The sequence below is a fragment of the Artemia franciscana genome, chromosome 13, assembly GCF_032884065.1.
Source record: "Artemia franciscana chromosome 13, ASM3288406v1, whole genome shotgun sequence".
In the NCBI taxonomy this organism is placed as follows: Eukaryota; Metazoa; Arthropoda; class Branchiopoda; order Anostraca; family Artemiidae; genus Artemia; species Artemia franciscana.
In genome coordinates, this window is record NC_088875.1 from 2,097,461 (window position 1) to 2,169,549 (window position 72,089).

The 72,089-nt window shown below is 34.9% G+C and overlaps 1 long non-coding RNA gene across 1 annotated transcript; it reads right to left on the bottom strand.

Moving 5' to 3' along the window:
- Window positions 1–6,064: 6,064 nt before the first annotated feature.
- Window positions 6,065–52,411, bottom strand: LOC136035074 (uncharacterized). Its single transcript, XR_010619318.1, has 4 exons — window positions 52,298–52,411; window positions 35,570–35,652; window positions 7,822–8,036; window positions 6,065–6,147 (listed from the first exon to the last, which is right to left on the bottom strand). It is a non-coding gene; the product is annotated as an uncharacterized LOC136035074 (long non-coding RNA).
- Between the last annotated feature and the right edge of the window lie 19,678 nt (window positions 52,412–72,089).

A 72,089-nucleotide genomic window follows, 5' to 3' on the forward strand; every position in this document is an offset into this window, starting at 1 on the left:
AAACTTGTTTTTTTAATATTTAATTTCTGAACGTTTTTCAATTAATGCATGTTTTGATTTTGGCTCACCGCACATGAATACTTAAATGGAAATTTGCATATTATTTTTTTTTGCCAAGTGGCTAGAGCTTGAAATTTCTATTGCAGGGTTTCTCTAATACGCTGAATCTAATGGTGGGAGATTGAGTTTTTGTTAGAAAATGAAAGGAAAATGTGTTTTTGGAAATTTAGCGGGGGGGGGGGGGTAAATTTATTTTTTAAAATAATTTTCATTGGAAATACACAAAAAAGGCATTTATCAATGCAAAAAACCCACAAAAAGTTTATTTTTAAATCGTAGAGCAATTTTGCTCTTTTTCTTAACTTTCTCAGTGAAAAAAAAATGTATTCATCAAAATCTAGAGGAGCCCCTTGCGTCCCTTCTAAGATCCCTTCTATTTCCGATATCAATGCTCCCAATGGAAGTCCAAGGTTTGCAAACAGCATGGTCGTGATTAGGTATTTTCTTTCGCTACCATTCTTATACGCCGTCACTGAACATTTTCTTATTGTCCTAAAAAACATCAAAACCGATTCTTTGAATCGTCTCTCATCCATCTCGCTAAGGACTGCGTTGCAAACAAAGGCAGGGATGAGAAGGATAAACGTTCACTCCGAATCGATCATCTTGAACCAAAAGCTGACCAAAAGAATCATGTCAGTCAAGGCAAACATGACGGTTGAAGAGTGTCAAACACTAGCTAGTATAAAACGCTAGTATGAGCCCTATTGATAAATCAATTATATCGGCTATAAAAAAAATCGTGAGAAAATACATCAAAAAGCTGCAACTGCTTTCATTCAGCAATAACGCTAACCGAGGATAAAAAAACAAAAATTTTAAATTCCTAAACTCCTGTATATTATTTTTTGATAAAAGTAAATAAGAGCTATGAGCTCATATGGCACTTGTGACGAAGCTGGAAGATCCAAGAGCCAAGAGCTCATACTGTATGAGCTCTAGCAAAATTCTAAGAATCAATAGATTGATTTAAAAGGAAAATCAGAGGCTTAATGCCGGTTGGGATTTAAAATAAGAGCTCTGAGACACGATATCCTTCTAAATATCAAATTTCATTAAGATCCGATCACCCGTTCGTAAGTTAAAAATATCTATTTTTTTCTAAATGTTTTGAGGAAAATATAATTTCTAATTTAATCTGGTCTGGTTTCTGATACGCCTGCCAAATTTCATCGTCCTAGCTTACCTGAAAGTGCCTAAACTAGCCAAACCGGGACAGAGAGACAGATCGACAGAAATTGCGATCGCTATATGTCACTTGGTATATACCAAGTGCCATAAAAACAAAGATAAAGAAGCATGCTTGGAAAAATTTCCGAGCTCATCAGTAAAAATTGTTATATATTTTTAATAAAACACTGAAAAATTACTAAGAAACTGAAAGCTTATTCAGAATTTTTTTTTTATTTGTTCAAAGATATCCATCTAAGAAGAAAATACTTCCAATCCTCGGAAAAACATATATATACATTATATGGCCGTTTATAAAACTATACAGCTTTAATAATTTAACTGGAGTCATTTTCTGGTAAAAAAAAATTAGTAAGCAGACAAAAGATCAAAACAAAAGATTCACATTTTACGGCCAATATTTTTCAACTTCTCAAGAGCTATGCTCTTATGACCAATCTAAGGAAAGGGGAAGTCTCCAATATTCTCTCTTGTTTACAGATGAGCTGCAACATATAACATATACCAATAATAAAAAGAATGATTATACTTATTTTTGACGTTTAATCATTGTCAGCAGAGATAACATTGAAAACCTATCAATCACTTGGTTCATAACATCACATTTCAACAACAAACAATCATCACGTACAACCTACTTAACTCTGAATCACATCTAATTGACGATAAAAATGCATCCCCATTCTAATGATCTGTTCAATAGAGCATTGGTAGCTGATAGATTGACAACTGATAAGGCCATTCGATCCCTTAAAAATCCTTTTGCGAGCCTCAGGTTCCAATGACTGTCTTAAAGACAAGGGGCACATAAGTGAATTTTCCCAGCCTCCCAGAGAACTACAAAAGCTGGCCTCAACTCTAATCTTATCCATTAATTCCGCAAACATTTGAATATCATGGATACAGCGATGGCGGCGACCTGGTAAAGAGGGAACCCAGGCCCAAAGTAACCAACAGTTCAAAAATACGTCTTTAAAAGAACTGACAAGCGAGAAAGTTTTCAGAATTTTATAAATTTAGAGAAATATCACGAATCAGTTAATTAGAAACATTTTCTCAAAAATTATTATAAAAACCGCGCTCTTTATTTTCATCAAAAACTGTTTTTTTTCCTAAATTAATCAAGTAAAAGCCAGCTTAGTATTCAGCTGATTAATTAGAAAATATTAATAGAGTTACGCATATTCAGGTACGGGCATATTTGTCTACGGCCAGGGTAATCGTCAACTACTTAGGATGAATATATATTTAGAACAAATACATAAACAAATCATCATATCATGCATTTGCACCAAGTTTAGTCAACAATTTGGCTGATTGCACTTGTTGTAGATGTAAGCAACAATTATAAAAAAATTACACTTGATGAAAAACGATTCAAACATGAAAAAAATTAAGAAAGTAAAAAAAAACAGGGTAATTTTTCTGCCAGTTGAAAAAACTAAGCGAAAAGACAAAAACAGAGATATTTTGTTAAATTTCACTTGAAAAAGCTAGATTTTTTTTGGATTTGAGCATTGACGAGGGCTTGAAGGAGATCTTTTCAAAATATTCGTTTCTGTCTTTTCAACATTTGAAATCGTTCTGGTTATCTTAGACAAAACATAAAAATTGAAACATATAGGCTTTGTTAGGGTTCATTTCAATAGGCTAGTTTATTTTTCTGTGTTTGAGCAATGAGGACGGCTTAGCAGTGGTCCTTGCCGAAAATTTTCTTTTCTAAAACTGGATCCTGGAGCGAGAATATGGAAATGGAACGGTGAAACTGGAATCTGGAACTGATGTTGGAACTGGAACTGACGTTGGGACTGGAACTTACAATATTCCGTTTGCTGTAGCTGGAGTTATACCATTACTTAATAGCAGTTTTTCAAAAATTTTGTTACAGTGATGATACTCAGTCAAAAAATCCCTTGAAACCGGAAACTTCTTAGAAAAAAATATATATAATTTGTCAATGTTTAGATTATATTATTTATCAGTATTAATTACTTTTGTATTCCTGTGTTATTTCCAAAGTTTATTTTTTTTATTGTCGTCGGGGACTGCTCGAGTCTGAGAATAATCATACCTTTTTTTTCAAATTTTAAAACATTTTCGAAAAACTTCTATGAAGCAATGACATATCACAGACAAAACTAAAAACGCTCCTGCTACATAAAACGGAGTATCGCATGAAAACGTTGTGTCGAATAGAAAACGAGCTATAGGTGGTAGACTTAATAGACTTAATTATAATAATAGACTTAATTATAATTGGTAATTAAGACACATTCAAATAAGCAGGTACTAAGGGATTTTTTGCGAGGGGGTTCAATATTAAACTACAAGTTTTATTTTATAATTTGAATAAGAATAACCAATAAATTTAGGTGGTTTTACGCTTTCGGATTATCTTGGCATCCAGCCCCCTCCCCCTACTTGCAATTACACACTTAGTATATTTGTCGTACATAAAAACGTCTTCAGTAGAGTATTATAGCGTAAAAAGTGGGGAGATATCTCTTAAAATATATTATATTTTTTTCAGGTATGGCTATACTTTTTATGTTTATTTTGAAATAATTAGTGTTTTCATATTGATTCAAATATCAAACGGGTAATTATTCGTCAAAAAGACCATAGTTTCATATCTTCTATCGTAGTTTAACCCATTATTTTGTTAGTAAAAACACTCGAAATCGCCAAACTGCTAACTTAACTTCCATAATTCCGTAGGTTCAAAAGAGTATTCTTTAATATGTTATTGTCACCTTTTAAAATTTAATAACGTTTCATCTTTCTTATATATGATAGGTTTGCTTTTAGATTAAACTCAAATCTCGTCAAACATGCTAGAAATTACCAAACTGCTTACTCACCTCCCATAATACCATAGGTAAAGTTTTTTATAGGTGAAGCTTTTAGTTTTTCGTGGTCAAGGCCCTACAAGTTGTGGCATACCAACCAATCAATTCTAATTAGTTTGGCAACACCGACCCAACAAAAAATGTGATGGACGAGATAGGGTGATTCTTTAAGATACCGCATCGTCTTAGCCTCCTTTTGTATATTTTATATTTTGCTATTTTTTTTTTATTCTCTATTTTTCTTTTTTTTTAATTCTCAGAGTTTTACCATTCTGTTTGTAAATCTTTGCATTCAGAAGAACAATTGGTGCAATCAAACTGTAAAATTTTCTAACGGCTATCCAGATTTTATTCTTAATTTTGATGGGTAAAACTTAACACTTTCATTATCAACTTTGTGGTGTTTTATTTTTATGGCACTTGGTATCTACCAAGTGACAAATAGTGATCCATCTTCTCGTTACCCAGCACAACCTCTTCAACTTTACTTATTCCCATTCACCACCTTCACAAAAAGAGCTCTAAGGTTCAGCCCTAATCCTAGCAGTTTTTCTAACTTCAGAAAATTCCCTATTCATTGCTTTCAATTCCTTTTATTCATCTCCGTCTGCACAATTCAAGGGTTGTACTGCAGCTAGTTTTACATGTTTATCAGCCATTCCGTTGCCTTGTATATCTACATGTCCTAGTGTCCATACTATCTGAATTTCAAATCCGTTTTGAAGCCATTGAAGAAGTGTGTTGTGACAACTGCTGCCTTCTTGGTTTTGTTTTTAAATAAAACTTTGGTAAGCTCAGTATAGCTGCCTTTGAGACACTGCATATAGCAAATACGCTTTGAATCAGATAAAAAATTAAATATTTTACAGATAGCTATGGTATTGTAATTAGTGAATAATGGTAACAGGAAAATGCTGCAAAATTTTTCGTTATTAAATTTTAATTGTAATTTTACTAATTGAGTCATGCGGAGAAATACCAAACAACAGGTCCCCTATATTTTCATCTCAATATGCTAAAAATTTGTCATTGCGCACACGCGAAAACGGAGTTACAAAGAAATGGGTGCAACTGATCTGTCTCAAAAATCTTTAATGGAGAATACACAAATTTTCTATACTGTATAATATTTATGCTATGGGCAGCTCTGAAACTTTAATATAGAAATAAAAACTACCAAAAATATCAATTCTCCTCTGGCCTTGCGGATCTCCCCCTCCCATGCAGTTCATTCTGAGCGGGATAGGTTCTACTCCTATTTCTAACGACATAAAAATTCTTTTTTTCAGATTTTGCAACAACAAAGAGATAAAGGAATCTTTATGTTGATTGAATTTACGAAAATATTTTCTAATCTGAGCCTATATAAAATATATGAGCATATATGTAATTAACTATATAAGCCACATAACATATATCAATAATAAATAGAATATGCATACTTATTTTTAATGTTTAACCATTGTCAGCAGATATCACTTGAAAACCTATCAATCAATTGGTGTATAAAATCACATTTCAACAACAACAAAAATAATAAGCAGACAAAAGATCAAAACAAAATATTCACATTTTAAGGTCAATTTATTTCAACTTTTCAAGAGCTAGGCTCTTATGACCAATCTAAGGAAAGGGGAAGTCTCCAATATTCTCTCTTGTTTACAGATGAGCTGCAACATATAACATATACCAATAATAAATAGATGATGCATAGTTGTTTGTTGACATTTAACCATTGTCAGCAGAGATCACTTGAAAACCTATCAATCACTTGGTTCATAAAATCACATTTCACATTTCATAAAATTCACATTTTACCGAAAAACTTCCATGAAGCAATGATATATTACAGACAAAACTAAAAACGCTCGTGCTACAATAAACGGAGTATCACATGAAAACGTTGTGTCGAATAGAAAGCGAGCTATAGGAGGTCCAACTATGATAGCGAAACCACGTGAAAGGCTATTTATTCCCAGGCATCTTATTAATTTGTCGGGATCAAAAACGTCGGAAATGGCAACCCATGTCAGTGTGTTAAAAGCGCCTGAAAAAAAATCATATACAAAAAGAACAAGAGCTAAAAGCTCATATGCCTCTTGTGACGAGGCAAGAAGTGCTAAAAGCCAAGAGCCATGAACTCTAACAAAATTCTTAGAATCAATAGATTGATTTAAAGGATAATCAGAGGCTAAATTCAGTGAGATCAAATCACCCGCTCTTAAGTTATAAATACCTAATTTTTTCTAATTTGTCCTCTCCCTTTAGCCCCCCAGATGGTCGAATCGGGGAAAACGACTTTATCAAGTCAATTTGTGACGCTCCCTGACACGCCAACCGATTTTCTTCGTCCTAGCACGTCCAGAAGCACCAAACTCACCAAATCATTGAACCCCTCCCCCCAAATCCCCCAAAGAGAGCGAAGCCAGTACGGTTACGTCAATCACGTATCAAGGACATTTGCTTATTCTATCCACCAAGCTTCATCCCGATTCCTCCACTCCAAGTGTTTTCCGAGATTTCCTCCTCCAACTCCCCCCAATGTCAAAAGATCTGGTTGGGATTTGAAATAAGAGCTCTGAGACATGAATTCCTTCTAAATACCAAATTTCATTAAGATCCGATCACCTATTCGTAAGATAAAAATACCCCGATTTTCACGTTTTCCAAGAATTCCGGTTTCCCCCTCCAACTCCCCCCCCCCCAATGTCATAGGATCTGGTCAGAATTTAAAATTAGAGCTTTAAAGCACAAGATCCTTCTAAATATCAAATTTCATTAAGATCTGGTCACCATTTAGTAAGTTATAAATATCTCAATTTTCAAAATCCCCCCCTCCAACTCCACCAAAGAGAGCAGATCCGGTACGGTTATGTCAGTCACGTATCTTAGACAGGTTTTTATTCTTCCCATCCAGTTTCATCATGATCTCTCCGCTATAAGTATTTTCTAAGATTTTCGGTCCCCCCCCTCCAATGAAGCTGGATCCGGTTGAGATTTAAAATAAGAGATCTGAGTTACGAGGTCCTTCTAAATATGAAGTTTCATGAAGATCACTCCTTCGTAAGTTAAAAATACGTCATTTTTTCTAATTTTCATAATTATCCCCCCCCCCATAGAGCGGATCCGTTCCAATTATGTAAATCACGTATCTAAGACTTCTGTTTATTTTTCCCACCAAGTTTCATCCCGATCCCTCAAATCAAAACGTTTTTCATGATTTTTGGTTCCCCCACCCCAAACGCCACCCAATGTCACTAGATCCGGTCGGGATTTAAAATAAGAGCTTTGAGACACGATATCCTTCTAAAAATCAAATTTCAATGAGATGCGATCACCCATTCGTAAGTTAGAAATACCTCATTTTTTTCTAATTTTTCAAAATTAACCCCCTTCCCGAACTATCCCAAAGAGAGCAGATCCATTCCGGCTACATCAATCATGTATCTAGGACTAGTGCTTATATTTCCCACCAAGTTTCATCCAGATCCCCCCACTCTAAGTGTTTTCCAATATTTTAGGTTTCCCCCTCCCAGCAAAACCGGGACCGACAGACAGACAGACTGACAGAATTTGCGATTGCTATATGTCACTTGGTTAATACCAAGTGCCATAAAAAATGGCAGCTTGCCCTGGTATCATCGTGGCACCTGACCACCACCATCACCCCTGGCATCCTGCCAACTCTAATTGAGGAAGAAACTTGAAAAAGCAAGTTTACCTGAAAAAATGCCAAAAACGACAGCAGGTGTAAACAATCCGGAATAGATAGACAAGCCAGAAAATGAATATGGCACTCAAGGCCCTACAAATAGCTGTCAACAGGATGATATTCACAGAGGCTGATTCTTTCAAATGGCCAATCATATAACTTCCAATAATATTTGATAAGGTAATGATGGCTGAGAAGCCACTAGCCGCTGTAGAGTCAATACCCTGAAAGTTGATTAGTAAAATTAAATGATTCTTCCTGCTTCACATATTTCATCTGAGTTCATTTTCTAAGCATGGAATCAGAGCTTAAAAACCACTTACACACTAATAAAATTGATAGTTTTGAGTAAATTCCTGTGTACATTATTCCAACTAAGCCATCTATTGATTTCTCCAAATGAAAGGAATGAAAACCCAGAAAACTAATTGGGGCTGGAAGAAACTCCGGCTAAATGTAGTGAAAAATAGCTAAATCTACGGAAGGTCCGGCATGAGCAATGGCGGAGGAAAGAGCGGGGTACACTGTTCATCCAGTCCCTACACCTCTTTCGCTATAAGCAATCACCTGCGTAAATGAAAGAAAATATTGCTTTGGTATTTTCATTAAAATATAACCAAAATTACCCTCCTTAGATTTTGACAAATCTATTTTTGAAAAAAAAAAACATGGGTAAGCTCCTATGGTGAGCTCATAGTACCTGACATATTTCATATGAGTTTATTTTCTAAATGTACAATCAGAACTAAACTATATCTAACTTAGTGCCGCTCTTTACGCTAAAGTTTGACTCTTTGTAACAAATTACTTTGTAAAACAATAAAAAAAACTTGGCTCAAAGAGCGAGGCGTTACGGATAAGACAACCCCTTTCATATACGGAATAATTTCTGTTCGTTTTGAGTTTTAATGTCACTCCGAGCTTGTATTTTTATTACGTATATGAGGGGGTTTGCACCCTCATGAATACCTCACTATTTACAATAAAGCTTGAATTTTGTCCCAAATCACAAAGGCCGTAGAATAAATAGCTAAAATTACTAAAATTACTCTAGCGTAAAGAGCAAGGTATTATGGAGGATACAAAGCCCTTTATATGTAATATTTTATGTTCACTTTAAGTTTTAATACTGTTCATTACTTCCAGTCAACATTTTTTTTAAATAATGGTAGAAAATCCTGCACCCCTTCATGGAAATTATCTTCCCTCATGATGAATTCCTCCATGGAATTATCCTCCCACGTAACCCCTTCCCTGATCCACCCCCACCCAACACGAAAAATAGCCCTGAAACGTCTGTACACTTCATAATAACCATTACTGTATGTAAACAATGGTCAAAGTTTGTACCTGGCAGCCCCTCCCCCGGGCACTGTGGGGGAAGAAGTCGTCCCCAAAGACATAGTTGTTAGGTTTTCGTCTAAGTTGAACATAATATCTATCTCAAAATTTTCATCCGATGACTTTGGGGAAAAAATGAGAGTGGGAGGGGGCCTAGGTACCCTCCAATTTTTTGGTCACTTAAAAAAGGAACTAGAACTTTTAATTGACGTTAGAATGAGCCCTCTCGCGAAATTCTAGGACCACTGGGTTGATAAGATCAACACTGAAAAAATTAAAAAATAAATAAACACGCATTCGGGATCTGCCTTCTTGCAAAAAAATACAAAATTCCTCATTTTTGTAGATAAGAGCTTGAAATTTCTTTTGTAGGGTTTCTCTAATACGCTGAATCTAATGGTGGGAGATTGTGTTTTTGTGAGAAATTAAAGGAAAATGTGTTTTTGGAAATTTAGCGGGGGGGGGGGGGGGGGTAAATTTATCTTTTAAAATAATTTTCATTGGAAATACACAAAAAAGGCATTTATCAATGCAAAAACCCCACAAAAAGTTTATTTTTAAATTGTAGAGCAATTTTGCTCTTTTTCTTAACTTTCTCAGTGAAAAAAAAAAAATGTATTTATCAAAATCTAGAGGAGCCCCTTGCGTCCCTTCTAAGATCCCTTCTATTTCCGATATCAATACTCCCAATAAAAGTCCAAGGTTTGCAAACGGCATGGTCGTGATTAGGTATTTTCTTTCGCTACCATTCTTATACGCCGTCGTTGAAAAATTTTTTATTGTCCTAAAAAACATCAAAACTGATTCTTGGAATCGTCTCTCATTCATCTCGCTAAGGACTGCTATGCAAACGAAGGCAGGGATGAGAAGAATAAACGTTCACTCCGAATCGATCATCTTTAACTAAAAGCTGACCAAAAGAATCATGTCGGTCAAGGCAAACATGACGGTTGAAGAGTGTCAAACACTAGCTAGTATACAACGCTAGTATGAGCCCTATTGATAAACCAATTATATCGGCTATAAAAAAAAAATCGTGAGAAAATACATCAAAAAGCTGCAACTGCTTTCATTCAGCAATAACGCTAACCTAGGATAAAAAAACAAAAATTTTAAATTCCTAAACTCCTCTATATTATTTTTTGATAAAAGTAAACAAGAGCTATGAGTTCATATGGCACTTGTGACGAAGCTGGAAGATCCAAGAGCCAAGAGCTCATACTGTATGAGCTCTAGCGAAATTCTAAGAATCAATAGATTGATTTAAAAGGAAAATCGGAGGCTTAATGCCGTTTGGGATTTAGAATAAGAGCTCTGAGACACGATATCCTTCTAAATATCAAATTTCATTAAGATCCGATCACCCGTTCGTAAGTTAAAAATACATATTTTTTTCTAAATGTTTTGAGGAAATATAATTTCTAATTTAATCTGGTCTGGTTTCTGATACGCCTGCCAAATTTCATCGTCCTAGCTTACCTGAAAGTGCCTAAACTAGCAAAACCGGGACAGAGAGACAGACCGACAGAAATTACGATCGCTATATGTCACTTGGTATATACCAAGTGCCATAAAAACAAAGATAAAGAAGCATGCTTGGAAAAATTTCCGAGCTCATCAGTAAAAATTGTTATATATTTTGAATAAAACACTGAAAAATTTCTAAGAAACTGAAAGCTTATTCAGAATTTTTTTTTATTTGTTCAAAGATATCCATCTAAGAAGAAAATACTTCCAATTCTCGGAAAAACATATATATACATTATATGACCGTTTATAAAACTATACAGCTTTAATAATTTAACTGGAGTCATTTTCTGGTAATAAAAATTAGTAAGCAGACAAAAGATCAAAACAAAAGATTCACATTTTAAGGCCAATATTTTTCAACTTTTCAAGAGCTAGGCTCTTATGACCAATCTAAGGAAAAGGGAAGTCTCCAATATTCTCTCTTGTTTACAGATGAGCTGCAACATATAACATATACCAATAATAAAAAGAATGATTATAATTATTTTTGACGTTTAATCATTGTCAGCAGAGATAACATTGAAAACCTATCAATCACTTGGTTCATAACATCACATTTCAACAACAAACAATCTTCACGTACAACCTACTTAACTCTGAATCACATCTAATTGACGATAAAAATGCATCCCCATTCTAATGATCTGTTCAATAGGACATTTGTAGCTGACAGACTGACAACTGATAAGGCCATTCGATCCCTTAAAAATCCTTTTGCGAGCCTCAGGTTCCAATGACTGTCTTAAAGACAAGGGGCACATAAGTGAATTTTTCCAGCCTCCCAGAGAACTACAAAAGCTGGCCTCAACTTTAATCTTATCCATTAATTCCGCAAACATTTGAATATCATGGATACACCGATGGCGAAGACCTGGTAAAGAGCGAACCAGGGCCCAAAGTAACCAATAGTTTAAAAATACGTCTTTAAAAGAACTGAAAAGCGAGAAAGCTTTCAGAATTTTATAAATTTAGAGAAATATCACGAATCAGTTAATTAGAAACAGTTTCTCAAAAATTATTATAAAAACCGCGCTCTTTATTTTCATCAAAAACTGTTGTTTTTTTTCCTAAATTAATCAAGTAAAAGCCAGCTTAGTATTCAGCTGATTAATTAGAAAATATTAATAGAGTTACGCATATTCAGCTACGGGCATATTTGTCTACGGCCAGGGTAATCGTCAACTACTTAGGATGAATATATATTTAGAACAAATACATAAACAAATCATCATATCATGCATTTGCACCAAGTTTAGTCAACAATTTGGCTGATTGCACTTGTTGTAGATGTAAGCAACAATTATAAAAAAATTACACTTGATGAAAAACGATTCAAACATGAAAAAAATTAAGAAAGTAAAAAAAAAAACAGGGTAATTTTCCTGCCAGTTGAAAAAACGAAGCGAAAAGACAAAAACAGAGAGATTTTGTTAAATTTCACTTGAAAAAGCTAGATTTTTTTGGATTTGAGCACTGACGAGGGATTGAAGGAGATCTTTTCAAAATATTCGTTTCTGTCTTTTCAACTAGCTGAAATCGTCCTGGTTATCTTAGACAAAACATAAAAATTGAAACATATAGGCTTTGTTAGGGTTCATTTCAATAGGCTAGTTTATTTTTCTGTGTTTGAGCAATGAGGACGGCTTAGCAGTGGTCCTTGCCGAAAATTTTCTTTTCTAAAACTGGATCCTGGAGCGAGAATATGGAAATGGAACGGTGAAACTGGAACCTGGAACTGATGTTGGAACTGGAACTGACGTTGGGACTGGAACTTACAATATTCCGTTTGCTGTAACTGGAGTTGTACCATTACTTAATAGCAGTTTTTCAAAAATTTTTTTACAGTGATGATACTCAGTCAAAAAATCCCTTGAAACCGGAAACTTCTTAGAAAAAAATATATATAATTTGTCAATGTTTAGATTATATTATTTATCAGTATTAATTACTTCCGTATTCCTGTGTTATTTCCAAAGTTTAGCTTTTTTTTATTGTCATCGGGGACTGCTCGAGTCTGAGAATAATCATACCTTTTTCCCAAATTCTAAAACATTATCGAAAAACTTCTATGAAGCAATGACATATCACAGACAAAACTAAAACCGCTCCTGCTACATAAAACGGAGTATCGCATGAAAACGTTGTGTCGAATAGAAAACGAGCTATAGGTGGTAGACTTTATAGACTTAATTATAATAATAGACTTAATTATAATTGGTAATTAAGACACATGCAAATAAGCAGGTACTAAGGGATTTTTGCGAGGGGGATCAATATTAAACTACAAGTTTTATTTTATAATTTGAATAAGAAGAACCAACAAATTTAGGTAGTTTTACGCTTTCGGATTATCTTGGCATCCAGCCCCCTCCCCCTACTTGCAAATACACACTTAGTATATTTGTCGTACTTAAAAACGTCTTCAGTAGAGTATTATAGCGTAAAAAGTGGGGAGATATCTCTTAAAATATATTATATTTTTTTCAGTTATGGCTATACATTTTATGTTTATTTTGAAATAATTAGTGTTTTCATATTGATTCAAATATCAAAACGGGTAATTATTCGTCAAAAAGACCATAGTTTCATATCTTCTATCGTAGTTTAACCCATTATTTTGTTAGTAAAAATACTCGAAATTGCCAAACTGCTAACTTAACTTCCATAATACCGTAGGTTCACAAGAGTATTCTTTAATTAGTTATTGTCACCTTTTAAAATTTAATAACGTTTCATCTTTCTTATATATGAAAGAATTACTTTGAGATTAAACTCAAATCTCGTCAAACATGCTAGAAATTACCAAACTGCTTACTCACCTCCCATAATACCATAGGTAAAGTTTTTTATAGGTAAAGCTTTTAGTTTTCCGTGATCAAAGCTCTACAAGCTATGGGCTACCACCCAATCAATTCTAATTAGTTTGGCAACACCGACCCAACAAAAATTATGATGGACGAGATAGGGTGATTCTTTAACATACCGCATCGTCTTAGCCTCCTTTTGTATATTTTATATTTTGCTATTTCTTTTTTTATTCTCTATTTTTCTTTTTTTTTATTCTCAGAGTTTTACCATTCTGTTTGTAAATCTTTGCATTTAGAAGAACAATTGGTGCAATCAAACTGCAAAATTTTCTAACGGGTATCCAGATTTTATTCTTAATTTTGATGGGTAAGACTTTACACTTTCATTATCAACTGTGTGATGTTTTATTTTTATGGCACTTGGTATCTACCAAGTGACAAATAGTGATCCGTCTTCTCGTTATCCAGCACAACCTCTTCAACTTTACTTATTCCCATTCTCCACCTTCACAAAAAGAGCTCTAAGGTTCAGCCCTAATCCTAGCAGTTTTTCTAACTTCAGAAAATTCCCTAAAATACTTCTTTCACTTTATTTTTATCTTTATAACTTTTCCCCAATCATCATCCCTTAAACTTGCAAATTATTTTCATTTCTCTATTAACTACAAAAAGGTTTCCCCAAATATAAAGAAAGTATAAAAACACGAAGTTTGAAATTCATTAAGAATATAAGGGTAGACTCAAGAGATAAAATTTATTTTTCCGATTATACTTAGCTCATTGGATCTTCAACCTTTCAACATTATTGTATAACTTCTCTAATAGTAAAGTGGAAGCTAACAATCCTTGTTGTGCAATTCCCATTGTTGTCTCAATACTATCTTAATAACCTAGTCTACTATTAGAAATAAGGAAAACCCACTCTTACTGTAAAAATGGTTTTAGATGTTAAAAATATTTTTAGACAGTGGAGAGTCAAAATTTTTGGCGTCTCCACGCCATAAATTCTACATAAATTTTCACAGTATAGAAAAGTTGGTTCAGAAATGATGCACATCACAGCACGTGGAAAAGAAATTTTCCATTTGTGTCACAGCAATATCTTCCGTTGCTACTTGGCATTCAATACATATATATGACATTCAACTTGAATATATATTCAATAGAATTTGAATTCAAACAGAATATATATGACATTTACGCTTGGAATTGTTGTTGCTGTTGATTATTAACGTCCCCTCTAGATCCGGCTTCTGTTTTTGGATGGGGTAATCTGAAACAAACATCTTAATCTCTTTTTTTTCTTTTTTCTTTTTAAAACTAATGTAATATCCTAACGAAATCATCCAGTCTATAATAGAATTCTTGAATAGAATTCAAGAACAGCATGGGATCGTGAAAAAAGTTACAGCACAATTGATCTATTGTCTTATGTTACAGACCTGGACACCGGGACACAAGGAATATAAACGACGACCAGTTTACTCAAAGAGAAATTACAGACTGGGACACCGGGGCAGAAATGACGACCAGGACACAGGGAATATAAATGACGGCCGAGACACAGGGACACAACTACAACGGGGACGCCAGTTGGGGGGGGGGCAAAGGTGGGATATATAAATGACGACCGGGACACAGGGAATGTTCAAGGGCAATCATTAGAATAATGGGGTATAGATCTGAATACGGATTTTTTTTCCATGGACAATTATATGTTTTATGTTCAATGGTCGGTAAACCTGACAATCTATTTATATGCAGAGACAATGGGACAGGGAAGAATGTTGTATATTCGCAAGATATAAGTATATAAGGCTTTGTATATGACGTCATTATAAGATGACACTAGAGACCGGGACAGTCAAAGAGAAATTACAGACCGGGACACCGGGACACAAATGACGACCGGGACACCGGAACACAAGGAATATAAATGGACACAGGGAATATAAATGACGAACGGGACTCTCAAAGAGAAATTAAAGACCGGGACACCGGGACACAAATAACGAGCGGGATACCTGGACACAGGGAATATAAATGACGACCGGGACACTTAAAGAGAAATTACAGACCGGGACATCGGGACACAAATGACGACTGGGACACAGGAAATATAAATGACGACCGGGACAATGGGACACAACTACAACGGGGACGGCCGGGGGCTCAGGGGGGATATATAAATGACGACGGGGATACAGGGAATATTCGATTAGCAATCACCATGAACAAAGCTCAAGGGCAATCATTAGAATAATGAGGTATAGATATGAATATGGATTTTTTTCCCATGGACAATTATATGTTGCATGTTCAAGAGTCGGTAAACCTGACAATCTATTTATATGCACAGACAATGGGACAGCGAAGAATGTTGTATATTCGCAAGTTTTATGTAATTAAAAACCTATAAATATCTATCTATATTCACAGGTGGGACACAGGGACACAACTAGAATGGCGTGTAACTAATATGGCACGTAACGACTTACGCATGCGGGGGGGGGGGGGCTTGGGGGCCGCGAAGCGCCACACCAACAGCTAGTACTTATATATCTATCTATATTCACAGGTGGGACACAGGGAGACAACTACAATTGCGCGTAACTAATATGGCGCGTAACAACTTACGCGCGCGGGGGGCTTAGGAGGGGGGCGCGAAGCGCCACCCCAACAGCTAGTATATACATAAAAATGTAGTGTCTGTCCGTTATACTATCTTTACCGTTACACGTTATTACCGTTACACGAGCCCGAAAAATTGAGACTTTTTAAATTTTATTAAATTGCTTTAAGTGTTAAAAAACTGGTGATTGCACAAAAATTTCATTATATTTTGACAATGGATTGACGCAATTCGAAAACTATAAAACAGAAAACCAAAAGTTTGAAGTTTAATAGAAATTGTTGAAGTTTAGAATGCTTGCTGCTCAAAAAAAAATTTGTCAAAATGTCAAATAATGTAAAAAAGAAATTATTATTAAATTGCTTAAAATGTAAGAAACTGGTGATTGCACAAATATTTCTATATATTTTGACAATGGATTAAAGCAATTCGAAAACCTTAAAACAGAAAACTAAACCCTTTTACGTCGTCAATTTGATCCAAAAATGGCCTAACGATGCCGGGACCCAGATCAAAAGGGACAATTATAACCCATATATAAAAGCCTACCGCGTGCCATGCTGGGTCCCGCGCGGACCGGTGGCAAAGCCGCCGGGACCCGGCACTGTCTGTGGTTAGAACACAAGGGATAATGAGAATCCATATATAGAAGCCTGTCGCGTGCCATGATGGGGCCCGGCGGTGAAGCCGCCGGGACCCAGCACTGTCTGTGGCTAGAACACAAGGCACAATTAGAATCCATATATATAAGCCTGCCGCATGCCATAATGCGGACCGGGCGGTGAAGCCACCGGGACCCAGCATTATCTACGGTTAGAACACAAGGGACAAAGAGAATACATATATAGAAGTGTGCCACGTGCCTTGCTTGGGCCCGGCACCATGCTGGGGCCCACGGGGACCTGTGGCGAAGCAGCCGGGACCCAAGACTGTCTGTGGCTAGAACACAAGGGACAATGAGAATCCATATATAGAAGCCTGCCACGTGCCATGCTTGGGCCTGGCGGCGAAACCACCTGGACCCAGCTAGTAGAAAATAAAAAAAGCAGCAGGATATCAATTTAAAAAGCATTATATTTTTTATAATGGTAATAATTGTTTAAGCCTTGTGCTGTAAATATTTTTTTTAATGTCCAGTAACATGGACAAAAGAACTAGAAAACTAATGGCTAAAAAAATCTCATTTTATATTTAAGTACATAATTTCGCCTTGAATCTCTTTTAATATACAAACTCGTTATTTGGAAATTCGTGCAGATGATGGTAACTCCCAAAGAACCCTAATATTTTCTTTTCAATTGCGAGGTTGGCTTAAAATCAGTAAATATCAAATATTTCCTAAAAAGAAAATACTTGTGAATCGAACAAAGCAATCGGAAAAGACCATGCATGTGCACCACCAGGGAGCAAGAACTTGATTTCCCCCCCCCCCCAAGGACTAGGAAAATATTAACAATTATGTAGAAATTAAGGAAAATTAGAAGTACTCTCATTTTTATCCCGATGAAACAAATTTCCTGATAATAAATGGCCCCCCCTGGAATTCTTTCATGATTCTCATTAGCATGAGGGAAAACTTGGGCACCAGCTGAATATATTAAGATCTTTTTCTTCGGAGACGAACCTCTTATTGAACCTCGATGTTTAAAATAGTTATATTTTTTCTCAAATATCATGATTTTTTCGATTGGGAGGCTTTTTATTTAACCAGTGTCCGAGTAAGGGCAGAACGTTTTTTACCATGATTATGAACATCGCATTCCATTCATCATTTGCGAAGCCAACATCACCTAAATAATAATAATAATAATAATAGAAAGCCAAAAAGGTTAGATTTGATAATAGTGCATCAATTAGCCTAATTAAGAGCAGCTGTATAATCTTAATTTCTTAGTCATTTGTAAGTTTTGATGTTATGAAAACTCGATTTATTTTTGGGACACAGTGCACGGTAGCGATCTTAGCGGCTAAAGACAGGAAAGTGACAGCACAGCTTAGATACCAATATTGGTATCTAAGCTGTGTATGCAACAAAACAAAATTGCGTTCCCGCCTATGGTGTTGTAGTAAGATCTACGCGTCGGAGCATGGGCTTGGAGGAGTTGACAAGTTCAAAGCTCTGTGCCATAAGCTCTCATGGGCAAGATAGCACTTTTCATAACTGTATTGGTATCTAAACTTTGTTGGAAAGGCTAAAACACAACTGAGCTGTATCAAGCAGGCTTCAAAGTGAACAACAAAAATAATTTTGTCGACCCAGAAACCGGTGCCTACATAAAAAGTAGAGAATTAGACTTGACTTTATTAAACAAGAAACAATATACATAAATCTTATACCAAGGAGACAGGGACGCAACTGGTTTTATCTCCTTTAACAATAGAGAGAGAAAAAAAAGAAGGAATTACACCTCAATAACTCACATGGAGTACATAGAGAAAGAGAGAGAGAAAGAGAAGAAGCGGAAAAAATCGACTCATGGAAAAACGGATGGAACTTATAAACTAATCTATAAATAAATCACTTTACATTCAATACCCACTACTATAGGCAGAAAGAACTATCTCTTTCAATTTCCTTATATATGTATAGAGTGATGGTGACTCACTTATTAAAGCAAATAGTTTATATTTATTGGCAATATCGGGAAGTTGATATCTTAAACTTAGTCTTGATCTCTCATAAGAAAAAGAAAAAGAAACTTTTTCCTTGCTCTTGATAAATGGCTATGTTTATTTTCAACCAAGAGTATCATGTTATTGAAAAAACTATCCCTACGTTGGATTTCTACAAAACATATACCCATATTGAGGCGAAAAATTTGTTGTAAATGAAGAATATCAAGAAATAAAAAATATGTTTTAGTTTCAGATAATTCTTTTGTCTTCCTAGGGTGTGTTAGAAAAAAGTCCAGGATTCTTATTTCCTTTTTTTGGACAATTTGGGGTCTTCGTAAATGCGAATGGAATGTCAACTTCCAAACCGTCGGGCAATATTGAAAATAGCATTCCACAAATGAAAAACATAGTTTTCTCATTATTTGGTAAGGAAACAGAAACTTTACTCTATGCAAACAACCAAGATTCCTTGACACTATTGCCCCGAGTTTATTAATATGCGCCCTAAAAGACAGAGTTGAGTCAATGTAGATACCTAAATATATAAATACATCCACTCTTTTTATGAAGGAAGTTCCAATACTAATAGTTTTAAATGACACACGCTTCACTGCTCTCAAACTTCTTCCAAAAACCACAAATTTCCACTTCTCTAAGTTAGGTATTAGTCGATTAGCATGAAACCTAGAATTTACATTAAAAGCAACAGTTTAAAGGCCAGTCGTTGCCAGCCTTCTGGCCGAGGAGGACCAGAAGGTCCTCCTCGATGCCAGCCTTCAAACTAATTGCTGCGTCATCTGCAAGCAATATTGGTTATTCTTCGTCCGAAGGTATGCATTTGGGAAGGTCAGTTATATATATATATATATATATATATATATATATATATATATATATATATATATATATATAATATATATATATATATATATATATATATATATATATAGTAACAGCGTCGATACAGAACCTTGTGTAACCCCTATCTTTTCTAAAGGAAATATATGAGATGACTCCTCACCAACTTGGATTGTAAAACTTCTATCTAATCAATAAGATCTCACAAACTCAAGATCTATTCCACAAATTCCTATATTTTCCAACTTATCAAAAAAAATTGAAGGTTCTATTGTATCAAAAGCTTTTTTAATGTAAAAAAATATAGTTGCCGCCAAATAACTACCATCCATAGCATTTGATAAGAAATTATGTAAAGCAGCTACATAAAAGGTTTTGCGACTAACACAAAAAAATTTATAATTTTCATATTATTGAAATGTATTATTTTCATCAAGGAATGTTTCACAAATTCTGTTGAAGACATATGTTGAAGATTGAAAAAAAAAATCATGCAAAAATTTAGGCTGCTATTTAGTCCTCTACATTTTCCAAATGACATTCGTTTTATATGATTTTTTAAAGGTGGAAGATCATGAATACATAGATATTTATTTTTAGGTGCAATATAAGAAACTGATAAATCTTGATCGTGTGACGAAAATTTATGAAAATATTTATTTATATCAAAAGGATATTTTTCCTGTTCCTCCAATCTGCCAAGAGGGACTTGAAAAATATTCAAATCATCCATAATCCAAATTCAATAATAACTCCGTATCCCATGTCAGTGAGCCAATGTAAATACAAAAAGAGGAAAGAAAAGTAAAGAAGAAGTGAAAAAAGACGAATATTTCGAAAATAAGAACAATGAAAAATAAAATAGAAATAAGAATAACAACAGCAACAAAAAAGAAAAGGAAAAAAAGAAGATATTCTCCTTTTGCCTTCCTATTTGTTTCATCCATTATCCGTATTATCAAATGAAGGCGAGCACAATTTAACATGGATACATGAGCTAGATCATAAGCCAACTAGTCATAAATCCAATCAATAAATCACAAATACTCATCATAAACTATAAATCCACTAAGAAAAAATACTAAGCGACTATTTCTATCTAATCTATCTCTATATTTATTTCTCACACTTGTATCTCATTTATAGCACTTTATACCACTTAAGCTTTACTTTTTCTTCATTATCAATTAAGCATAATACGGGTGGGACCACTGGGGGGGATCCAAGCACTAATTCCCTTTGCTCTAAATTCTTTTTGTTTAAATCTAAGGGAATTACGAATGTCACGAACTCCTTTTTGTCACATAATCTGTCACATAGATATAAGGCGATTCACGTCCGGCTCCTCTTCCGAACGGATGCTCACGTAATTTCTTGTTTCTCTTAAGCATACAGAATTTGTCCTTATGATCCTGAAGCTAGATTAGCTCAAATCGGATATTATATCCAAGGTGGGAAAGTAAGGTTTCAACATGGTCTTTAGCCCTTGATTCAGATTCACTTTTAATGTTCCACATCGAGAGATATATAATGAGAGAATATGGGGTTCCTTAATGTGGCGTAATAAACGACACCGAGGTACATCCCGCCATCATTGTAAAATGACGTCAATGTAAAAAAATCTCAATATAAAGTAAATGTAATCTTTTGTCTTTTCCGAGGTCCGAGGGAGGGGGGGGGTCAGTAATGTGCCTCTAAAAGCCCAGCCACAAGTGTATAGGGTAAAAGCTAAATATATATTTCTGTACAGACCACTTTAGTAGTGAAGTCATTGTGAAATCCCAAATATACCATACACAAAATACATTATCTTACCTTTGAGTTTGTTTTAGTTTAGGTATGCTATATTAGCTTGAATAGGCCTATTTCAACTTGGCTATGTACAAAACTGACAAATTTGAGGTAAAATTCTAGTTTAGCTACTTTTTACTATCTTGGAAAGAGGATAGATTAGGAAAATGAATTTTTCAGCAATGAATCTAGGGCCAAATACATACTTTGGGAAGGCTTTGCCAAGCTTCCATGTTTTCCTTCTTCTGATTTTAAGTCTTATAAATTTTCAATTACCACTTGTTTTTTGTTTCTCTCTGGTTTTAGTTATGAAAATGCAATTCCTGTTATTTGAGTAGAATCTCCTTACAGGGACTATGGGAGAAGAATCCCCCCACCCTTCATGTCAAAAACCTCTTGATACCTGAAAACAAGCAAAATTAATGTTTTTGCCCATGTTGAAATTTTTTTTGAGGTGTCCTAAGCGCTTGAGCCTCATCGCTACAATGGGAGCCTAGGAGTTGATCCTATTTAGTATAAAAAAAAACATCAACCCATTGCAGGTTTTGATGTTGTTATTTAGCCTATAATGAGAAAAGTTTCTGTTCTTATATAATTCATTCAAAAGATGTTGAAATCAAGTATGGAATACAGGAAGATAACATTGCACCTTCTTTTGGCTAGAATTGTTGATTTGCACCATGGAATGACTGAAAAAGCCACTTTGCTGTGGAACAGTCTTTCCAGCTAAAATAAATGTCAATTCTAACTGTTATTTTGTTGGATAACCGGCACCCTTAGAAACAAATGCGCCACCATACGCCATAACTGCCTCTGAAACAGGAGGCTCGATATGCGTATACTTTTCGATAATTCTAATAAAAATAAACTATTCCATTATTTACACACAATAGTTTTTTGGCCATCCTTTGGCTAGAATTGTTGTTTTGCACGAAATGACAGAAATCACTGCTTTGCCGTGGGACTTCCTTCTGGCTAAAATAAATGTGTATGATAGCCGCAACTTTATATTACCTGCAAATTTAGAAACAAATGCTGAACCACATTACTGCCTCAGAAACTGGGTTCAATATGAGCATAATTTTTCAAAAATTATAAATCAATTTTCCATCTCGGATTTTACACAAAATAGCCTTTTAGCATTAGTTTGGCTAGAATCGTTGATTGGTACCATAATATACTCAAAAACACAGCTTTGTTGTGAGACAATCCTTCTGGCTAAAATAAATGTCTAAGTGAACTGTTTATTTTGTAGGACTACCTGCGCCTTTAGAAATTTTTAGGTCATCCATTCTTATAAATAATTTCTTAGACCCCACTGTTTTTCTATTTACGAAAAAATCATTGAAGAGAAACGGGTTTAATTTTTATAAGGCAGTGAACAGAGTACGTGTATAAAGTAACTTACTTTTTATAAAGTAAGTGTAAATATATACAATTACTTTAGTTTTTCTAAAGTTACAGTCAGTGCGGGAGTGTTTGTTTTATAATATTCCCATTTATACACCGATTGTGGCAGAGGAAAGTGTCAATATATACAATTACTTTAGTTTTTCTAAAGTTACAGTCAGTGCGGGAGTGTTTGTTTTATAATGTGAGTTTTGTTTCTTATCTATTTTATTGTTTATATTTTTTTTGTGGTATTTTAGTTGTCGTGGCATTTTTATTATGTCTTAAAAAAGTCTTAAATTGTTGCTGTGTAACTTTCTCCTTTTTTTCGCTGAGAAAGGCTCCCGGACGTGGGGCCGAAATAATCGGAGAATTTTTATTTTTGTTAGCTAAAGTGTAGTTTATATTTTATTTTGTTCACTGCTTTATAAAATAAACCCGTTTTTCTTCAATTATTTTTTCATCCATTCTCATGCTATTTTTATAGATCTATTTTTTTATGCAGCTGCCTTCATGGTGAATCTATGGCTAGTCATTGATAATGCCTAGTTTATCATACATTTTAGATGAGTGTCATTTTACATTGGAAGGATAAACAGTCACATAGAACTTCTTGCATAATGATTTTTCTCTTCGTAAAACTTGTACATGATTTTTCTCATCGTTAAAATCAATTTGTTCATGGAACTTATTACGCGCTGATTTTTGTTCTTGAAACCTGTTGCATGCTAATTTTCTTTTTCGTGAATTTGTATATTGATATTTCTCCTCATGTTACTGAATTTGTTCGTAGAACTTGTTTTGTGCTGATTTTGTTGATGAAACTTGATGCAGCTGCCTCCATGGTAATCTATTTTTGGTCATTGAAAATAGCTAGTTTACTATACGTTTTTGATCAGTATTATTTTACATTGGAATGATAAACACTCTCATCGAACTTCTTGTCTGCTGATTTTTTTTCTTCGTGATACTTGCATATTGATGTTTCTCATCTTGAAACTGATCTTGTTCATAGAACTTTTTGTGTGCTGATTTTTATTTGTAAATCATGTTGCATGCTGATTTTTGGCTTGTTCAAACAGGACAATGATGTTTCGTATCGAGAAACTGGTTTTGTTAATGGAACTTGTTGCATGCTGATTTTGGCTCGTTAAACATGTTGCATGCTGCTTTTTCTCTTAGTGAAACTTGTACATTGATTTTTCTCCTCGTGAAACTGATTTTGCTCATGGAACTTGTTGTTCGCTGATTTTTGTTCGTAAAATTGTTGCATGCTGATTTTTCTCTTCGTGAAACTCCTAAATTGATTTTTCTATTCGTGAAACTGATTTTTTTCATGGAACGTGTTGCATGTAGATTTCTTTTTGTTGAAGAAACTTTTTGCGTGCTGATTTTTGTTCATAAGACTTCCTGGATATCGATTTTTCTCATTATAAGAACTGTACATTGGTTTTTCTCCTCCTGAAACTAATTTTGTTCATAGAACTTGGTGGGTGCTAATTTTTGTTTGTGAAACTTGTTGTGCATTGATTTTTGTTCGTGATACTTAATGCATAAGGATTTTTTCCATTGTGAAGCTTGTACATTAATTTTTCTCTTCGTGAAACTGATTTTGCTCATGTAACTTGTTCACAAGCTCAGTGTGATTTTTGTTCACCGAATTTGTGGCATGTTGATTTTGTTGTTGATACTTGCTACATGTTGATTTTCCCTTTGGAAAACAGATTTTGTTCATGGAACCTGTTCCATGCTGATTTTCTTCGTGAAACCTGTAGCATGCTGATTTTTCTCTTCATGAAACTTGAACATTGATTTTTCTCATTGTAAAACTAGTTTTCTTCATAAAACTTATTGCGTGCTGATTGTTGCTCGTAGAACTTGTTGCTTGCTGATTTTTTTACGTGAAACTTATTGCTTATTGATTTTTCTCTTCATGAAACTCGTATATTGATTTTTTTCCTCGTGAAACTAATTTTTTCTTTCTGGTACTTGTTGCGTGCTGATTTGTTGCTCTAGGACTTGCTGCATGCTGATTTTTTGTTCGTGAAACTTATTAAATGTTGATTTTTCTTTTAATGAAAGTTGTCAGGTTAGTTTAGCATAAGTTACGCTAGATGACGTGTCATCTAGGCTAACCTAACCTACCATAGGTAGTTTAATTGTCGGTTTTGACACGGTTGGTTTAGTTCCCCTCGAATCAGTTACACGAAGAAAAAATGGAATGTGCAAGTTTGACGAAGAGAAAATCAATATTTAACAAGTTTAACGAACAAAAATAAGGACGCAATAAGTTCCACGACCACCAATTAGCATGCAACACGGTCCATGAACAAAGAGTCAGATTATAGAGGAGTAAAATTAATGTGCAAGTTTTACAAAGAGAAAAATCAGCCTGCAAAAAGTTTCAGGAGCAAAAAACTGCACGCAACAAGTTTTACGAACAAAAATTCCAGACGCAACACGTTTCATGAACAAAATCTGATTCACGAGGAGAAAAATCGATGTAAAACTTTCACGAAGAGAAAAATCAACATACAAAATGTTTTACGAAGAAAAATTCAACATGCAGCAAATTCCACGAGCAGAACGTATCAAGTTCCAGGAACGAAATCAGTTTCATGGGGAGAAAAATTAATTTGAAAGTTTCAAGAAGAGAAAAATCAATATGCTAGAAGTTTAACGAGCAAAAATCAGCATGCAATAAATTCCATGAACAAAATCAGTTTCACAAGGAGAAAAATCAACGTGCAAGTTTCATGAAAAAAAAATAGCATTTAACAGGTGTCATGACTGATACCATTTTTACAAAGATATTAATCAATGAACAAGTTTCCAAAAGAGAAAAACAGTTATACAAAGAGTTCCATGTGAGTGTTTATTCTTCCAATATAAAATTCGATCGAAATTTTATAATGAACTAGCTATCATTAATGACCAGCCATAGATTAAAACGAGGGGAGCTACACAAGAAATAGAAATATAAAAAGAGTATAAAAATAGATGATCAGCCATAAATTGCCGGACAGTTTTGGTTTTGTGTCTAAGGGTGCAAGCAGTCCTTCAAAATAAACGGTGCACAAAGACATTTACTTTAGTCAGAAGGACTGTCCCACAGCAATTAAGTTTTTTCAAGCATTTTGTGGTGCAAAACAACGATTCTAGCCAAATGAATTCTAAAGAGCTATCATGTGAAAATTCTGAAACAATCAATTGATTTAGAATTATCGGAAAATTACGCTAATCTTGAACCCCAATTTCAGAAGCAGTAATGAGGTTTGGTAGCGCATTCGTTTCTAAAGTTGCGGGTAGTCCTACAAAATAACGGTGAACATAAACATTTTCAGTCCTTTCGTGGTCCAAAACAACAATTCTAGCCAAAACAAGGTCAAAAAGCTATTTTGTGAAAATTTTAAGATATTCAACTGATTTAGGATATTCAAAAAAAACTGTATGGATGTTGAACCTCCTCTTTCAGAGGCAGTAATGCCGTACTTCTGTACTTTGGTTTCCAGAGGTACAGGTAGTCCTACAAAATAACGTTTAACATAGACATCTACTTTTTCCTGAAAGACTGTCCAACAGCAAAGCGGCATTTTCAATCATTTCGTGATGCAAAACAATTATTCTAGCCAAAGGAAGGTAAAGCGGCTATTTTGTGAAAATTCCGAGATGAACAGTAGATTTAGAAGCATCGAAAAATTGTGCTCATATTGAACCCAGTCTGAGAGGCTGTAATTCCTTACGGCATCACATTCGTTTCTAAAGGTGTGGATAGGCCTACAAAAGGAACAGAAATAAAGACATTTTTCTAATGCTTCATATGAGAATATGATTCGGTTGAAGCTTATCCAAGCTTCATCAGATTCACGACGAGAAAAATTAATGCACAAATGTTACGAAGAGAATAATCAACATGCAACAATTTCACGAACAAAAGACCAGCATACAGGTAATTCCACGAACAAATACTTAGAACGAAATAAGCTCCAGGAACAAAATCAGTTTCACGAGGAAAAAATCAAAGTAAAATTTTCGCGAAGAGAAAAATCAATAAGGTAGAAATTGCATCAGCATGTAATAACTTCCATGAACAAAATCAGTCTCATGAGGAGAAAAATTAATTTGTAAGTTTCATATAGAAAAAAAATCGAAATGCAAGAAGTTTAACGAACAAAAAGTTGCACGCAACATGCTCCAAAAGAAAATAAACACGCGACAAGTTCCAGGAACCGAATCAGGCTCATGAAGAGAACACATTGTACAAGTTGCACATAATAAAAAAAAATATATATAACAAGTTTCACGAACAAAAATGAGAAGGCAATAGGCTCCATGAAAAAAAATGAGTAAATATAGAGTTCCATAAACAAAATCAGTTTCACGAGCAGAAAAAATCAGTTTACAAGTTTCACTAAGAGAAAAATCAACAAACAACAAGTTTCACGTACATAAATCAGGATGCAACAAGCTCCGAAAGAAAATCAGCACGCAAGGGTCTCCAGGAACCAAATCAGGTTCACGAGGAGAAAAAAATGTGCAAGTTTCACGTAAAGGAAAATCCATATTTAATAAGTTTCACGAAAAAAATCAGTATTTAACAGTGTTCATGAAAAAAATGAGTAAATATACAGTTCCATGAACAAATTTAGTTTTACAAGGAAAAAAAGGAGTGTATAGTTTGCACGAAGAGAAAAATCAACAAGCAACTAGTTTCAAGTACAAAAATCAGCAGGCAACAAGTTCCAGGTACAAAAATCAGCATACAACCAATTCCATAAACAAAATCAAACTCACGAAGAGAAAAATAAATGTACAAGTTTTGCAAAGAAACACAATCAACATAATAGAAGTTAAAAAAAAAAAAATCAGCACGTAACAGGTTCCATGAACGACAATATACAAGCGACAAGTTTCATGAACAAAATCAGTTTTTCGAGGAGAGAAAACTAATGTACAAGTTTCAAGAAGAGAAAAATCAGCGTACAACCTGTTTCATGAACAAAAATCAGCACGCTGTAAAAGTCAGGGTCATTGCAAAATATGTCTTATGAATCTGCCCTCAAGTCGCTAAACATACTGTCCCTCTGTGAGCCAAGATGTGAACTTATCTTCAATTTTTGAAACTCACTTTTTCTGAGTCTGAAGCATTATTCATTGCTGCCATCTACTTGTACTAAGGATGTGTCTACCAAAAGCAGGAATCTAATCAAGCCATTGTTCTTTTTGTTTCTTTTTTGTCAGTGAATTTAATCGCTCACCTTGTAGTTTATTAATGCTTCAGAAAAAATTCATAAATTAGTTGCGGCTTGAGCCAAAAATGTGATATGTGTTTTTATTAAATGGACCTTAAATCTTCTAAAGAGCCATTTATAAAGTAAATGAAAAATCTAAGCCTCAACACCCCTCCTATTCCCCAGGGACTCCCTGCAAAAAAAGAGCCTTAGAGAGATGTTTGTTTTCAGCCTATACCAGCAACACTTCATGCTTCTTGTCTAAATGGTAAAAATGTATAACATGTAAGTCTTTTAAAATAGAGATCAAATAAAAAAACGATTTTTCTCAACTGAAAGTAAGGAGCAACATTAAAACTTAAAACGATAAAAATTATTACGTATTTGAGGGGATTCGTCCCCTCGTTAATGGCTCACTCTTAATGCTAAAAATCGAATTTCGTTCCAGTTCTTTAGAATTACTCCCTTAATCATAAAGCCCATTTATTTAGAATAAATAGCTCTTTTGAAAGCACTAAAAAAAAACACTAGTGTATAGACAGACGTATTGACGAGGTGGCAAACTCCTTTATATACGAAATATTTTATGTTTCGTTTTAAGTTTTATTGTTGCTCCCTAGTTTTGGTTGAAACAATTTGTTTTTTATTAAATTTCTGATCGTTTTTCAAATAATGCTGGGAAATTTGGCACCCCCTTCATGGATGATTCCCTTCTTCATGATAAATTCTTGCCTGGGAAGATTTTCCTATGTAACCCCATCCCAACTCACACAAGAAAATCCCCCGTGAAGGTTCTGTATACTTCCCAATAGCCAATACCATATGTAAGCAATGGGCGCAGCTTATAATTTGAATCTCTTTCCCTGGGGACTGTGGGGGATTAAATCATCTTCAAAGACATATTCATTATGTTTTTAGACTATGCTGAACAAAATGGCTATCTCAAACTTCTGATCGGGTGACTTTTTGACAAAAAAGACCTTGGGAGGGGCCTAGTTGCCCACTAATTTTATGGTCACTTCCAGAAGGCACTAGAACTTTTAATTTTCGTTCAAATGAGCCTTCTCAAAATTTTCTATGCCCACTGGGTCGATACGATCAGCTCTGGAAAAAAAAACAAGTATCCGTTATCTTTCTTCTACCAAAAAATACAAAATTGTAAAATTTTGCAGATGGGAGCTTGAAACATCTACAGTAGTGTTGTCTGATACGCTGAATCTCATGGTATGATTTTCATTAAGATTCCATGTCAAGTGGGGTTTTTTCCTCTTTTTTAAAAATAAGGAACATTTTCTCGGGCTCATAACTTTTGATGGGTAAGACCAAACTTGATGAAACTTACATATTTGAAATCAGCATAAAAATCCCATTCTATTCAAATCAAACCTCGTTGTCTCCAATATACAAACAGCAGCCCAAACTATAAATTCTTAAACAAACAAACCGAGAAGATTTAAACTATTATTTTCTTGTTCCCTGAAAAAGATTATGACAAGACAAATGAACAAAAATTAATTAAAACATTTTTTTCCACAAAATAAGTTTTTCAAAGAAAAGTAAAAAAACTCCATTAAACCAAAATTGATCAAAAATAGAATCAAATAATTTATCCAAGCGTTAAACTATCACAAATCAGCATCAATAAATAAATCAAACCCGAAACGAACATAAATTAATATAAATAACTGTATCAAATAATTCTAAAAATATATATAACCTATTAGTTATACTGCTATTACTACAACTATTACTACTACACGATCTAAGGATATTAAGTTGAAACTCTCAATGATTGTTTAGGTGGATATTAAACTAAATCATGACGAACAATAATCATGTAGATTATAAAAAGGGTGAAAAAGCAATATGAAAAATAACGGCTTACATTATTAAGTTAGACCATTTAGGGTAAGTTATGGGGATTTTGAACTAGCTAGAAAATACTATGTATATACTTTTTAACACTACTTCTACGGTTACTGTAAATAATGAAACTGAGGGCATTAGGATGAAACTTTTAGGAAACATTTAGGAGGAGTTTCAATTAAACAAAAACAACTATATGCATGCAGGTATTAAAAGACATTAACTCAATATCATAGGCAGTGTTGCTCTATCAGAGCTGGTCAAAATATCATTGATATTTTAAAGTAGCTAACTTGATTGAAAATTAAAAATTCTAGTGCCCTTTTTAGGATTTAAAAGTTGTTGGAGGGCACTGGGACCTCATCTTTAGCTCATAATTTCCAAAAACTTCCAATAAAAACATAAGGACCACCTTTTTATTCAGCATAGCTGAATAGCAATTATATCTCAATGGTTATTAGGTAGGTCACCCTCCCACAGTTATACAATTTGCTCATTATGATTAACAATTATATTTTGCTTTAAAATTAAATGAAAACGCACTGTGTGCATGCTAGATGCTAATAAGACAACTCTGCAATATCGCAAGAACAATTGAGGGTATTAAGTTAAAGGGTTTTATTCAATCTTTTATGCTTTTATTACCACTTCTGCTCTTAAAATTCAATTAAATCAAAATAGTGGAAATGTATCCAAGCTGCAAAAAAGCATATATAGAATAGTTTCCGAATTATATTAAGTCTTATTTCTTAGGTCAACTAGAGGAGGTATAAACAGGATTAAACGCAACTATTTGTGTCAAGATTTTCAAAAGGGTACATGTTGTCAAAAATTGGCGAAATAGTTTCTTCAGCATACAAATAGCAGCCCAGACTATAAATTCTTGAAGAAAAACTGACAAGATTTAAACCATTATTTTCTTGTTCCTTGAAGAAGACTGTGACAATACAGAATGAATAGAAATTAATTAAAAAACTTTTCCAAAAAAATAAGTTTTCAAAGAAAAGTAAAGAGCTACATTAAACCAAAATTGAGGAAATCTAGAATCAAATAATTTATCCAAGCGTTAAACTATCACAAATCAGCATCAATAAATAAATCAAACCCAAAACGAACATAAATTACTATATTACTCCCCCCCCCCACAATGACGCAACTGATAACCGACACTAAACAAAAAGGTTTTGATATCACTAGAATTGGTTTTATACGCTGATTTAAAATATGTAAGTTTCATCAAGTTTAGTCTTACCCATCAAAAGTTACGAGCCTGAGAAAATTTGCCTCATTTTCAAAAAGGTGGAAACAGCCCATAAGAGTGATAGAATCTTAATGAAAATCACACCATCAGATCCAGTGTATCAGACAATCCTACAGTAAGTGTTTTAAGCTCCAATCTACAAAAATGTAGAATTTTGTATTTTTTAGCAAAAGATAGATAACGGATGCGTGTATGTTTGTTTTTTTCATAGGGCTGATCGTATCGACCCAGTGATCTAGAATATCTTGAGAGGGCTTATTTGAACGATAACTGAAAGCTCTAGTGCTCTTTTTAAGATGCCAAAAATTGGAGGACAATTAGGATCCCTCCCACGGTCATTTTTTTCCAAAGTCATCCGAGCATGAAAGTCCCACTGTCTTTGAGTATGATTTAATCCCCCAGAGCTCCCAGGGGAAAGACTGCAAGTTATATGCCTTGTTCATTGCTGACATATAGTATTAGTTATTCGGGAAGGATAAGAGTTTTCAGGGGGATTTTCCTGGTGTGGGGGAGGAGGGGGTTATAAGGTAGGATCTTTCCATGGAGGAATTTCTCAGGGGGGTAAGGGAATCGTCCATTAAGGGGGAGCTAGATTTCCCCGCATTATTTCAAAAACGATCAGAAATTAAATAAATAATTAAAATTTTGACTAAAGTGAAGACCAATATTAGAATTTAAAACCAACAAAAATTGTATCATATATGAGAGGGTTTGTCCCCTCGTCAATACCTCGCTCTTTACCCTAAAGATTTTTTTGTACTTTCAAAAGAGCTATTTTTCCTAGTTAAACCGCCTTTTTGATTCAGGGGGTCATTCTTAAAGAATTAGAACAAAATTCAATACATTTTACTAGCTAGACAAAAAGCATGAACTGTTGCTGGTATAGCCCTAAAACAAATATTTCTCTATGGCTCTTGTTTTTCCAGGGAGCCCCTGGGGAATAGGAGGGGCATTAATGCTTAGGTCTTTCATTTACTTTATACGTTACACTTCACAAATTCAAAGTTCATTTAATAGAAACATATATTTGGCCCAGGCCTCAACTAATTTATACATTTTTTCTGCAACATTAATAAATTACAAGGTGAACGAACTGTCAACGATTAAATGTACTGACAAAAAAAAGAAACAAATGGAACAACGACTCGATTTTACTTCTGCAAGTAGTGAGTGTCAAAAATTGAAGACAAGTTCACATCTCGGCTCACAGAGAGAAGGGAGAGCATTTTTAGTGACTTGAGGACAGATTCATAAGACACGTAATTTGCAAAGACCATGACTTTTGCAGTATGTTTCTACACAGTTGTAATGTCACAACTGAGATATCAAGGATTTTGTAATCAAGAACCTCAAACAAGACTTGCGTATTCAAAAAAAGACAAGACATGCGTACCACACCTAACACAGATATACCAGCTTTAGTTACATTTTAGAAAGACTCAGAAGCCCGAAAGTAAATATAGGGATAAGTACCTTATTGGTGACTTTAGTTTATAGTGGATATTTGAATGTAAAGTAGTTTCTTAAGTTCTGGCCATATGAACTTTATTTTATATACTTCAACGAGTGCTTAAACTATCTGACTAACCCAAACGAAAGAAAATCAAGAATTAAAAACGCGTTTTGAAAATTGTTACTTTTTAGTTAGAAATTTAGATAGAAAACACTGATAATTTTTTTCAGTTAGGATAGGCTGAAAATTAGACGATTATACTGGTGCTGAATAATCAATAGAGTAGGCAGGAATTGCTAATCTGATACAAAAGTGTAGAAAAACTATATTTTTTGTGTTTCAGGCACAATACCTCCTGATATGGTGGCATTAAGGTTTTACATGAGAGCCAGAGAAGGCTCGCACCTAAAAAAGCTTGTGTGAATTTGTTTTGTTCTCGTGTTTTCGAGTTCTACCTAGGATGCTTTGGTTCTCACCACCAGTGAGCACCATAGCACCATAGGCTGAAAATTAGACGATTATACTGGTGCTGAATAATCAATAGAGTAAGCATTATTGCTTACTTTATTGATTATTCAATATATTAATTATGTTCAAGATGGGGTTTAAGGGCATGTCAACGTATTTTTCCAAAAGGATTGGCCAAATTGGACCACTTTCATCATTCTACCTTCCAAAATTCTAATCTTGGTTTGAAGAATTATCTTCCTATTCTTCCAAACTTTTTTTTAACTGTGAAAAAAAATCCTGGGCCTTGGCAGTTCTACTTTTAACATGTTAACTGATCCCACCGTCTTTACTAATAATACTACCAAGGTAAGTGAAGCTCCCCAACTTATCAATATTTTCGCTAAACAACGTCACCTTCTCATCTTCACTTATTCCTAACCATAGTCTTTTAAAAATAAATTCAAACCTATTCTAGCACCCTGAAATCGCAAAACCTAAAAAAAATCATTCATTTTGTTCAAACTTTAATCTAGAATGCTTAAATCATCAGCATAATATAAGTTCAGGAGAGTTCTTCTTCTCGATTTGATTCCGTAGTCTCTCATTGCTTTTTCTTTGCTCCTTAAGACAAGGTTCATTAAAATGGTCCATATAAAGGGTGATAGAAAACAACCCTTCGGAACTCCTGATTTAACATAAAGCCAGCTGCTAACTTCATCTCCTACCTTGACAATAGAATCGATCGTTTGCTTATAATCTATAAAACTGAGGACCAAAGGTGTGTGACAACTAAGGCATTTCTCAATTATTAACTTAAGAGTGAAAATTTGGTCGACACATCCTTTACCTTTTATTAAACCGCTCCTTTTTTTTCTTAAAACTTTTTTCTAAAGCATCTCTCAGTCTAAAAAGCATAATATTACTAAGTAATTCGCTATCTACACAGACCAGATTAATACCTTGATAATTACGACACTCACTCATCACCTTTTTGATTTTCATAATCTTCATACTCTTTATAATCTTCTATATTATAATCTTAAGTAACTTATGTCTAACCTCAAAGACACCATGTTTAAGAAATTATTTACCATACTATTATTACAGGGGGGTTAGTTAGTGAATGGTTAATGGAGTGATTGACTGTAGATAATATCCAATATGTTCAACAACAAAATCATATTAGAGATGGTTGGTCTTTTCATGCTACCATTAAGGAATTTATTCCCTATAGAGCATTCCTTGAGGCCACGAGAATTACACCTGGGATCTGGAGTCATAAGCAAAGGCAATAATAAAACAATAATTTTATTTCGGTGCTTGCATACAAACTTTCTGGCGAATGCAGTTGAACAGGCTATTTACTCAAATAAAAGCATGTGTTTGTGATGAATACTAAATCAAGACTGCTATTTTTGAATACTAAATTAAGACTGCTCGCCTTTAATTCTAAATCATGACTGATCTCCTAAGAGCCTTCTCTTCTCCCGTATATATCATGTTGTTATGAGTCGTCTGACATCCCTCTAAATAAGGATATCACTAAAGCACAATTTCTACATATTACATTTGACCTCTGTCTCAAAATAAGGATGTTGATTTGATGATGTCAAGAATACTTTTCATCTTGATAAGGTGTTGTCTCCTAAGAAAAATTATGAACTTTTGTTTAAGTCACGAAGTAGTTGATTCTTAAAAGCTAATTTTTTTTTAAGTTGTTGGCTAATGTATCGAATATTTCAGGAAAGTATGTTTTGTCATTATTTCGAAATCGGGTTGCAAAAATAGCAATCAAAACCCTTATGGTATGTAGGGGGGGAATTATGGGGTTTTATGTCGAATATCCCGGTTCCCGCCGTCGAGTGATGTCCTCATCGTTTAGACTAGTCTCTCATTTTTGTAATAGCTATTAGTAATCATTTAGAAGTATATGATGTATTTATTCATATTTTGGAGAGTTTATTTTCTTTAATGATCAGATTATTTTGCGACAAAAACAACACACACAAAAATACCTGGCACTTCAAAATACACTGAAAATTAAATAGATTTGAAGGCAATCGTACTTGTTTACGTTACCAGGTGCCAGGACATTCAAAGTTCTCGTGATTGCTTCTTTTTCAGACTTCATCAAATATTACGGGGTGTTTAGCTAGTGAAAAAGAATATTTTGGAGGTTTAGATAATAAATAATTAATGTTGTGATTGACTGTAGATAACATCCAATATGCTCGACAAGAAAATCACATTAGAGATGGATAGTCCTTTTCATGTTACCTTTACGGAATAGATTCCCTATAGAGTGTTCCTAGAGGCTACAAGAATTACACCTAGTATCAGGAGTCATGAGAAGAGATGATTTAACAAACAATGTTATTTCGGTACTTACATACAAAGTGTCAGACAAATTAATTTGAACAGGCCATGTGCTCTGAAAAAACCATAAGTTTATGCTGGAGGCTAAATCAAGACTAGTCGCCTTGAATGTTAAATCAAGACTGCTCTCTTTTAATGCTAAAAACGACTGCTCACCTTGAGTGCTAAATCAAGACTGCTCTCCTTCTCTCCTCTCGTGTATATCCTGCTGTTATAAGTCGTTCGACCTCTCACATACGCTGTAAAAAAATTTTTATCTTGAAACGGTGTTGTCTCCTCAAAAAAGCCATCAACTGTCGATTAAGTTGCGAAGTGGCTGGTTCTTAAAAGCTAGTTTTTGCGTCATACTTTTTGGCTAATGTAACGAATATTTCAACAAAGGATGTTTTGTCATTATTGTGAAATTGGATTGCAATAATAACTGTTTTTAAAACCTTTATGGATCGTAGGGGTAATTATGGGGATTTATGTCACATTTCCTGCTTCCCGCCATATAATGATGTCCTCATCATTTAGAATAATCTCTCATTTTTATAATAATTCAAATCTATTTTTTTCCAAAGTTTGTTGATTGTTTTTTTAAGTTTAAATATTCATTTTTATATTGTCTTTCACCGCGGAATGGTTGTTTATCTATATTTAGAAAACAGTATTATTTTATGTGTACTATTTTTTGTTCCTATGCCCCAAATTATGCTAATTAAAGTAATTCTCTACAATTTAACGAGCTAAAACTTATATTTCTACACCTAATGTTTAATGTAATGCACTTGAACATAATTGTAGGTATATACTGTGAATACCTTATTTCAATTGATTTCTTTTTAAATCATACTTAGTTCAAAATGGATTTTAGTTTTTTATTCAATGCTGACTTTAATTACTGACTTGCAATTTGTTTCAAGGTATTCAAAAATTATATTAAAGAATAACGGTTAGGTTTAATTTACATTTGCATCACGCTTATAAAACACGTCAGTTTCAGGATATTCTGCAATTGACAACTGGAATATTTTGGTTATAATTCTTCACTTATTTCCATCACATCTGTGCCATAATTTGGTCGTGTCTCTTACCCATTTTTTTTATTTGCTTAGTTATTATTCATGCTTGTTAATTTGTTATTATTTCTTTTCCTTCCCAATTTCTTCTCATACTAATTGTTAATGTTTAAACTCTTCACTAGATTCATTAAAATTTGTGACGTTCCATAAGAATGTATTATGATTATCCAAAGAGTTCTTCCAATTTTTATCTTTGAAAGGTTTCCTGATTTAGAAAGTTATTAAAACTTTCCTTTGAAATGACAGTTCATACTTTATGATATTGTACCTTATGTCATGCGTTTCTTAACTTCTTGATTGTTGATGATGTTGTTATTCTTGTCTTCTTTACATGGCCGGGGTTGTAGGTGATCCGTTGATTTGTTCGTGTTTGTTAACTCGTTGGTTGTTGATAATATTGTTATTTATGTTTCCTTCTATGCGGCCGGTGTTATAGACGATCTATAGAATGAGGTTGAAGAAGTTAATTTGGAACTTTTGGCGTGATGGCTGGGATTACTAGTGTGTTCTCTACGTCGTTGATCATTGCGGTGTATGAAATATCAAACGTTGGATTTTTATGGGTATTCTTCGGAGGCTGATATATTATGAAGATGGATGTAAACTTGTTATTTGATTTTTGACTATAGTGAGGGGTCGGTTGCTGTCATGGTATGCCAGTTCCTGTAATAGTTTTGTTGACAGAACAATATTCTACGATAAGTAGAATTGGACATAAATTAGGTAAAATCAATATACATAATTTTTAATAATATATAATTTTAACGAAAATAATTTGCAATTTGGTAACTACCCTTTATTTCACTAGCAGCCCCATTTACAAAGCTTGACAAGCTAGCGGGTTTTTCATAATTTTGGCCGACACACTTTGTCTAAGCCGATTTTGGTTACTTGACTTAAATGTAGCCTTCCAAGGCTTTTGCTGTCTAGACTTTCTTCAAAATTTCTGCTGGTGTTGGCCTTTTCATCTTTAAAGAGCTCCAATAAAGTTTGAAAGACGTTGACTACGGCAACAGGATCTTCCCGGGTTACATTAACCTTTTCATATTTTCGAACATAACGACACACTATTACCATGAGTTCCCTTGTCTGTCTATCAGTGGATTGGTCAGCATTGAGACAGCAAACTCTTGCTGTGTTCACTTTTCTGACTGCTTCAGACTTTGAAAGTTTTCCGATCATCACGATTAGTTGATTTTCGATCTGATTAATGGTATATTTTGCGTTTCCTGGTGCAGTTTGCATGAGCCTTTGAAGCAGAATATTGCCCCCTTAACACAGTACCGAAGTAGCTGACGGAAATTACCATCATTTTCTGCTGCAACTGCATTAGGGCCCTGATCATCGTGTTTACCATTGTCTAAGTGGCCAAGGAGGGGTATATTCTATGCCCCACAAAGTTTAATTGTTTCAACAATGTTTACAAACAGTTCACGGTTCTGGTGTATTTTTTCCAGGCATTCCTGATATCTCGATAGTCTTGTTTGAACGATCCTAAGAGTGCTGCATCTCTTCACCGGTACTTCATATGATATGCAGTGACTTGGTATGTTTTGTATGTGCACCATCTTTTCCAGTCACATTTGTAGTCCTTCTGTGGTCTTAAGACCAAACGACCCATTCTTCAACCCACCCACCCCACCCTGACACAGAGCCAACCCCCCTCCGCCACTAATGGAGGTTCCCATTATAGCACAAACACTACACCAAAGTTCCTCGTATTCTTGGTGACGGCTCACCGAAAACCATTGAGAAATCAATCAAGAAGCTCAATGTTAAGTCGACGAGTAACTTCACCCCTTTTTGTCGTTGTGTTGAAGTCGGAGCTTTGGCTTGGCTCTTTGGCTTCCATCTTTTGTTAAGAAAAAACACAACATGTCCATATGTTAGTTGGTGTGTTTGTTTTAGTATCACTGCACAACCTAAGTCAAAGCAGGGTGTGATGCCAGTGTCAAGCAAAAAGGATGTCCTGCTGCTTGGGTGTGTCGTCTTCATCTAATGCATCTAGGCTCTTGCATCATCTCTCGATCCTTCAATTATTTGATCAGAATGTTTCACTTCCATGTCTGTGTCAGAATCTTGGGAAAAGTCGGTATTGACAGTCTGTTGCCCTTGGTGGAGTTGGTAGACAGTGTCTCTGTAGTCGAATCTGTCTGAAAGCTAGAGGCAACGGGTAACGGCAAAATTGAAGTTATTGTCAGAGTCTTTGAATTTAAATGAGCTTCCTGAGCTGAGGGAAATGACAGACTTGAGGCATCTGAAGAATTTTTTTTTCTTAAGGAAAATCGTTTTAAAAATGCTAGTGATGGTAGGTGACCCAAAATAATTAATAATTTTCAACACTCGTTGAGATTAGATTGATAGTATCTAGACAAAATTACTTTTCCGAGTTAGCTTTTTTAAATAAATTTATAGGGTTTCATTAATTACGTTCGATCAGTATATTGACCTCGAGTGCTCAATGAAGTCCTAAATGATTAATTCTGAGCATTCCTCTCGTTAAAACCAGTTAGGCCTTTGTTTTCTTTGTAAAATTGCCCGTTAAGCAGTGAAAAATAAGAAGAATATTCTCAAATATACGCCCTAGGTCCATATTTTTTCTTGTGATATATGTTTTCTTGTGATGATATTGTTCACTTCAGAAATGGATGGTCTTGAATGTTCTGCCTTATCTCAATTTAGGACGTTTTGCCGAAATACGTTCAAAATGCTGTTTGAAGACGTGCTTTAATAATTTCTAACTTAACCAATTAGCATCTAACGTTCCCATATGGGAACACTTTACATTAAATTCTTATGGCCAACACAGTAGCAGGTAGGGTAAATTTTAAGCGTCTCTTAAAATGTAAGCATCAGAAAAATTCTCAATTTTTTTTGGACTTGAATTTGGTTTACTTTGCTTCTGTGGATTTTTTGAAATATGGAAAAGATTAAATTTTTGAAAGTTATCTGTTTCTAATGGAAAACCATGGAAAACTAGTGGTTGAAATATCTTATTTTAGCATTTTGTTGTTCTATAATCACCACTCTTCGAATCTATGAAACAATTGCACCAAAACGTCTACAAATAGAGGATACAGCATCAGTTAACCAAAAGTGTTCCAAAAAAGGAAACTTGGGCGTTTCACAAACCTAAAATTTTCCACATGCTTTGTCATAGGCGATCACTTCTGTTTTGCAGATGGGTCCCAAAAAAATGCTTCTATCAAAGATACTTAAGCTATGGTAGACGAAATAATATACGATGAGATAGACATCTCATATGGTCATTATTGATTTATCCCCCATAATTTAGGGGTAAGAGTAAAAAATGTGGGGTAAATATCGGGGTATATATTGACGACAGGGAAGGAGACAAGGGCAACCGACAAAAAAAAAATTAATAGTATCCCAAGTTGTCTTGCCGAGTAGATGGAGCTTGAGATAATTGATACTTGTGAATTCCCCAGCCTACGCACGAATTATCAATTTGGTTAGTTTCCAACTTCCACATTATTTTCAGAGAACATAGACGACGTTTCACTACGACTTCGTACTAGGAAGATAGTATTTTACCCTGCATCTTACTACAGTCAGGCAGCTCAATAAGATACAACACGTGAATTAGCTCTCCCAAATCCCACTTGGCAAACTCAAATATCCAAAACATTCCCCAAAACCCCCTTTGTCATGTTTTCCCTTCCTGTGATCCATCTTTATCATACCTCACGAAAACTGTACCCTAAATCGAGGGGATCTTAAGAAAGAAAACAAAAAAATCTCCCAAAAAAACGAAAAACAGACAACACAGCAAGCAAGTTTAATTATATGATTAATTTTCCCTGAAAACGAGATTTATCTTATGATTTTATGACGAAATTATTAGTAAACTAATCGTGATAGCAGTTTCGTGTCTCAATCTCTAATAGATCAAGAATGAAATCTTGGGTGCGGAAGCCACTGGACCAAGGGTGCCAATATGACTCGAGGTGGGCACGTAAAGTGAAGTTCATTTAAAAAAAAGAAAAAAGAACGGAATAAAGGTGCCAGAGTGTCTTGGGGGGAGGGTCGCCCCCCTCCAACCCCAGGGATCTGTTCCTTGCTTAAATTGTTTTTAACTCTTTCATTCATCTAATTTCAAACAAATTAGCTATATATTTAAAATAAATAGATAGACAGATTTATTCACACGAACGCCCTATTGGTTCATTCGCTATTTAGTTAATCAAAAAACTAAAAGTAAGGATTTTTCGGGTGGTTGGTTATTATTAATCAAAACATACTTTTCAATTTCTGGGCATTTGTGGATATTTTACCAAGTATTGTTCGATCCCCTTGAACATTCAGCCATCAGTCTTCGTCTCTTATCCATTCTATGTTCATGTCCAAATTTTTTATTCCGTTTAAACTTTTAGCAACAAAGCTTCTTTTCAATCTGTCATTGTGAATAGACAAATAGCAATAACTCCATGTGCTTTCGAACGTTTATCGAACGATTAACATGAAAAAAACTTATTCATCTTCAACATGTGTTTCCATGTTCGTAAAATAGGGGAAAGTTCCATATTTGTAGAAAAATCTTTGCAGTAATTAAATTTTTTTTTGACAATTTGGCAGATATATACTGAACCGGCTGAAGATAAATAATTTTGTTCGTTTTATGTTTGAACTTTGCTTATTACATTCATAGGAAAGCTTTGCTCTTGTTGTTAATTGCGTAAATCAGTTACGAAAAATTGATCAAATTGAGAATTTTACCTAAAAAATTGGAAAAAAAAAGAAAAAAAACGGAATGCAAATGAAGGTGCCCGAAAAATTTTGGGGCCCCCCTGGATCTACCCCTGTCAAAATTTGTCCAGATGATGAATTGACATTTAAGTTGCGTAGTTGAGTCATTGCTTCCTCATGGCGTTAGGGTACTAGATGCTTATGCTATAAATTGTTTCTACCCTGTTTATTATTTGGGAGATGATAGCTCCTATTTTCTTGGCTGGTACATCTGTGGTAATTGCGAATTGTTCTGTTTGGAAATCCGGTAATGAAGAGATGTGTTCCAATAAAAGTGTTTTTTTTTCAGGTAACCTAAACAATTTTGAGCTCTTTTTGACCAGGTAGTCTTTTGTGGGTTTCCTTGCGTAAGATCAGTCAGGGGCTTTGCAACATGGTCGTGATTTCATTTGAATTTAGGAAAATAGCCCGTTAATCCCAATGTTCCTCTTAATTGTTTAGTATTTTGGGTGGGTTTAGGTTTTGGTGGTTTGAACGTATTTAGGAAAATAGGTTTGGGTAGTCCTACGATTTTTAACTGATTTTAATTTCTGGGGGTCTGGTGATATTTGTCCTTATGGTACTACTACTCCCAAAAGCTTAATTTTGCTTGAAACAAATTGACTTTTCTAGTCTGCATTTCAAATTCCCTTGCTTGAATTTTTGAATACTTTGGCTAGGCTAATTAAATGGTCTTAAGCCTCTCAGTAAGGTCTACATAATGCGTTTGAACTCGTTGTGAGTCCAAAGGGCCCCCTTAAGTATTCATAAGAGCTGTATTCTTTTTTAGAGAATGTAGTTTTATATACATCGCCCTCGGCTATTTTTACTTGTTGGTATCCTGGTGTTAAATCTAGGGAAGTAAATACTTCATTTTTATTTGAGATGGAATTAAGGATTTCATCTATTCTAGATAAAGGAAATTTGTCACTAACCATATGTTTATCCAGGGCTCTCTAATATTTGACTAGTCTATTGTCGTTATTTTTTGGGGGGACTACAATTACGGGTGCAGAATAAGGACTTATGCTGGCTTTTATTTTTTCATTTCTTTCAAGTTCCTGCATTTCATTTATTAGCCAATCCTTATGTTTGTATGGAAAACGAGAACGCTATTTTGCCACAGGCAACCCTGTAGTTTGGATTGTGTGTCCGTAGAATAGAATGAAGCCTTTGTCATTTTCGGATGTGGAAAGAAAAATCTTAAAATAACAGAGTAGCATACAAAATTTTTTCTAATGGATTGTTGGCGATGTGACTTTAGTCAGTAAAATCAGTTAAAAATCTTAGACCCACCCAAACCATCAGCAATGAAGAGGAATTTTGGGATTAACGGGCTGTTTTCCTAAATTCTTAAGAAATCACGCACAGATCACGCACAAAAGATTACTTGGTCAAAGGGAGCTCAGGATTCTTTAGATTACCTGAAAAAAGCGCTTATTTTGGAACACATCTTATCATTACTGGATTCCCAAACAGGACAGTTCGTATTTACCACAGATGCGTTAACATAGGGAATAGGAGCTCTCCTCTCCCAAATAATAAAGGGTGAAGAAATAGTTATAGCATACACATCTGGTACACTAACGCCAGGAGAAAGAAATTACTCAGCTACCCAATTTGAATTATTGTCAATCATTCATCACCCTGGAGAAATTTTGACAGAAAATTTAAGTTATGCTCAGACCATAACAGCTTATAGTATTTACAAATTTTTAAATACTCACGGGAATCCTTGCCTGTTGGATACTAAAAATTCAGGATTTGGATTACGAATTTGAATACGTTAAATGGAAAAAAACGCCCCCTACTAATACCTGAGTAGATTCTCTCAGGATGTGAAACCGAAGAAATTAAAGCATTAAAGTCAAAATATACCCCTAAAAGCAAAACCTAAAGGTGAATACAAACACTGCAGCCAACGATAGAAATAAATGCTGTCCCACTTTCTTAAACTACTGTAAAAGAAAGTCAAAGAAAAGACAAATATTTTTGTCTTTTCTTTGACTGTAACGAATATGTTTTGCCTTGACTAAGTATTTCTTGTACGATAAGGTTTTGCCTGATATAAAAAGAAATAAATAACTTCTATTATGCTTTAGATGAAAAAAATATTATGTAGAATTTTGACAAATGATAGCAGTAGTATAGAAAAGGCATATTCTGGACCACCGAACTCATTCATTCAATTTACATCATTTTCAGTCCATTTTACATCATTTTAATATTCATTATTGCACATTTTGAATATTTTTCATTCCTGCATTTAACATGAACAGGCCCTTGGAAATCAAATTTTGTCTGATTTTTATACTTTTCACAATGTGAATATGGCTTATAGATCGCCCCATCAGTTTACCCCCGCTTCAGTTGAATTCGCACTATTTTAAATTAAAATTTCGCGACATTTTTATAATTTCTCTTTCTTATCTTTAAGATCGTAACTGGTCTTTTGAAATAAGAATTTTATTAATTTTTGACACAAGAGTTTACTCATATTCCATTTTTCCTATGCTTCCGATAAATTGTAATAATTTAGTATTTAGTGGATAATTCGATATTAATATCAAATTAATTTATTTAATCTTTTTTTTTCAATAACCTTTGAAATCTTACCTTTATTTCATTTTTTTAATTTCTTTTCAAGATAAGCTACCTTAGAATGAAACCGTTTAGGAGGAAATTGAACAATCATTTCACCTTTAAAATCAAAAGTAATAGCGAATTCATTTCCACATTTAGTTGTAATACACTTCATTCTTGTAATCATGCATTCATTTCCAATGTCTAAATCTTCTTTTTTTCCATTCTCATATCGCTTAAACAGTTTCTCTATTTTGAAATAAATTATTTTAGTACATATATTTTCAAATCTAAAATAATCTTTATTACTTTTAAGTTTTCTTATAATTAACTCTGGCTTACTTCCAAAGAGAATCTGTTATTGGGAGACACGCGTAGGTCATTTACATTTTGATTGCACCATTAAAAAAGCTTCTTTTCACTAATTTGCATATACATACTTGATAAGAAGAGCGGAAATTTCATCGAAATTTTATTTTTTTCAGAATGGTTTTACGGTATGAGCATGAATCTAATCACATTCAAAAGGTGAGAAATAAAAAAAAAATATAGTGGTATTTGTGAAGACTTTTTCTTAACATAAATTTTTGTTGTTGCTAAAACAATGATATAAAATAATCGTAAAAATTATTTCCAGTATAATCCACTCACCTAAAATTTCAAGAAATCGATTTTTTTTTTCAACAGATATTTTACTCTTATAGATTTATATCCGTCATGACAAGAACTATTCTCTTAAAGCATTAGGTATTCCTATGGACTTCTTGAAAGTACTTATCTATTATTTATGAAAGCACTCATCCAGACATCTTCCAAAATTCTTCAGCAAGATTTGGAGGTGAAGTAGGGGGAGTTTTATTCTAGAGAAATTAATTATTTTTTTCTCATTCAGAAGAAGGACCAGATTATGAAAAATAAGTATTAAAAAAATACATGACCTAGTTCTTGAAGTTAAAAAAGTCAGAACAAAGGACCTTTTTGATGCTATGGAGCAAAATAGTTGAGTCGATTGATGAAAATAGTAAGGTTTGTAGCCTGAGAATCTACTGGATAGGAAATACAAAAAGAGGGAGAGGTACTTGGTTGTAGCGTTCGAAAAAACTGAGAACTGCCGTCGCATTTCATTCACTGTCGATATAAAACATGCGCCCACTGTTGCTCTTTCTTTAGCCCATCTTGCAAATAGCTTCGCAATATCCATTAGATTGTCCTCATCTTGGACACATTTCGTAAATTACCGGTACCAGCAAGTACCAGTTCTTGCCTCCTTATTCAACAACTATTTTGCCTTAAAGATTGAGTATCTATAAAAAAAAATTCCACAGCTCGTTCCAAAAATACTTACTTCTTTAATCCGCTAGTCATTGAACGTGATATTCAGTTCAACACAGATTTAGTATTATAGCATCCCCAATGCTTGAAATTAGTTACTGTGATCACCCAGGAACAAGAGTGATTACTGAACAATTATCCCACATTTTAAGGTTGACTGAATACAGGTGGGTGCAATGCGGTACTTCCAGAGGGTTCCTGCCTCGCTTCTGCTTGTTCGGAGAAAAATAGCAACTTGATGATATGGAGAAAAAGATGGCATTACATGAGTTTGGCAGTATAGATGACGGGGTAGTTTAATTGAGAAAAAAGATGGCGCTACTGAAAATACCAAAAGAACAGGATATTTTCTAGGCACTGGAGAAAATATTTCAAATAAATTAAGCTACAAATCTATCCTTATAGAAATCAATGTGAAAATAACCTCAAAGTAAAGAATTGTCCTATCCTATTGACAGCAGTTACGCAAACTCAGCTGCAATAACTTTGGAAAAAACATAGATGGCAAAAAAACTCATTATATAGTAAATCGAGAGGTAAATCGGCAGACTTTGTTTATGTTTTCATCACCAATTCTGTTGAGTTTCATATTTCCTCGGAGGATACTTAATATGGTTGTTTTCAAGTCTGGATTCGGGTTTTTTTTAATGTCATTCAACATCAGAGAATCTAGTCTCGAGCCTTGGTCGATATCATTATACGTCACTCAATTCGAAGTATTGTATCGTCAAGAGATCCAAGGTCAAATTTTATGGACTTTAGTTTCTTTTCAATTTGAGTAGATTATGTGGTATATTCCGCAATAAAAGATTGATAGACTTCCAAAACTATGTTTTTACCAAGAATTTTGTTTTACTAATCGTGGATAGGGCAGTTAACACCTCTGTTTTAATGGCCTTTCTCAAGTTATCCTCAGTTTGAGCAATTTCTTATTCTGTCGCCATTAATCGTGCTATTACTTCACTAGACTTTAGTTTCTTTTCAATTCGAGTAGATTATGTGGTATATTCCGCAATAATAGATTGATAGACTTCCAAAACTATGTTTTTACCAAGAAGTTTGTTTTACTAATCGTGGATAGGGCAGTTAACACCTCTGTTTTAATGGCCTTTCTCAAGTTATCCTCAGTTTGAGCAATTTCTTATTCTGTCGCCATTAATCGTGCTATTACTTCACTAGACTCACTAACAGCGTTTCCGCTCTGAGTTACTACAGTTTTTGGAACGATGGACAGCGATTGAACAATCTTTTTTGACTTCTTAAAATTTTTCAAGTTGATATCGGGCATTTGATTCAGCTCGTCAAAAGCTATATTAAATTTTTCCGCAGTTGTTTTCCAAGCTTCATTCTCATTTGATTCGAAATTAAGGAGGATAATCTCCGCTATCGTCTGCTGATCTCGAGACCCATAACAGTATACCAAATATTTTGAACGTTCTGATTAATCTTCACGAAGTCTAGAACTCTGAAGGCCCATAGAGGGTACGCTACGGATTTAGCAAACGCAAGATAACCCAGTTTATATAAAGCCTTATCAAAGAGACTTACTGACAAGGGGGGTTTTGGAAGACCCGAATAAACCAAAAATCCAAGTTATTGGTTATCTATCCAATAAACAGTTTATCTAAATGAGTTATCTTGATTCACTCCAATAAGTCCTTTAAATTACCATGTAGATTATAATTTCTTGGTCACTGAATAATTAAATTCAAAACATAAGTTTTCTTTCTTGTGTAACACCAAAATGACTCAGAATATAGTCCTTTTCAACACTGGGCTTAGATGGATGAAGTCTGGGTAAATTTGACACACACAACCTTATAAGGTCTGGCTATTCACACACCACTGGAACTATTTGCCCCACATAATAAACAAATTTAATAATACAATTGCAAACTTTAAAACATAAAGGCACTTGCGATATTCCAAGGAATTCCTAAGTGAAAATGACCAGAGGTCAGTCCAGCAAGTAAGATGGATCAGAATGCTCAATACCATAAAATATATCTTATACCATAGGTCACCACATCAATCCGGACCACAGACGTACATAACTAAGGATGTAATTATTTCTCAAAATCCTCAAATGTGAATAGTTTCCCAAAATCTGTGGTATTTTTATTGGTTAACATCAAACCCATGATTTCATTTTGTGTCATAAATACTTCATTCCGTATTAAATTAATTTCAAATTAATTAAACTGGTTACCGCAGTACTCTACCCTTTAAAAGGTCTTTCACATTGACTTTTAGCCTTCTGTTTTCCACTACACACTGGAATCCCTCAGGCTCAATAATCCTCCATACGATCTTACGTTAACGTAATCTTAAGTCGAAACGTAATACAAGAGCTTTGATGGAAGAGGTTCAATGTATTTTAACTTTTTACGTTTCAAGCCAAAATGGATCTTTTTGATGAACAAATAATTTAATTTGTTGAAGCTATGAAATATTTATATAGCTCAAAGGACCCTGCTTTCAAGGATATGTAATTGAAGCAAGATCCTTGGGAAAGTCTGAGCCAAAGCTTTGTCTCAGTTTGAAAGTACATTAGTACTTTTACACAGTACATTAGTGGTATGTGTTCTTGGCACTTTCTTGATTTATAGGCTATGATATACTTAGATAAATATTGTTATTTTTACTAGCGATGTTGTTATTTTAGTAGCAGTCTGAAAGTCATGCTGCAAAAATTAGCCATGTAGTACATAATAATAATAATAATAATATATTCCCGAAAAAGCCCATGGGCCATAGGAAAATTACATAACAACAAACAAACACCAAATTAACTACATTAAATTAATACTATTTAAAGGAAACGCTCCCGATGTGCCGCTGCAATCCTTACAAATCTTGCTATCATTTTAAAACTCAGGAAATTTGTCTCTTTCATTCTATCTAGGATCCATATCTCATTCAATTTTTCTTTACCATAGATCTCTCACCTCCAATCATTCAATTCGACACATTCACACAAAAAATGTATTAAAATTTCATCCTGAGATCCACACATAGGACAAGCAATAGATTCTACCTTCTCCCCTTTTCTCCCTTGATACTTTCTCTCCAATCAAAAATCCATTTCCCCTCCAATCCAAATAAGCCTTCAAATCCTCTCTACTTAACCCAACCTTCCAAAATACTTCCTCCCCCCAACTACCCTTTATCTGTCTATACAATTTTTGCAATCCTGAATGATCCAGACTTGCCCACCATATCTGTATTTCTTGGTTCTTCAACCTCTCATGTACCTCCCTCCTTACTATTTCCCCCATACCCATAATCCCCTTTCCTTCATTCCACCATTCCCCTAATCCACACTTATCTAAGATATCCTTAATCTCCGCCGGCCACCCTGTTTTACTATTCTGTCTCAACGCCTCTAAGTATACTGCCTTTGCTACCGTAAATCTCTGCATACCCAGTATCCTAACCCAATATCTCACCATGGTCACTAGCCTCATAAATCGCAGCGATACTAGCCCTAAATCCCCCTGGATTACAAAATTACTAAACAAATCTCATAATCCTAACATCCTCTTATAATATCTTTTCATAACCACCTCAAGTTTTTGACCTTTCCAATAGCCCCAGATCTCTGCTCCATAATGCATCGCCGGTACTATCTTACTTGTCCAAATCCTCTTATGTACTCTAATATCTCTCACCCGTCTAAGACTACTCCTCGCTATTTCACCGCTAATATACCTCCCCCTTGCATTCGCTAGATCCAGATGCCCACTGAATTTCCCATTACTAGTAAACTTTACCCCAAGATAAACAAATTCACTATTCATTGGTATAGTTTCACCTTTAAAGAAAAAATTCACATCTTCACTTTCAATGGCTTTACGCCCAAATACCATCACCACTGACTTCGATGTGTTCAGGATTAACTTCTTCTCTTCCAGATAAACCTCCGTAATCTCTAATAATTGTTGCAGTTTCTTCTTTGTTTCAGCCAGTAATACTATGTTGTCAGCAAATAGTAGTAATTACAGTTTAAGCAAATCTATCGATAACATTGGTGCATTCTCTACCATAATTCTCAAAGTAAAAATATGATCTACTGCACTATGATTTTTTCTGAACCCTACTTGAAAAGGGGATAACAGTTCCTTTACCTCCAACCACTTCCTTAATCTTGAGTTTATAACCTTGCAAAAAATCTTACTCATTACATTTCCTAAACTAATTATTCTATATTTACTATGATCCTGCCTGTTACCTTTTTTGAAAATTGGTATTCCTACTGACACATTCCACTGATCAGGCCATTTCCTTTTTCAGTCACAAAACTGAAGACTGCTGCTAAAACTGGTACTAGAACTGTTTTCCCCATTTTCCAAATCTTTGCTGGTATTCCATCCACCCCCAGCGCCGAAGATCCCTTCACTCCTTTTAGGCTTGCACAAACTTCCTCTACCTTGATCGGTTCTAATAGACTATAATCCTCTTGTCTTAAGGGGAAACCATTCTACTCTCGTAGCTCCTCTTCTAAACTCCCTATACCGTCTCCATATTGCTCCCTTTTGCTAGTGTCCTACTCCAGGTATGTTTTCCACGACTCAGCTGGAGGTATGTGTTTGTCGTTGGCCTTGAATTCCTGCCTTACTTCACTGCAAAACTGTTTTGGGTATTTTGACAAGTATTCCTCGCTGATCTTTATAGCCCTAATCTCTTCTACTTGTTTTTTTCTCATTTTTATTAGCCTCTTGTAGATTTTCACTCTGTTCAGTACTCCGATAAGTGTTTATTCATTTCCTGGTCATTTAGTGCTCCTTTCACTTTCCTGAGAAGTTGAATAAGGTTTACTTTCAGCCTCCGACAATTCTCATCAAAGAATTCGTTTGTATTTCTCACCATCTCCTTCTTATTTGATATTCCACTGCATTTCTGATATACTTCCTCTTATATTTCTTGCACGGCTTCTTCTAAATTCCCTTCTCCCAGTATATATATGCATTCATCAGCCCTTTTCTGCATCTGTTCACTTTCCAACAATTTTTTCAAATGGTTTTCCTCCCTGCAATCTACCCTAATCTGCTGCTTCATTACCTTCCTACCCTTATCTTTCATCTTTCCCTCATTCCTCCAACTATATCTATAACCCTCTATCTCATTCATCCATTTCTTCGCCTGACCTGCCTTCATGACTACCTCTATTGGCTGATTGTCTGATCCTACAACATTCATAACATAAAAATCCAAACAATTTTCCCATAACCTCCTATCCACCATAATATAATCAATCACGCTAGGCTTCCCCGAACCAAAGCACGTAAAATCTCCCCTTTCATGATCTTTACCCAGCCTTCAATTCAAAATTATCAACCGACCCTCACTACAAAAATTTATCAACTTATAGCCCCACCTATGTTTCCTCTTAGTTTCATCTTTGCTAGTCCTACCTTTCGGGCATCCATTTCTTCCATACCATTCAACTATACTCTCCATTCCTGATAAACAAGGGTTGCCAAGATCCACCTGTATGTCTTCAACCTCCATACTCGTACCCGTGTAAGAGTTGAAATCACCTAGTAATACAAACAATTGTCACTAAACAGCTCAACATAATTAACATACTCCTCAATTAATATGTCCCGTGTATATTCATTCATATAAGAACTATTTCCAGGGGGTATATATACACAGCCTATAACATACCTCTTATCCCACATGGACATTTGTAACCACACTATAGTTTCTGACGCACCTAATAGCCTATGTATGCTATCAAATATATTATCCCGGATCAATACCGCTATCCCCCCATACTGTCGACCATTATTCGATTTATTTCTCACTTTCCAAAAACATTGTACCCTTCAAGACTTAATGGGTTTTTCCCATCACTCCATGTTTCTACTAGACCAAGCATATCTTTCTTGTCATTATCAATACATGCTTCCTTCATCAGATTACTTAGTTTTGTCGCTGAAAACCCTTGCATATTCCAATGCACCATACGTACTACCCTTTCACTAGAATTTTTACTATGGACCCCCGTTTCCTATTCCTCACCATCAGATACTATAGTCCCTGGACTCGACTGTTCTCTTGACACGCCTTCACCATCACTTGCCCTCACTTCAAGACCACTGCCCTCAATTGGTGCTTCCTGGTTGAGCACTCCCACTAATCTTGAATTTCTGATAGGCTGATTTTGATCGTCACTTGGACTTATTATCCTAGCATGGTCGCGTTTGGCCCGTTGTTCAGGCCTCCCGGGCATCTTCAAAGCAACTGTATTTTTCGGTGTAATAAATGTCGTTGTGGTTCAAATTTCCGTGTCTGGATCGTCCAATTCATTTTCATTGGCTGAAAAATATCCTTGCAAGCTACCTGTAGATACTGAGCTGCTACGCGTTGAAGTCTCATAGTCAAGGGACTGACGGCTCTGACCTTGAAACTTTTCCAAGGCTATCGGGACTATATCTCTAACACTCGGACCTCTCACTTCAATTATTTTCTCCTCCTCAAAATCATACGTCAAGATCTTGTCCTGTAAAATTAGCCTCAACCCCCTTAATTTAGCAGGCATATTTTTTTTACCTAGCCTCTGCTAGAAGTGGCTTTAGCTTATCTCGAGCCATATGCTCTCTTTCCGTGTAATCAGGGGAATATTCCACTTATTGAGGCTAAATAGCCCAGAGGATCTCAACACCAAATCTCTTAGAGGTTTGCAAATAAATTTAATGACAACCGGGGGCACGCCATTATTTTTAGAACAAATGCGGAAAATATCCTTTATGTCTCGCCTCTCTAGATCCGAATTCGGGACAATTTCATTTAAGCATGACAAAATATCTGACGCTAGACTGGGTCCTCGATGTTTTGGGTCAAAATTATATATAATCAAATTAATGTTATTCAATTCTTTTTCAAGAAAATCTATCTTGGACCGGGTCTTCTGCAAATATTTATTAACAGTCGAGCAGCTTATTACCAGTCCAGCTATCTCCGATTTAATTGCTCTGTTGGTTTCCTCTACCTTGCAAGAAAATTCCGAAAAAATAGTCTTTAGGCCTTCAATTCCCTCAGCCAAAACCTCTATTTTATTTACTGAGGCTCTTAGACTTTGCATCTCTTTTATCAGTGGTTTTATACCTTCATCGCTCATCTTAGTGTATTAAATATTTTGCCAAAAGCTTACCTTCGATACGCCTTTCTTATTTACCCTCGTACCGGCCTTCGAGCTTTTCTCAAAATATTTTGTCGTTTGTGGCCGACGAAAAACCAGATAAATCCAACTATGTCCAAAGGCAATCGTTGTGCAATGAAATAACTATCCAAAAAATTGAAAACTGGCCAAACAATAAAACTAGTTTAGATCTATATAGGTCAAAGACTGGATCAATACTGATCCATTTCATATTCAAATTGATTTTTCTGGTTTCTTGAATATGATAATAAAAAATAAAGAATTTAAGATGGGCTAGGCTAATATGGCTAAAATGTGGTTAATAATGCAAGGTACATCATAATATGATTAATAAAAACATGATTTATTTTATTTTTAAGAACCTGATTGTTGTAGGAATTTTCTTTGTTCAGATATTAAGCAATTAAATGTTGACTACTGAAGGCTAAATCTGTTAGATCACCTTTAAAAGGAGGGTAAGATGCATTTTCAAAAACACATATGTGATAAATGAAGAGAACATATAATAAGGAATCTAGTGATAGCCTACTGCTTTCATTCTTATTAGACTGTATCTTCCTATGGAACTCTGGATATAGAATATTAACCTACCTTATATCCTAGCCTAGTCCCTTTTCCCTTGATATTATTCAATATGGGATATTTAAAGCACGGCTGTATATGAAAGTCTGTTGATTTTTCTGAAAATGGCAATATTGTAGGAATAAGTAGCTTACAATAAACAATATCAAAATCGTGATAGCTTACCTCCCCTATTAGTCTCCCTATTTGGACATATCTTGAGCGATGTCTTTTTCTTTGTGTTATTCCATTCACTGTTGTTTCCATCTTTTTTTGTATTTCATACTGTGAAGAAGCTTATAAATCTGAATTTGGTAAAAAAAATTAGGGCTAATAGAGATGTTCACCTTCATTGCAAAGAGCCTGAAAGGGATACGGATGCCTTCGTGTCTGCCTTTTCTCCTTTTTTGTAAAGAAGCTCAATTAATATTACTAAAAAACTCAAGTCATTATCCCAAGTAATTTTTTACTCACTCACATTTTGTGCCCAATTGAAACTAATTTTATGGTATTTAATTCCTTCAATCTCAAAACTAAATCTTCGATCTAAATAGCCTACAATAAACAATGCAAGCCAAAACAATCGTTAAAGTTTTGTATATAGTTTATGCCATTGGCTATATATTTCACATCGTCATTAGTAAGCCAGTAAAACCAATTGAATGACACTGTTAGATTATCTTTATTATAAACGAAATTTTCAAATCAAAGGAGAACATTACATATAGTGTCAAAATTGTGACGGTTTCATTCCACTATTAAGCATTGTCCTAATTGGCGTAATAAGGTGTAACTAATCATGTTTCTGTATTACATCCCTAATTGCCTCATCACAGTCAAATACAAAAATAAAATATTTTTTGCTTACTAGCAATAAAATCAGCCCTAAGAACTGGCAAATTCCTACTTTCATCCTCTCACACTGCCTTGCAAGTGCCATTTGAGCTACCAGCTTGTGTTTAAGCTATATGCTCCCAAATAGAAACTGATTTAATTTTCAATGTTTCAGGTGAAGAGGCTTAAAGAACATGGACTTCCCTTAAAAGCAAATTCTCAGAAGAGAGAAAATTGATGACTAGCCGGATGGCGACCCAGGCAGAGCGGCTAAAGGGGTAACCCATGAGCTACAAGCTCATGGGTTTCGTGGGCCAGTATCTGTCGGAACGCGGCCGTGCAGAGAAACGAGATGTAACGGCCATACCAAACTTTAATGAAGAGTTTAAGGAAAAAGAATGTGAAGAAAACTATGTTTATGCTCAATCTTCTTTGAATAACAAAGAGCACGAAATTGTTGAGATAGGGAGTCAAGGTGTGCTTAATCCTCTAAGTGATAATGAACTAACAAACCAGGATAGCTCACTTACGATCCCTGTTCTTCAAAGTGCACTTGCTAAAGCCTCTACATAGATTTGTTGTAACATAGTAACAAATATCAAACCTACAAAAATCTGAACAGTTTCTCCAAGTACAAAGGAAAAAATTGTTGAGATGCCCAGACCTTGAATCCTTAGACCAAGTCTCCGCCCGAGGTCAGAAGTCCCCAAGTGTATCGGGTACGACGGTGAATTTCCCCCCCCCAAGGTCCCTAAATGTACTGGCTAAGACAATGAATCTCCTCATCCAAGGTTAGACTTCCCCAAGTATAGTGGGTAAGACAGAGAATCTCCCCACCCAAGGTCAGAAGACCCCAAGTATGGTGGGTATATCTCTACCTCCCATTCATAACAATCCTAGTCAAACTGTCAGTCCAAGTCATAAGATACCAAGGAGCTCAAAGAAAAGAAATATAAGTGAAACTAGTGAGTCCTTTGATGAGAAAAAGGATGAGCCTATCACCAATCTTGTAGCAAGTGCTACCCGTGACCTGGCATCAATACAGGATATGCAAACGGACTGTGCCTACTATGTTAGGTAACAAGTAGCGCAAAAATGAAGAAATACTCAGAGAGAATGCAGATTGAGATAGAGGAAAGAGTGAATGATTTGTTCTATGAAATAGAAGTTGAGAACTGCCCAACTGAATGATATATTCTCTGAAATAGAAGTTGAGAACTGTTCAACTTCTATTTTGTATAGCAAATCATTCGCTCTTTTCTATGTCTTATCTATGTTTTCACATTTGTATCTACCTTTGCTTATCACCTGTACACTTTGTTTGATAATTTGTATGTTACAAATATATTTAAATGCTAAAGATTTACTTTGACTGTAAAGTGTTGTTGTGTTGATTTACTTTGACAGTAATCTAAGAAGATTACTTCTTATTTTACCATTTTTATTTGGCTAAGCTGTGAAGTTCCTTAATTCTGACCACTTCATTATTAAAGGGCCAAAAGTTCTTGCCAGGGGCAATAGGGTAACCATTTATGAAAGTTGATTATTCTAGCTCTTCGCAGGAAATACATTTAGTAGTTCGAACGTTGAATGCGTCGGATTGACGCATCCAGTCGAATGCGTCCCACCCCCAACAACAAAAACAACTGAATGGTGTTTTAACATTACTATATATCAGAAGGAGGGGTATTCGTCATGTTTTGTTCATCACTTAATAACTTATGTTAATGTTCGTTTGTTTTTTCAACTGTGAAGTAACACTGAAATAAATGGTAGGAAGATATATTTTCTCAAGGTTTCTCGACTTCTTGTTTTATGGACTTGATCCAATTAGCATCTATTAAGCTAAATTAGCTAATTTTTCATTCATCTTTCCAATGAAGGACAAATCAAATTTGTGGGTACTATTTTTACAATACTCTTTAGAAATAAATGATGGATAATTAAAAGGTGTTTAAATATTACTATATATCAGAGGAGTGATGTTAGTCACGTTTTCTTTATCACTAATGTTCAAAATGTTAATTTCTGTTTTTATGAAGTGATAGTGAAATAAACAACAGCACATACATAATTTTGACCTTCACTAGATTGACAAGAATTGTTAATTTATCCTTGAAGTATTGTATGCACTTCATTAAGTATAATTTAATATGCCAGTCATTGAGAATAGCTTTCTCTAACATTACAGTATGACTTGGGTTTTCAGTATTTTCTGTTCACATACGGTATCATATATCTTGGTAATAAAGACGTACAAACATGAATAGATGCATCAGAAAAAAACAAATGTAAATTGTGATTATGTGCTTTTTTTAAAGCCATAAGGCTTAAAGCGCTCCCATAGGGGCTGTCAAAATTAGATTTTGCAACAGAAGATTTATTATGGAGAAGGAAAAAAGTGATTGCAATAATTTTTGCAAGAATATTGGAATACTTCCACGCTAGTTATCAAAATTAGATGTAGAAAGTCAATGGCTGTTTTATTAAATATAAAGAGTTGTGCAAACGCTAAAGGATAAATTTTAAAGGATATACAAAGTATAAATAACAAGAGTAAACAATGGATATATACTAGAGGATATATATATAAAACACTAAAGGATAAATGTACAAAAAAATATGAAAAAGGACTAAAAATAAAACGTAGCTGGACTTAGAAAAAATATTTGTCTTAATAGATGGCAAACATTATTCTACACTAATCGAAGGATCGACAGAGCCACAGTGCTTTTCTAGTTCTCAAAAATATGTCGTATTTTTTTTGTAAATAAAAGAATTTACAAAATTAGTGATTTCAATAAGCACGTTAGGCCCTTATTAAATTTTCATGATAATATATCCCTGATTCTACATAGTTTAAAGAGAAGATACCGGACTTTAAGTTAGAAGTATTTATTTAGAGTATCTCTTTTAAAAAGCGAAGCAGAAAAATTAAATGAAACATGTTGCCTATTAATAAGAGGCCTAGACAAGATTCAATTTGATTTTACTAGTTGTTGTGTCGTAAAATGTTTATAGAAGACATGCTTTTATTGTATTTGATACGAGAAACTTACAACAATCGTGTTTATTGGCCTCTTTCATATATGCTGAAAATATACATATATCCGCCAGCATAGAGAAGGCATGTCAATACACTGATAAGTATTGATAGATATCACCGCCATGACAGCCTAGACTTCATGGGACTGAAACCAGTCTCCTTTCTCTAGAGTGTTTGTGTCGACATTGATTTTCTTATAAATTCCAGACAATATTAGTGTTTTTCTACTTGGTATAATGAGCTATTTTAACAGCAAAATTAGTCTGATTTTCAGTTATTCAAATGGTATATTTTACTTTTGAAAGCATTTATGATCGGCTTTTATTCTTCCTTTCCTTTTTACAGCTGATAATAATGAAGAATAGAAAGCTTGTGTTACAGGATCTGCTCCTATCGCGGATCTACTTTCTGAACAAAAGCACTTCTGAAAAAAAGTAGATCAGTTATTTACGTGAATATCGAAGCCTGGATCACCGGTGACCGATATTACAATGGTCATAATTTCACCAATGCGCACAAGGCCGTTAGCTATTGGAGCCAATGGACCTTTACCAATTCGGATGTTCATAAAGGAATTAGCAGTGTCACCACTGAACGAAACGATTTGAGAGTCAAGCTGATCGACACCAAATATGGCTAAAACAGTTTTGTCGAGCTGGCCTTCCCAGAGACAACGGATTTGGCCTGATGAGTCCCGACCTAGAATTGAATTATCTATCTAAAGTAGCTATACACAAATTTAACGTACAAGATATGTTTTTCAACAAAAAGAAAATTGTAACATAGATGCTTCAGGACTAGCACTACAGTAATACGAAGCATAACCGAAGTCTGAAATTCAATAAAATTTACATTTTAGGCTGAGACCGTGATAGTAACAATGAAACTATCCTGTAAAAATCTACCCTCATGGAGACTCAAACTCTTAGTCTCATATGCACTAGACCAGTGGTTCTCAACAGATTTTTGGCCTACCTAGGTATTTCTAAAATACTGCTGCCCCCCTAGTGGTAACTAAATTTTAATGCAAAAAATGCTACATTGCTGGCCTGAAGGAAGCCTAAAAGGTCGTTAACTGTTTATTTTCGGGGGGTGAGGGGGGGGGGTAGTCCTTTAGGTATATTGTACTCTAATTGAAAATATTGACTATATACAACACCTTTTATACAATATACGACGTCATTGCAATACTATCATGTATCTTTTTGCTTTTTGAATGCATTTGAATGTAATACTATTCACATGAATTTTTTTTCAAAAATTAAGGCTCTAAAGCATAGTCAGCTGAAGGTCACACATCCTTCCCATGACCCACCAGTATATTATCATGCAAAACCGATTGGGTATGCGCCAAACATTGGGAATCATGGGCTAGATGGCCATAGTAAATTTAGGAAAACTTAAATCAAGCTAGAATGAGTGTCACAGCAACATTAAAATCAAATTTTTATAAGGAGACTGGTTGAGTGCCTTTAATTAAAATTTTAAAACTGCGTGGGTGACAGCGTAGCGCAGCGATAGAGGACATTTTCAATGTGCAGTAGACTGACATCCCACTAATGATGTACTGTTTTCATAGAAGAACATTCTTTCTATATTTAAAGTCAAGTTTCATAAGGTAACTTTAGTGCACAGGGATATGTACACGGATTTGCATACATTAGAGCGAAAGGAGTTCGCAAAACTAAATACTTCTTATATCCAAATGATACACCAGCATCTATTATGTACTTGTCTACTTAATTGAGAACGAGCTTTTGGACTGTTTTTATTGATTAGAGCTCTTCTTGTATTCAATTTCGTTTCCTCGTCTCTTTTCCTGTTTATATTCTTTTTTAATTTTGCCGAAAATTTGACACCAGGGGGAGGTTTGTTTATTAGGATGATGTCTATCTACGCCCACCTAGGTTATGCCTGTAAGAAATATTGGTGTTACGGCTAGGGCTCATGTGAGACATTTTTATATACATATAGCCATATAAGAATTGAACATTTCTTTGTCAATTTTCTGTTGCTAGACGTCTTATCGAGTGTGAAGACTCAAAAAGCATTTCTAAGAACAAATTATTGAAAATTTGGAAGTATTTTTACACTCAGTTTTGATCGGAAATTGAAATTAAACATTGGACGTTGATTGGAATGACAGCCCCCCTTACATTAAAAAAGGTATTGAATTTGATGCTTGAAAATGGAATGAAATTAATTAAAACAGTTTTTTTAATATAAGTAAGAGGTCACTGTAAAACTTAAATAGTACAGAAATTGATCTTAAACGTAAAGAAAGCTTTCAACCTAGAAAGAAAGCTTCTATTCATAGCACAATCAGTTGAAGTATAGCCCACATAGCGTTATTCGTATATGACAACCTTTATTAATTTTTGGTTTAAAACTACAAATTAAAGTTCTACCATTTAGTTTAATTGTTTAGTGATATGGCTAATCTAAATGTTAAGTTTATTTATTTCTTTATTTTTAACTCCTTTCATCATTGTTTTTTCTTTTCATATACATGATTGCTGTGGAAAAGACATGAAACAAAAGAGCCAAGAAAAGACCCAGATGACAATACATAATACAAATTATACACAATGACCAAAAATTGCTAAATCTTACTTCTTGAATTCCTTCTTCCATTTGAATGACAATTGTGTTTTCAGGGTAAGCTTGCCCACCAGATCCAAGCCCGTCAATTAACTGAGCACCACATTGGTTAAGCACCAGGGTAAAAGTGTAAATTGCCTGACCACTATTCAACTGGAAAAACGTGCACTCTTGTCTTGTGTGGAAACCCTGAAATAGAAAAATACAAGTTGCAATATTAGTAAAAGGGAAAAGTTAGAGAGAAGGTTGTGTACACACGTCGAATGGTAGCCAGGCCCTCTGGTAGCCAGCTGAAGCTTTTAGCTGTAGACTATGGCAGCCATCAAGGAGTACTTCTGTATAATGTGCTTCTTGAAAACCAAAAATTATAGAAATTTTTAAAGGACGATTTTTAGTTCTTAGCAAAGAGAAACAGAGAGATTTCTTTCAAAATCTCGTTATTCGGTACCCTTTCGTTCTTTATCCAGGACTAAAAATTCAAACCAGATCACAAGTAGGCCTATTAGGTTTTGAAAGGGCGGAGTGATTTGTCTTTCTTTTTAACATACATCTAGAAATTATAAGATTGGATTACAAAATACGTCACAGACATAAACCAATTACTTTTAAGCATGTTTCTTACCGTAGTATTGAAAAAAAAGTATTCTCTTCTGCTCTTGGGTGTTAGTACATAGTAGGTTATCATCTCTAAGAGATGGCTCAAGTGTATCCCATTGCCCGAAAACTACAATAACTGTACTAAAGGGCACGCCAGGATATCTATTTGGGGGGGGGGTTACTTAAAAAAAAGTTTTGAAATTCTCTATAATTTTATTTTTTGCATTTTGTTACGTTTTGTAACAGCCCTGTAGACCCCTCCACCCTCTGGATATGGCCTTATCTACACTACGTACCAAATTTGGGCTGTAGTAAACAAATGGCAAACATAAAGCTGTAAACTACATTTGTTCAATTTCTTTATTTTTACTGTTATTAAGAAATAGATGGTTTAAAAAAAGATATAATTTGAATCCAAGATATGACGAAAAAATGTAGATATCAAAAGGCCAGATTTGTAACTATTCCTGTAGCCGAGTAAACAATACATAACTCATTTGGTAAAATATAAACTTTAAGAACCTTTGGAACCAAATAAGATTGGAGACAATAATTGAACCAAAACCGGCTTTTGACGGCTTTTTTAAGATAAACTTTAAGAAATATTGTTGCTGAAACACTCTTTATTCGTTTACTGGAATAAAATCCGTATTAATCTGGTTTGAACACGAAAGAACCAGAAGAACCAATCTGTTTTGCAAAGATAGAGCTATTTGAAAACCATAACGCCTAGAAGATACTGTGATTAAATTAATAAGAAAATGCGTCCAAGGCGCAAACCAATGACTTTCACCCCCCCTTTCTTTTACTCACTGGTTTAATTTTGTCAACATACTTCGGGGGGGGGGGGACCATCGAGTACCATATCGGCAAATAAATACTAAAGAAAATTGACTTGTTTCTCTGGATGCTTGAAGTATGCAGACTTAATTTAGTTTTCACAAGATTTTTTGCAGAAATCTAAATTTCAACTGGGGGTAGGAACTGGGATCTGAAGGCGGTAGTTTCCCCTCTATACCCCATAGTAAAATACGCCCTTGCTTTTACTAAGGAATTTCAGGAGTTTACCAGAGAGCTTTGAGAGTTTTGAGTTTTCTTTTCTGAAACACCCGCTGAAATAAAAAGGCCTGATAGTGTCACTCAGGCATCACAGATTTATCACTTGATTAGCTTCTACATGATGTAGAAACCTAACAATGCATGACCAACTAAGCAGCAACCAGGCTTCAAACAAGAATGGTGGCACCAATAGTCACGGGGGCGTTAGTTTGGAGCGGAAGGTGACTTCTCTGCATCTCTTTGTCAAAGTAGATCTTGGACAATATTTTTTTGGAGTAGTTTCATCAAAAAATATACCCCCCCCCCCAAAAAAAAAAAATTTATTTATATTTTCATGTATAAATCCTAAAAAATGCTTACCCCCCCTCGCTTTTTGGAGTTGGCCCCCATAAACTGGCGTAATAGATAAATATGCCTAAACAATCTACTTTTCCTGCATTAAATGCCTTTCCAAACTTTTATTGGTGGCATTGAAGACATTGCTAGAGACTTTCCAAAACAGTATGACCTTTTGATCCTTTAACCTGTTATAAATGAATACGTCTATGTGGGGCACAAAACTTACTTTAGCATAGATGACTCCTGAGAAAACTTGATTGAAAACAACAGTGACAACCATGCTTTCTTGTCCACACTGGACGTCTAGATTCGATATTATTGGCATAGGACCAGTCGGCTGAAGGGGCATAAGCAACATGTTATTTGGATCTGTGTTAATTGGCTAAATTACAGGTCTATTGATAGCAGGCAAGGGTACAAGGTAGCTGGCAAAGTTGGTAACGCTGGTTTAAGTGGCTGCACTTGAGGTGGACGCGGGGCTGGGATTAATGGGCCGGCTGGTTGTATAGGCCGTGTTACTGGAGCAAATATGACCGGGGCAAATGTTGGTCTTGTATTTGTTGGTGGAACGTTGTTAACAGGTATGGCTTGCGAATTGATATTTTGCGACGCAGAACCTGAAACAAATTGATTGATTTTATCCATAAAACAATAAATGTAATGTTATAAGTTTATGCTTGTATCCACATATAGTGTAAAATATCACGAGTTTATGTTTCTGTACATTATGTTATCAAGTAAAACATACATATGAAATGATTTGACAATTAATTTAACATAAAGCAAAAATTAAATAAGTAATTATATATAAAATGGATACAGAATTTGATAGCTGGTAGCCCAAGAGAGTCTTGATAGTTTTATTGGTAAATAATAAAACTGAGACTAGTTGACGCTAAAATTTCTAAGCGATCAATGCTACTTCCATAGATAGCCATCACAAAGGAACATGCTGTCCGGTAATTAATCAGCAAGATTTATTTTTTGTCTGGCAAATGAATTACTCTGGTTAAGAGTTTACTGGTGGAATTTCTTTAGGATAGCGATGATGCAAGCTGGCATGCGTGCACAAAAATAGGACATCATAGGGTCCCTATCCAGTGTTTCCACTTCTACCAATTTTTCGTAACATCTACCGAATTCCCTATCCGTCTGCCGACAAAAGGAAAATCCCGAAACTACCGAAATTCTACAGAAAACTCTGAATCCTCGGAAACAGCTTTAAAATGAACGAAATACGACTACACTTAGTTTCAAAATTAAATACATTTTATTATTTTTTCGAGCTTCTTCTTCCGAAGTTCCCTTTTGAAACAGTCAACTTCGACAAAAATTGATGCACGAAATCCTGCTTTTCTTTCCGGAATCGCTCTCTGAGTTTTAGAATGTGGTCGCTCAAACACCTCCGAAAACATAAAAAAAAAAATGAAAAACAGTCCTGCTGAAAATTCTACCGAACCCTGAGAGCCATCTACCGATTTTATATCGAAAATCACCGAGGTTTTTCAGATTGTTTGAAAAAAAGTGGAAAAACCGTCCCTATCCTTCTTTCGAAATATGGTTCTTTCGACGCTTCGTTTAGTCTCTCACGTTTTTTATACGAGGACGCTCTGAAAAGTTTCTGACTCCGTCAATAAAAGTCAAGGAATTTATTTATGCATCTTTTAACAGATGCTCATGCGATGAGTTTTAGCCATTTCGGACGTACAGTTGTTTTTTGGAAGTCGTTTGAGTAGGTTGATGTAAGAAATTTTGTCAAAATAATGGAAATCGGGTATCAAGATGTCATATAATATTAGTTTATGAAAGGTGATACGCCTACACAAATCAAATATCAACTTTGTCGTTAACCGCAGTGGAATTTTGGGAAACTAAATTTAAACTGGGCCATAAGATCTTGGGTAATGAACATTCGAGATGTCCGAAAACTGACGGCCGCCAAGTTAAAGTGATCAATATAGCTGAAGTTATCAAATTTTCAAAGAACGTGTTTGTCACATATTCAAACAAGATTTAAACACGAGGAAACTATCCGCGCGTTGAGTGCCACGTTTACTGACATTAGACCAGAATTATTGTAAAAAGCATACAGCTCATAGTAACGCTTGTAACTCCAAGTTTGGTGCTGACTATTTATTCATCTTAATCGATTATACTCAAAAAGCGGAAACCATTTCAACAGCATACTATGCATCAATACTTAACAAGCTTAGAGTAGAACTTGCGAAAAAACAGCCACGTTTGCAATAAAAAAAAACTTTTTTGCCAATACAACACGCCATCTTACACCTCAGGGGATGCCACGGTGAAAATTAACGAATTACGTTTTGAACTGCTTGACTATCCACCTTATCCACCATATCTAGCAAAAAAATTCTAACGAAAATATATAGCAAAAAAGTTCCCTCAGCAAAAAATTACACTCGAAGGACAAATATTTTCGTCAAATGAGGAGATAATCACCTTTATGAATAAATAATTTGCATAAAAACAAGAGCTAAGAGCTCATATGGCACTTGTGACGAGGTCGGAAGAGCCAAGAACTCATATGGTATGAGCTCTGGCAAAATTCTAAGAATCAATAGATTGCTTTAAAAGGAAAATCAGAAGCTTAATGCCGGTTGGGATTTAAAATAAAAGCTCTGAGTCACGAGGTCCTTCTAAGTACCAAAACTTATTAAGATCCGATCATCCACTCGTAAGTTAAAAATACCTCAATTTTTCTAATTTGTCATCTCCCTTCAGCCCCCCAGATGGTCAAATCGGGGGAAACGACTTATCAAGTCAATTCGTGCAACTCCCTGACACGCCTACCAATTTTCATCGTCCGAGCAAGTCCAGAAGGACCAAACTCGCCAAATCACTGAACCCCAACCCCTAACTCCCCCAAAGAGAGTGAATCCGGCCCGGTTACGTAAACCACGTATCTACGACATTTATAAGCGTTTTTGAAAATTTCCGGTTTCCCCCTCCAACTCTCTCCAATGTCAATAGATCTGGTCAGGATTTGAAATAAGAGCTCTGACACATGAGCTCTTTCTAAATATCAAATTTAATTAAGATCCGGTCACCCGTTCTAAAGTTAAAAATACCTTAATTTTTCTAATTTTTCCAGATTAACAATCCCCATCTCCCCTAAAGACAACGGATCAGTTCCAATTATCTAAACCACATATCTATAACTTGAGCTTATTCTTGTCACCAAGTTTCATCCCGATCTCTCATATCTAAGCGTTTTCCAAGATTTCCGATTTCCAAGATTTCTGTATCCCCCTCCAGCCCCTTATGTCCGCGGATCCAATTAGAATTGAAAATGGAGCATCTGAAACATAAGATCTTTCTATATATCAAGTTTCATCAAGATCCAATCACCCATTCGTAAGAAAAAGATACCTCAGTTTTCATGTTTTCCAGGATTTCCGGTTCCCCCCTCCACCCCTCCCCCCGCAATTTCACCAGATCTGGTCGAAACTTAATATGAGAGCTTTAAAGCACCATATCCATCTAAATATCAAATTAAAAGGAAAATCAGAGGCTTAATGCCGGTCGGGTTTCAAAATAAGAGCTCTGAGTCAGGAGGTCCTTCTAAATATCAAAATTCATATCAAAATTCAACCTTAAAAAGACTTCAATTTTTCTAATTTTTCATCTCCCTTTAGAACCTCAGATGGTCGAATCGGGGAAAACCACTTTATCAAGACAATTTGCTCAACTCCCTGACACACCTACTAATTTTCATCGTCACAGTACGTCCAGAAGCACCAAACTCGCCAAAGCCCTGAACCCCTGCCCCTAGCTCCCCCAAAAAGAGCGTATCCAGTCCAGTTATGTCAATCACGTGTCTACGACATTTATAAACATTTTCCAATATTTTCGGTTTCCCCCTTCAACTCTCCCCAATTTCAGATCCGGTCGAGATTTGAAATAAGAGCTGTGAGACATGAGTTCCTCCTAAATATCAAATCTCATTAATATTTGGTAACCTCAATTTTTCTAATTTTTCCAAATTAACGACCCCCAGCTACCCAAAAGAGAACGATCCGTTCCAATTACGTCAATCTCGTATCTATAACTTGTACTTATTCTTCTCATCATGTTTCATCCCGATCTCTCCACTCAAAGCGTTTTCCAAGATTTCCGGTGTTCAAGATTTCTTGTCCCCCCTCCAACCGTCTATGTCCCTGGATCCTGTTTGTATTGAAAATGGAGCGTCTGAGACATAAGATTCTTCTGTGCATATCAAGTTTCATTAAGATCCGATCACCCATTCGTAAAATACCTCGATTTTCACGCTTTCCAAGAATTCCGGTTTCCCCCTCCAACTCCTCCCAATGTCACTGGATCTGATCGGAATTCAAAACAAGAGTTCTAAAGCACAACATTCTTCTAAATATCAAATTTTATTAAGATCTGATCACCCGTTCGTAAGTTACAAATACCTCATTTTTTCTAATTTTTCCGAATTACTCCCCCCCCCCTCCCCAACTCCACCAAAGAGGGCAGAGCCGGTCCGGTTATGTCGGTCACGTATCTTGGACTTGTGCTTATTCCTCCAACCAAGTTTCATCCAGATCTTTCCGCTTTAAGCGTTTTCTAAGATTTCCGGTCTCCCCCCACCCAGTGACCCTGGATCCGGTCAAGATTTAAAATATCAGATTTGAGTTACTAGATCCTCCTAAATATGTAATTTCATACAGATCTGATCACTCCTTCTTAAGTTAAAAATACCTCATTTTTAGAATTAACCCCCCCCTCCCAACTCCCACTAAGGGATTATTTTTCCCACCAATTTTCTTTTCGATCCCTCCACTTTAAGTGTTTTCCAAGATTTTAGGCTCCCCCCACTCCCCCAACGTCAACGGATCCGGTCGGGATTTTAAATAAGAGCTCTGAGACACGATATCCTTCCAAACATCAAATGTCATGCTGATATTTCCAATTAACGAGCCTGTACACACCGACGCCAAACATTCACAACACGTGAAAAGAAAATCTAACATTGTTTATAATTGACATGTTCTTACAGATTTATTTAGATAGTTCATGATGACGGTCCCTAGTGGTACTAACTGCCCCCAAATGGGTGCATTTGATTCATCTTAGCATTTAAGCAATGTCTAGTTGTGAGTTTAAATAATAAAACGTGAGTTAAAGGATAAAGAACTTTATCCTTTCGCAAGAAGAGAAAGCCGTAATCGTTGTACCTGTATTGTATCTACTCAGCCGAAGACTAATAGAGGAGAGGAGGGAGGGGTCTGTTCAAATCATATTATAAGTAAATTGCATTTAATTAATTAATTAATTAATTGTAAACTCAAAAGATACGCTTTTTTATATATGAGCTAAATCGTATGACTGCATTGATATAACGAAGAAATACATTATTGGGACTATATATGGCACCATCAAGTGGGTAGAGCGTGTATTTACGACTACTTGTAATAGAATAAGGATTTCTAAAACTCTTCCCTACATTTTAAATACCTAACCTGACATGTATACACGAGTTTAGGGCGACAGAAAATCTCCAAGCTCTAGATGACATTGATGATTTTTCTTTTCGACACTAGTACCAGTTTCCAGGCTCAAAAGTTCCCCAAACTCTATCGCTACACCTGCAAAATTTAATTCGAAATGTCTAAAGAGATACTAAAATGACAGGGAAAAAATTTGCAACATAGTAACAAGCTGTCATGTTCGGAATGGTTATTTGTCCACATAGAGATAAAGCCGTCATCTTTTTGTAAGTGCTCAGTGCCTAACTAAATAAACTGAAATTTAACTGAAAAGATGCTACTGCTTGCAATTGAGCAATTATTCAATTAATTGACTGTCTCACTGCTATGTTATTTTAGCTTGTAAAATAAATGATTATTTTAAATGTTTATAATATTTAAATATTATTTTTGTTTAAATCTAAATTTTTTTTATTTAAATATTATATATATATATATATATATATATATATATATATATATATATATATATATATATATATATATATATATATATATATATATATATATATATATATATATATATATATATATATATATACTTGCTTGTTTAGAATACTTGCTAAAAAATAACTGAAGCCATTAACAGGATTAAATAACACTTTAGTCAATTTTTCTTTCTTTCCTCAACCGTGATAGGAATAAAGCTCAAAGAGTTTATCTCTATTCTAAATCATAAGCCTAACCAGTAGCCAGGATTGAGTATGGGAAAAAAGTGGACTAGTAGGATTTATAGTGGAACTAGAAAAAGTGGACTAGTAGAGTATTATAAATCTAGTGGTTTCTAGTGGTTTCTAGTCAATAATCTAGTGATTTATTTGCTGATATAGTAATTATTTTTCAAGAATCTAGTGATTTTTTTTTTACCATATGCTAGCCCCGTACCTAAAGTAATAGCAACAATGTAATTACTTTGTCCAATCATTGTAAATCTGAGAGTGCTTAATCTGACGAAAGTGGATCTAGTTATATAGTGCTTAATCTTTGTTTGCCTGTCATTAGTGCTGCTTCATTTAATTACTGCAAATCAGTAAAAACTATTTCTCTTGTTGTCGTTATAGATGCATTGTCACGGACAGAAATAAAACAGTCGTTTCAGAAGTAGCTGACAAAACAGTTTTTTTCGTGGCAGCCGGCAGAGGCTGATGTTTATCCAGGTGATACTCTTGTTATGGACTGCAAGGTCTCTAATACGGGAGGCAGCTGCTTGTGGCAGACGCACAGAAAAATAAGCTGAAAGTTTTTGATTGACTTGGGAGAAAAGAGTAATGGAATCTAGGTTATTATGGAGAGCTAAATGTGTTGGTCCAACGGATAGAAAATGTTTATTTTTCGTTTAATCAGCATGTGATTAAAAGGCTTCATAAAATAACTTGAATGATTTAATTGCAAAAATCTATTTTGCAATATTTAATAATTCAATTGGCTGGGGCTTATGTTGTTTAAACTGATAGCATATGTACTAATTTGAATGTGGAGGTTTGAATGTGGAGGGCAATTGCGTCCTAGGTGTAAAAGAAAACATTTTCATCTTTTAAAAAAAGAAAAAATAAGAAAAAAGCCCCCTTCCCGATTTTGAAAAAAGCTCATTTTTCATCTTCATGAAAACTTAATTTTAAAACAGAAAACCAAACGAGAGTACAAATATTCCCTGCGTAGAGCGAGACTGAATGCCTGGGATGGTACTTGTGACAAGAAATCGTGGGATCGTGTTATAAACAGTGTAAAGTGCTCACCTCCAATCCAAAATCATTTTGCAAAGCTTGGCAACTCAATCCTCCCAATTCGTATCAACCAATCTCAAGTGTTATCGGTGGAAACTGGTGTTATACTCCGAGCTCTTAAGCAAGTGAATAAGTCTGAGTCTCTCGATATTGATGATCTTTGCTTCAAGTTTTTTGCTTATGATTGTCCTGAACTGCTGAAGCATTTGCAGTTATTGTTTCAGATGTGTTTGGTACAGCCCATTGTGCCAGATAGTTTTTTGTTCGGATGTATATCTCCCAAAGTCAATAAAGGTAAGGACCCCAGTGCTTGCTGTAATTACCATCCTATCACTGTGTCTTGTTTTGTTAGTAAGCTATTTGAATATGTACTGCTACCGGCCATTAACTCCAAGCGCAATTTTACACCCTTCCAGCTTGGTTTTAGAAAAGGTATGAGCTGCGTTCAAGCTCACCATATTGTGGGTCGGCTAATGAAACAAGCTGTTGCTCAAAAAAGTCCCCTGTATTGTATGACTGTTGACATATCTAGTGCTTTTGACAATGTAATTAATTCAAATGCTTTGTTTTCTCTAGCAGCCTAAGGTTTTAACCTTTCTATTGTTTCCGTGCTTAAGTATTGTCATGCTAATTCTTCAGTTAGGGTGAATGAAATGGTAATGTAGGGGAGTATATTCCTGTTAAAAAAGGCGTTAGGCAAGGTGCCGTGTTATCCCCGAGCATATTTAAATGTGTTTTAGATTCTTATCTCCAACGTCTTCAACCGTCAATTTTTTACAATGATAATTTAGGCATTAGTCACGTTGTATATGCTGATGATGTTCTGCTTCTTAGCCGGACAAATCGTAGTCTAATTACCAACTGTTGTCGGCTTTCAGCCGCACTATCCACAGTAGGCCTTTCAGTTAATGCCTCCAAATGTGAGTTTTTGTGTTTTGGGAGTCCTCCACCAGCATCACCTCTTTGCTTGGATTCTTCAACTATACCATGTTCAGCAAGTATTAAATGGTTGGATCTCTCCTTTTCCACGTCACTTTCGTCTACTTGCTCCGCTATTACGTCCAGCGTGCTGAAAAGTATGCGGGTTGGATACGCGAAAATTTTACCAAATCGTGGTCGGTATAACCGAAAAGACTATGCCGTCTTTATTCTAGTTTTTGTGCCCCTGCTGTTTTTATCTTTTTGTTTTAGCTTTCCTACTTCGCAAGATGGATAAAAGGAAAATACGCTCAGGATATTTTAAGTATTGCAAGAGTTTGCTACATCTGCCTTGGTGATATCAAAATCATTCAGTCGTTTCTAAATTTGACATCGTTGATACGCCCTCGCGACAGAAACATTTATCTAAAGATATATCTCTTAAAAGGGCAAATGATTGGTGTTTTTGACCCTCTTTGGCCATTTTTTGAATTGAGGTAATTTACTTATGTTGTATGTTATTATGCCCCTTTGTTATTTATGTTGTTATGTTTTTTGTCTCGTTTTTTCTTTTTTGTATGTTTACTCCACAGTTTAATGTGCTTTGTGGATTATAAATAAATTGTTATTATTATTATTATTATTATAATAACATATATCGTAATTATATCATAATGTATAAAGCACATAATCAACAATAAGTAATTTCTGAAGCATTAATATTTCGCCACTAACTAAATATTATGGCTGTGAATACAAGAGCACTGTTCTAAAAAAAATGGTTAATTACGTGGTAATTGTTAATGGTCTTAATATAACGTATTATATTTTCAGCCACATGCTTTATATTTCCGAAGCATGATTGTGTCAAAAAGAAAACACCATTTATTTTGTCAGAGCCTTTCAACGAACATACATCAGCAATATTCCTTGCTTTAGGGACAGGGTATCAGGATATAAAGGAGACGACCTCTTGATTCTCTTGTATTGCTATAAAAACTGATAAGTAATTGGTAATTGCTAGAGGTCTTAATTTTAATTTTATATATAATATTTTCTGCCAAAAAATTTATGTTTCTGATGTATGATTGTGGCAAAAAAGAAACACAATTTATTTGTCATAGCCTTTCGACTAATATAATTCAGCAATATTTCTTTACTCTTGGGACAGGATATAAGAATATACGGAGGATGACCTCTTAATTCTATTGTATTGTTATATCCTCCCAATTCTGATGGTTCAGATATCGATGGTTTAGATATCGATTTAGTTTGGTATAATATAGGAACAAGTTAGCGATCTCTGATTTTACTGGCAAATGGAGACCAATTGTCAAGTGGGTTTTTGTTTAATCTAGAATGTTTTTCAAGTTTGAGGGTTCTAATAAGTCGCAGGACAGGGATCTTCCCGTTAGTTCAAATAGTGCGAATTCGAACTTACTGACACCAGTAGCTAGGCTCAACAATGATATTGTTACCATATCAATTGAAATCATCGTTAAACTTGAATCAGAAATCACCCTGTTGCCATTATTTTTTTAAATAATTCATGTTGTGAACGGTTTTCAAATTTTTTTTTTGGAGATGGTTTCAATTTTGTCTTTTTGATAGTTGGCTATACTCGCTTGTATTTTTGTACATGTAACTGAGTATTCATGGCTGTGTTTAGTCTTTTAGAATTTTCTCTTAGTATATTTAAATCTTCTTCGGTGGACAAACCGAATAAGCGAGATGCAAGTTCGCCAATTATGGGAATTAGGCTTGTCGATCTTCGATATTTACTTTTGTGAAAAAATACATCAGATATTCGTGTCATGCTTTGCTTAAGCTTTTATATTTCTGCATTAAATAGTTCAAATAGAGCTTTCAAACTTTGCCTGTATAGTATTAGGAAGACTTGGTGAGTAGATATTTTATAAGCGTTCTCCATAGTTAAATCCGGAAGAACTTCTTACTCATTTGTTGCCGATTTTGCAGCCATGATCAGTCTTGTGCAGTTTTTTTTACCGTCAATTGTCCAATATTCTCCTCTATAATTATTATCATGGCAATTTTTGTATCTATCCATGCAATCCGTTCTACCATAGTCAGTGTCAACAAAAGGATTTTGCACCTAACTTGTACCCCTCCTTTTCTTGAGGATGTCCATTACCAAATTGTGGATCTTTGTGGCTGTCCTATTGTTATTAAGATTTCATCGTTAGTATTTGGTCTTAGTACGTCAGGGATTGTTTCTATAGTAATCTCTGAAATCGAGGTATTCAATTCCTTTGGTTGCGGGTCAGTAGTTGCAGGTTTGGTTGTGGGGAATATGTTTTCCATGTTTGTTGTGACATATTTGATTTTCGATTTAGTTTCTTCGTTTAGAGTATTAGATTCCAAGAAGGTAAGGGTGGTTGAATATTTCTTCAAGATACATTTCGTGGGTTTTGACGCTTTGCTAGTGGTCATCCCTATATTATCATTATTCGTAACATTGAGAGTTGGGGAGACTGTATTATTTTTCTCCATTTCCGTCGTAGCGTTTATTATCTTACAAAAGCACTGGCATTTAAATCTATGTATTGGTTAACTAATACTATTTGTAG